The sequence below is a fragment of the Engystomops pustulosus genome, chromosome 8 (genome assembly GCF_040894005.1).
Source record: "Engystomops pustulosus chromosome 8, aEngPut4.maternal, whole genome shotgun sequence".
NCBI lineage: Eukaryota > Metazoa > Chordata > Amphibia > Anura > Leptodactylidae > Engystomops > Engystomops pustulosus.
The window spans coordinates 51511787-51583875 of NC_092418.1; the positions used below are offsets into that span (position 1 = coordinate 51511787).

Below are 72089 nucleotides of genomic sequence, written 5' to 3' on the forward strand. Positions count from 1 at the left end.
GACAACCTTGGGGCACTGTGACTTTATTGGCTACTGGAGACGAGCACTGAGAATAGTATAACTAATGTGGGGGTGATGTGACTATAATGGCTACTGGAGGACTATAATGGCTACTGTGGGAAACTGGTACTATATTGGCTACTGTGAGAAACTGGTATTATATTGGCTTCTGTGGGCACTGATAGTGTATTGGCTACTGTAGGGGCACTGTTACTATTTTGGCCAAAGTGGGGGGACTAGTACTTTATTGGCTACGGTGGGGGCACTGTGACAATATTATTGTGTGAGGTATAATAGTGATCACTATGGGAGCAGCCGAACCGTATTTGTGTTCTGCAGTGATAAATCTCAGTTAAAAGAAAATCGTTTGGCTGCCAGTTAGAAGAAGAAAAGAAGAAGTCCTATTATCAAAGGCATCTGTCACCAGAATTACAGTAAGTGTTGATATTAACCATAAAAAATTTAGCAGCATCTCCTCTGTGCTGTTTTCTTCTCCTATGAGGGAGAGTTAGAAGGTGTCAGTCTTATCCTACATCATTTTTATGATTCAGCATCATTCTACATATCTTTTTTTTTTCTTGTAGACTGTTTTCTACCGATGCTGTTTACATAGTAGGTTTGGTTATACTAACATATGTATTTAGTAACCTTGGGTCTGGGAATGTAGTAATATGTTTTCTGCTCCTGCATCATTGTAGTAAGCATGATTCCACTGGGGTGAGACCCACACATAGTGGGATATGGGCTGGAGCAGATAGACAGATGTAGGAGAGATACAGAGTAGCATAGTGATACTTTACAGTACAGAGAAGCACACACACAATTTGCTACATCTATTAAGCAAACTACCTGGTGCAGAATCCTACACACCCCCCTACACCCACATTACAGTATGAGTGACAGGTCTATTTGCAGATGTGTACCAATTTGTACCAATTTTTGTTCTTGTAACATATCTGTGTAATAATCTTGAATAATCTTGGTTTTGAACCGGTGTCTATGTAGTCATGTTGTTTCTTGTCCTGTATTTTTATAGCAAGCTTGGTTCCGCTGGTGTTTCTGTGTAGTAATCTTTGTTCTTTTAATGTTTCTATGTTGTAGATTTGGTTCTTCTGGTGTATCTGGGAAGTAAAAATGGTTTTTGTATTGCCCCATGTAATATGTTTTGTTATGTGATAGTTTTGATACATTACTATTTTTATTCAATAAACTTCAGATCATTTGAAAAATTTAGACTGATAATTTCTTTACAGATCGCAAATATAAGATGGAAAACTAAGATGCATGGGGAGTAGGGGGAAATTCATAGTGGCGGACCTGAAAACAATGTTTTGGGGGAAACAGCAAAGCAAACAACTCTATTATATATCCAGATGCATTTCTAATACAACCCAGAAAGGGGCATGCAGTCTACAGTACATATTTTCAAGAGAAGGCCACCATACAGTATAGAATAAGAAACTGAAATGTCATACAACTACAACACTAATAATATTATAATATTGTTTTGGGGAAAATAAAGTCGGGGACATTTTCAGTACACGCCACCAGAGGGCATTAAGACATTAAAAATTTACAAAAGAACACTGGTCAGGAAGTAAATGCTCAGGGACCTTGCCAATTAAGGCTTCCACAATGTGGAGACTTTCAATGCACTTCAATTGGGAATTCTGGGAAATATTTAATATGTTTTCCAGGATGGAATAAGGAAAGAACATTGGGAAAACATGGCCTTGTGAGGCAGCCCCCATAACATCAAGCATGACTTTGAACAAGCCTAATGATACAGGATTAAGGCCAAACCAGTAAATCTATTGTAAAAGTGGCAACGTATTTGCAGATTTGCTGATTTTTGCAGATTTCCCAAAGGAATATCACAATACAGTAAAGAGAAGGAAACCATAAAGGAGTATTGTTTTAAATGATATCATTGGAACAGCTTTACATACCATATCAATTTTTCTTCATGACATGTGATACTTTAACTTAATAGAATAGATGTATTAATAACATGTTTTTGAATTATAAACATAAAATGTGAAAAATTTGCCTTTTTGTCATTTTTCTCATTAAAGTTTTTTTTAAAAGCCTTACAGTTTATAAACCTTTACCAAAATATGTTATAAATATGTACAGTGTCAAAAGGTCACCATTTTAAACTTTCATAGACAGATGCAGAGGGTGCATGTCCTTTTCCAGAGTGTCTTCTGCGGTTCTTCTAGTATGCTTTCTGCCTTCAGCTGTCTAGCTGGAGGGAAGGGGGGGGGGGCTCACTTCAAACGGTTATATCTCTTGATATCTCTGATATAATATCAGAATATTCAGCAACTTTAACAGTGGATATATCCGTGTCTGTGTAACCTAGAAACGCAATTACACACAATGATGTTAAAGGGGTATTCCCACGAAGGAAAGTTTCTTAAAGGTACTCAGGATAACAAAATAACACATTCTCAAAAATACAGCACTTCACAGATATGAGTCCAACTTGTCTCTATCACTCCTGCTTTACACAATTTGATTAGCCCCAAGGCACAACCCTGAAACTTCTGACTTAGGGTCGGGGAAGCCATCCATCTTGGGTTTCTGTGTGACGGCAGTTGAGCTGAGTTTCTCTCTCTGCTCCCTGCACTCTATCCCCACCCCCTTGCAGTCCAGGACGGAGCTCACACAGACACATACACTGACTTCCTGCTGGCACCAGAATGAGGAGAACCACAAAGCTACAGACAGATAAGTTCTTTATCTGGGGAGGCACAGCAGATCTAGCAATGTGTTGTAGCAGAGCTGACTGTCATTGTGTGTGCAACATTCCCCACTGGGGCCTAGCCTTTTCTTTGGTGGCCTGGAGGCAGCCAGGGCCCAGAATACTGGAGTGGCTGGCTAGTGCAGCCTAGGGTATGCTGTGGTCATGGCGCTTGGTATGACCAATGGGCTGACCTACAACCTGGCAGGTCTCCAACAGGTGTTGTGTCCAAAAAATAAGGAGGGAGAGGCTGATGTACTGGTCTCTTCCTGGGGCAGCCCCTGAGTGTCTATAGGATGAGTCCCTTGGTAAGGATGGGGAAGCCTGTGGTGGTGAGCAGCTGTATCCAGGGATCATATGGAGGCAATGTTGTGCAAATCAACTTACAGTTCTTTATTGAACAGCAGACAGCAGGCAACGATAACACCACAAATTTGGATTACTGGAGTGGCCATGGAGAGGGGTCCACAGGAATGGTGCAACAGCCTCATAGTAGATGCAGGCTGGGATAGTTGAGGTGGAGCTGTGTCCAAATTGTGGAAGCTGCAGCTCTGGGCTAGAGTCTCCTGACTCAGTTCCTGGAATTAGTATCTGTGGCAGCAATGAAGGTGTGCTGCACACACTGGCTCCTCAATGAGACCATGTACTCTCACCCAGAAGAGGTTTTTATACTCCCCCTGGAAAGTTGTATATCTGCACTGTGTTCCAAATCTACTCTTAAATTTGGCTAACAAAATAATGACCAAGAATGCTGCCATGAGACATTATTTAAAATCATCATTTTATTTCATAGTTCATATGAAAGCATATATCCTTTCATGAAAATCTATGTGTTTTACATTTATTATGATGAAATCATGTCATGCTGTATTGAATTTCCATACTCTGACAGCAAGAATCTAACTCTTGCCAGTCACATTCATTGTCAGTGTAGCAGCCAATCATAGGCTCTCATGTCAAAAGCATAGCCCAAGTTGGAGTATAAAAGTACACCTAAGAAATGCAGGATATAACATAGGAGATTGAGTATTTTATTTTTCAGAAAATTCTTGATTTTCTTAGAACCTTTTTTTAAATTATTATACAAAAAAAGAAAACAGAAATATATTTTAGAAGTATAAAATTACATTTGCTTTAAAGAAAACATGATAAAAATACTTGCTTTTAGTTATATTTTGTTATTTTTTCTGGTAGTACTTACACCAGTGGATCTGAGCAGCAGCAATCAAGCAACAGAAAAGGATTCCCTTTGCAGTTCTTGTAACTGGAGGCAGAATAGCAAATCTTCAAGAATAGAAGCTATAAAAATACAGATTCTAAGCAAACTGCGACTGGAGCAAGCACCTAATATCAGTAAGGATGCAATAAAACATCTTTTGCCTAAAGCTCCACCATTAGAAGAGCTAATTGATCAGTATGATGTCCAAAGTGATGACAGCAGTGAAGGATCTTTGGAAGAAGATGATTATCATGCCACCACTGAAACCATTATCACCATGCCCACAGAACGTAAGTAATGAATGCCAATAACTCTTAACAAGAAAACTTCCAGTTCTTTCATTCATTATACAAAGCAAATGCTGTGTTTTCTTTACTGTATTCAACCACGCTTCTTTCCCAAGTCTTCTTAGTGCTGAGAAAGGAGAACATTTTTTTGTGGATTGTATTACATTTCTGTGACATGCTGTAAATGCCCATGAGAAATCACTAAAATCACATGGAAAAACCTTTAGAAGCTTGAGCATATGATATAGAAGTTTCAGACTATTTCTACGTAGTGTAAGCTGCTGCTTTATTTGGAAACAAAAAGGCTATCATGTACAGTAATTTCCGAGGATTCAAATTTAATTTGGTATTGTTATCTTAAAAATTACTTTTTTGGGGGGAAACTACATTTTGAATGGATGGAATATACTTTGAATGCAAACAGAATACTCATGTGAATGAAAATGATGTTGTGGCTTTTAATTCACATGTTTTTTTATGTTCTCTTACCACTTTATAGAATCCAATGCATCCTTCTAAATGTTCTCCACCTACCATACAGAAGAAAGTTATATGTTATTGAATAGTGTGATTTACAGGGATAAATTCTGAGACACTACTAATTTAAAAAAAATAAGGGTACTGATTTTGTGTAAATTATTTAAAAAAAAACTGGCTTTCCTTTTAGATTAAGTTATTTTACATTTAAATAGGATGTAGACTGTGTAAGATATGTATGTATATGGTTTGTCTCCTATTTAAGAAAGTAAACTGGATCATTCACTAACTATTAGGCTACAGAGACTACTGCAAATGAAACAAGATTATGATTATAGTTATTTATTATACTTCTACATGTCTCATATGCATTTTATCAAAACATTACATTTAAATTCAACATTCAATTGTAAACTAGATAAACCTGGGTAATTTACAATTGCATGATGGATCATTCAAAAATAATTTTGTGGTCATTTGTCTTTATTGTACCAGAGAACTAGATGTGAATGTAAAGGAAAAAAGGTACTACAGAGATTGGGAACCCCTGTGATTGTATTAAAAGTCTTGATAGTTTTTAGAATTACATATTCATGAATGTTTTAAATCAGTCTTCGGTTTCTTGTCCTCACAGATGACATTGAATCTAGTGATATGATTTCTGTAGACAAAATAATCTATTTGCTGGCATAGTACTATTCTCGAGTGCCAAGCTTTTGTTTGCAATATGTAGAATTTTCTAAAAAAGTTAGATTTGATTAAATATGAACCAGTGTCTATAACCTTTTTCAATTCACCTTAAAAAACATATATGAGGAAATGACATAGGTTTTAAGATATTTAACACATTTTTAATAAAAGCTTATTTTAGGATCCATTTTTAAACCCATACGTTACATGTGGAGTCTGAGGATGTTGTCAACTAAGGCTAATAACAATTGCTTCTTTTAAAAATGTGGAAGCTGCATCTTACATTAGGAAATTCTACCACAGCATTCCATTTTAACTCTTTTTATTTCTTTTTTGGTCATTTATTACTTTGATTAATTTGATTGTTTAATTTATCTTATTATGCTGTATGTATGTTCTTATGGAATAGCAAGTCAGCCATACATGGATTCTTTGTGAGAGATTTACATTGAGGAACCTATTCAGAATGATATATTTTTCATCAGTTGGGCACATCACATAGTACTAGATTCATAAGAGTCATTAATGTTGACCAGATAATGTATAGCAATTAGATTGTATGTCCTAAAATACCCATATTGAGCATGTGGAAGCATCAATTTAGCAAGATAATGATGTAGCACTGGTTAACATGACTCATGGCTTTACTCATTAACCAGATGAAATAACGTAGTCTGAAGACTAAGGGTAATACAGATGTACAGTAGTACTGACTAACATTACTTTTTTTAGTTGTCACAGAAACATGGGTGCCCCCTATATTACCTATCAAGCCATTAAATTGATACAAAGATGTGTGCCCCCTATATTACCTATCAAGCCATTAAATTGATACACATAAATTACATCTAAGTACAGTTTGTTAGAACTTTGGTGTGACTTTGACAAATTGCTCTGCTTCCAGAATGAGAATGATGCTGACTCAAGTAGATATTGAGATAAATCTTTAATGCTGTCTTTTTAGAGCTGTATTTGGCTGTTCTGATTTTTCTTAGACAACGCATACCACCAAATTGAATTACAGGCGGTCCCCTACTTAAGGACACCTGACTTACAGACAACCCATAGTTACAGACAGACCCCTCTGACCTCTGGTGAAGCTCTCTGAATGCTTTACTATAGTCCCAAATTGCAATAATCAGCTGTAAGATGTCTGCAATGAAGCTTTATTGATAATCCTTGGTCCCATTACAGCAAAAAATGTTTAAACTCCAATTGTCCCTGGGCCAAAATTTTTTTTGTCTCGATCTACAATTATAAAATATAGAGTTTCGACTCATACAAATTCAACTTAAGAACAAACCTGTAAAACTGCCTGTAATTGCATTGACTGTGTAAAACTAACTAAACAGACTAAAATTACCTTGTAAATTATTCAGTTACACCTTCTTGTTTCCTGTAACTATTGATGTAAGTGCTACTGTATAACATGCTTCTACTATATTCTATATTTTTTTTATTTTATACTGGGCAGAGTGATTGACAGCTTTGTCTGTTAATACATTTAATAAATGATTGTCAATCACTGAGGCAAACTGCTGCCTGACTGCTAAGCCCAGAATGGTCAAATATTTATATGAATAATATTAAAAGAATATTACTATATCATTCTTCTCAGCTCATCCTGCTTTCCAACCTTATAAAGGCTTTTCAATGTAACAATAGACCTAAATATTTCTGTATTCATAAATACTCTTTATTTAACCCCTTAAGGACGCAGGGTTTTTTTGCTCATTTCTCGCTCTCCACCTTCAAAAATCCATAACTTTTTCATTTTTATGTGTACAGACCTGTGTGAGGGCTTATTTTGTGCATAACAAATTTTACTTTCCTCTAATGTTATTTATTTTAACATGTCATGTACTGCGAAGCTGAATGTCACGTTCTTGTGGGCTCAGTTTTTACGACTTTCACTGTGCAGTGAAAATAACACCTCAGCTTTATTCTTTGGTTCGGTGCGATCGCGGTAATACCAAATTTATATAGGTTTTATTGTGTTTTAATACATTTTCAAAAATTAAACGAATGTGTACAAAAAAGAAAAAAAAAATTTTGCCAAAGGTGTGAAAGTCGCATTTCGGACATTTGGGCGCCATTTCCTGTCTCGGAGGTCACCGCCGGCCGTAACCTATTTTATATTTTGATAGATCGGGCATTTTGGGACGCGGCGATACCTAATGTGTCTGTGATTTTTACTGTTTATTATGTTTTATATCAGTTCTAGCGAAAGGGGGGTGATTAGAATTTTTTATATTTTATTAATTTTTTTTATTTTTTAAACTTTTTTTTTCTTTTTTTTCCCACTATTTCTTAGACCATTTAGGGTACATTAACCCCAGATGGTCAGATCGTTCCTACCATATATTGCAATACTTCTGTATTGCCATATATGGCATTTTTGCAGCTCATTCATTACAATGAGCCACTGGCTCATTGTAACGAATCTGCAGATGCCAGATAGCCTCGGGTCAAACGAAGACCCGAGGCTACCATGGCAACTGATCGCTGCCACCCGATGACTGGAATCATCTCAGACTGGTTTCTTGAACATGACAATGAGTTCACTGTACTCAAATGGCCTCCACAGTCACCAGATCTCAATCCAATAGAGCATCTTTGGGATGTGGTGGAACGGGAGATTCGCATCATGGATGTGCAGCCGACAAATCTGTGGCAACTGTGTGATGCCATCATGTCAATATGGACCACAATCTCTGAGGAATGCTTCCAGCACCTTGTTGAATCTATGCCACGAAGAATTGAGGCAGTTCTGAAGGCAAAAGAGGGTCCAACCCGTTACTAGCATGGTGTATCTAATAAAGTGGCCGGTGAGTGTATACTTCCTATTGGTGGGATTTAGTTTTCCTTGCCATTTACTACTTAGCAGGAAAAAATTCTAAATGCGGTGAAGTTGCTGAGAAACCCCTTTGCTCCATTTTCTTGTGGGCACTGTTTTTACAGCTTTTATTGTGCACTCCCACCTTTATTCTCAGGGTCAGTATGATGACAGGGATACCAAAAAGTTTTATTAGGTTTTGTTTAAAAATTAAATATAAAATATTCTCACCATATTCTGATGCTATTAGCTATTTTACACTCTGGTGTAAAGTGTCATTTTTGGCAGGACATGATGATGTTTTCATTTCTACCATTTTCTGGACTTTAAGACCTTTTAATCATATTAGAAAAAAAAAGTATGACTTGCAAAATGGCGAAAAAGTGGTCATTTGTGTAAAATTGTTCTGTTCAACTGTGGAAATGTCTGATTCAATATTTTGATAGATCAGGACTTTATTTTTTTAAATGTTAACCATAACTTTAGACCGTAGGGGGTCTGATTTTTTGTTTCTACCATATAATGCAAAACAACAGTACTGCAGTATACGGTGGATTTGCTGAAGATCTGTTACAGTGTGTCACGTGCACACTGTAATGAATCTTCAGCAATGGTAAGCTCTGAAGTCTCGTACAGATTCCAGACAATCACGGCAATGGATTGACGCTCCCTGATGATGTCATGGGGAGCCGAGATCCCGCTAAGATGGATTTAAATGCCCATGGCGGTGGCGGGTTAGCACCTATCACTGGTATTTCTGGTGGTTGTTTAACACCCATTGGGGCACATTTACTTACCTGTCCTGACACGATCCCTGAAAGTGCATTGTCCGACCGGAATGCACTCTGCTGCGATTCACTAAGATTGTGCGCCCGATATCCTGCACGTTTCGCTTTCCCGCTCAGGTCCTCCAGAGTTCACCTTCTTCTTCCTGGTGCATGTAAGTGCATTGTCTTGTGGCACAATTTGAATGTTAAATCACACACTCAGTCAGAATCTTTCGATTGTCCGACAACATGAAAGCCAGCGCGGCTGAGACACAATCCGATCGTGTGCAACACATTCCCCAGTTAAATACCTGTCCCAGCGGCGCAAATTCCAAAAATGTCAGAAAAACTGACGAAAGTGCGGCCGCGGACCCTTAGTAAATAAACTGGCAAAGCCAGTGACCCCTCTTCTAACATCATGTGACATACTACTACAACACATGTCATTAAGGGGTTAATTTTCAGCTTTTTTTTCCCTATCACATACATTTAATATGTTAACAGTGATAAAAAAAAATTGTATGCATGTACAGGGATATTCTTTTGGTCCTACTCTTTTTCCATTTTATTTCTATGCTAAACGTGTAAAAAGTCATGAAAGTAACGAAAGTCACGAAAAGTCACGAAAGAAATTCTGTAATGTAAATAATTTTTTATAATTCTCCTTTCAGATAAAATAACTTTAAAAACAAATATGAATTTATCCAGTGCTGTTATTTAAATAGTGACAATGTTTAGATCTTTTACTTGTAATTAAACAAAAAATCCTCAAATGGCTTCACAAACAGCATCAAGATCCTTTTTTTTTGGACGGCAGAGAAAGAGGGAGGGTGCCAGAAAGTTCTAATTTCTAATCTAGTTTTAGCCCAGCCATCAGTTAACGGACCCTATTGAATTGCACTGAAGCAGATGGGAAACATATGATACTACACATAGCAATTAGTTTATCTATTTCTGATTCACATTCAACAGAAGACATGAGATCTGTGGTCATTTCTTTTAAATGAAAGGAAATCTACAGCAGGGTTTGAAGTTTATTAAAAGGGGCATAATATAATTAACCCTTGAGTAGCTCCCAGCAGCGTGAATAGTTAATAAACTTAAAATCCTGCAGTAGATTTCCTTAACCGGTTAAGGGCCCTTTCCTGTTTTTTCATGTCAATTTTTCACTCCCCACCTTCAAGAATTTATAACTTTTTTATTTTTACACGTAAATAGCTGTAAGATAGTTTGTTTTCTGCGTAACAAATTGCACTTCATAGTGTTGGTATTAAATATTCCATGGCATGTACTCGGAAGTGGGGAAAAAATTCCAAATGCAGTGAAAATGGTCAAAAAACGCATTTGCGCCATTTTCTTGTGGGCTTGGATATTACGTCTTTCCCTGAGCGCCCCAAATAACATGTCTACATTAGTCTTTGGGTTGGTGTGATTAAGGGGATACCAAATTTGAATAGGTTTTATAATGTTTTCATACATTTACAAAAATGAAAACCTCCTGTACAAAAATAATTTTTTTGATTTTGACATCTTCTGGCGCTAATAACTTTTTTATACTCTGTTGTACAGAGCTGTGGGTGGTTTAATTTTTTGCAAGATTTGATAATATTTTCAATGATATCATTTTTAGCAATGTACGACCTTTTGATCACTTTTTATAGATTTTTTTATATTTTTCAAAATGGCAAAAAAGTGCCATTTTTGACTTTGGGCGCTATTTTCCGTTATAGGGTTAAACGCATTGAAAAACTGTTAATATATTTTGATAGATTGGGCATTTTCGGACACGTTGATACCTAATGTGTTTATGATTTTTACTGTTTATTTATATTTATGTCAGTTCTAGGGAAAGAAATTTAATCCAGCTATCAATTAGTCTAGTTTAGGTCAGCATAAACTGCCTACAACTAGTCTAAAACCCTTAATATATCAAGTGCACTTTATTCAAGAATTCTTTTGTAGACAGATTGATAAATCTACCCCATTACCGGTATAAAAGACTCTTAAAAGACACTCAACCACACTCCAAGCTCTCCAGCATTGGCCGAACCAAAGAGCTGTCTAAGGACAACAGGTACAAAGTTGTAGACCTGCAATAACATCACAATCCAAATTCAATGTAAACAACATTTTTGGTAATAACCTAGGTGTAGTAGTTTATCTTGGTGATAATTTTATCCACCGACTGAGCTACTCTGAGTGTTCTCTGTATACTATGTATCCAGGCTTTGGCAAACTCTGTGTAGTGCTGTGTAATCTGTGTGAACTATATAAATATAGTATTATATATAATTATATCTAGTTATTATTATTATTATTATTGTTTTTATTATTATTGAGAACGGGAATGTCCCACCATTTACTGTTTTCTCCTTTTTTCTAACTACTACTGCAAGTTTATTAAAAAAGATAGCTGTTGACGGATCTAACTAATTTGACCAATTGGAGTATAGAATCCAAACAAGCATTTGTGCAGCCCAATGAATGCTTTGTTACTGTGGCAGTCTTGGTTTAACCTAATTTCAATCATCCGCTTATAGTGGAGTTTGCCCCAGCAATCACTATATGAAGCTCCCCAGCCAGCAATCACTGTATACAGCTCCCCCAGCAATCACTATATACATCTCCCACAGCAATAACCATATACAGCTCCCAGCAATCACTTTATACAGCTCCCCCAGCAATCACAATATACATCCCCCAGCAATCACTATATACAGCCCCCCAGCCATCCCTATGTACAGCCCCCCATCAATCACTATATGCATCTCCCCCAGCAGCCACTACATACAGCTTCCAGTAATCACTATATCCAGCTCCCAGCAACCACTATATACAGCTCCCCCAGCAACCACTATATACTGCTCCCCCTGCAACCACTGTATACAGCTTCCCTAGCAACCACTTTGTACAGTTCCCCCAGCAATTACTGTATATAGCCCCCCAGCAATTACTGTATATAGCACCCCCATCAACCACTATATACAGCCTCCCCTGGCAACCACTATATGCAGCCTCCCCAGCAACCACTATATACAGCCTTCCCAGCAACCACTATATACAGCTCCCCCAGCAATCACTATAAACAGTCCCCCCCAGCAATTACTGTATACAGCCCCCCCAGCAATCACTGAATACAGTCCCCCAGCAACCACTATACACAGCTTCCACAGCAACCACTAGCAATCACTATATACTATGAAATAGCTATGTACAGCCCCCCTCCAATAACTATATACAGCCCACTATAACAACTATATACAGCCCCTATAATAACTATATATACAGCCCCTATAATAACTTTATATAGCCCCCTATAATAACTATATACAGTCCCCCTTTAATACCTATATGTGCAGCCCCCTATAATAACTATATACACCCCCTATAATAACTATATACAGCCCCCCTATGATCACTATATACAGCCCCTATAATAACTATTTATACAGCCCCCTATAATAACTATTTATACAACCCCATATAATAACTATATACACCACTTTTAATAACTATATACACCCCTATAATAACTTACTATATAGAGACTCCTATTTTAACAATATAACCCCCCCTTTCTTAATAACTATATATAGTCCTAAGTAAAATAATAAAGTTGTTCTCATCTTTCCCCAAATCTTCCCTCGTAGTGTGTTCTTCTTTCCTTGGGTGGACATCTGAGGTTCAACAAGATGGCGGCGCCCTGCTGCAGATGGTTCTGTGATGTTGCAGCGCTGTGAAGTCACATGCTACGTTGCCAGCCACCACCATCTTGCTGAAGCTATGATCGTCTATGGCAGAGAAGGGAACGTATTGTTCCCTCGCTCTGCCATAGACTGTATTTGGGTGGTGTATAATGTATGGCCCGGGGAGCCCAGACCTAAATATACTGTGGGCAATTTGGGCGGTCGTGTGCCCGCCTGAATCACCCACATTTGGTGGAGGCCCCTTTAAGGGCAAAGTGGTGGGGGCTCTGGGGCACGTGCCCCGGGTGCCCCCCCTATGATCCGGCCCTGATGACCTCTAATGTTAACTCTTAGGATCTTGTGCCTAGTAATGCTTCTATGGGTAAATTGTTCTGTGCTTACTGGACACCCTGGTATTGCTGGCACTAAATATCTAGTAGAAAGGTCATACTGGTGGCCCTCTTGGTCACATGGTGTTCAGGAGTTTGTAGCAGCATGTGAAGAATAATCACACTGGCCATTGCTCATATACCGCATGTTACCCCATGCAGCCATGTGCTCTAAGTTCGATTAAGCACTTTTGGATCTTTCTGATCAAGATGGCTTATCATGCCCTGTACTTTTCCCCTCATGAGCCCTATGGTGGCAAAACATGTCGGGAACAATCCTGTGAATGGTAATTTTAACTTTGGGACGACTCTATATGTACTTGGGACCAGATAGGGCCATTTATTCAGAGGCAGGTTTCAGTTAGGGTTGCAGTCAATGAGGATTACAGTACTAAAGTTAGGATTATAGGGTTAAATAGTGTTTTACACAGAATATAACAGGAACAGAAGCTGTTGTCCCAGGGTTTGATATCTCTGTTTTTGCACTTTCTATTGCACCTTGCCTATACCTTTCTTCATCTGTACAACTTTTCATCCATCCATTGATTACCAACAGAAAAATGGATAAAGGATCGATAGAGGCATTCGCCTGGTATACCATGCTTGTATTTCTATTGGAAGATTTCTGCGATTTAACATCCATCAATGCAATTTATCCGTGCCGATATATGTTTCCATTACAGATATTTGCTTGCTGTCATTCTATGGAAAACGAGCTGTGCACCTGTGTGACCATTGTCAGATTTCTGTCCACTAACAGTAAAAATAGAAGCTTTCCATAGAATGACATGAAGCAGAGATCTAAAAATCCATGAGGAATTGATAAAGAAAGTATATTGGAAAATCGTAATACTTTTTATCATAAAAACAATAACAATAATTTGCTGAAATCAAAAACCCCTTTAACTTTTAGCATCTTTGTTTAGCAGTCATATTCTGCGTCTCTATGGCATTCCAGAAAATAATGTCTCTGGATAGAGGGTAGAGTTTGTCTCTAAGTTTTGGAGATAATTTTTTGGCCCACTTGGATCCCTCTGTCTTTCTCTTCTGCATTCCATCTAGAGACCAATGGGCAGAATCAAATTTTGATTTTGAAATCAAAATTTCAAAAAATCAATTTTAAGGGAAATCTACTATTTGTTTTCATGCATTGTGAACCAAACATACCTTGAGAATGCTTGAGAATACAGAAATATATCTTGTTTAATCCCTGATCTGATTTGCTCAAAAAACAATTATAAAAACCAGGACCTTGGGAAAGCTGGGTTGCATGCTGCCTGCCGTTCATAAACACATTACATGGAACTTCCTGAACTGCCCAGACAATACTAATCTACCTGAGTTAGATGACTCATAAACAGCAGCTGGGGGATGGTGCAGCAATTGTTTACTTCTGCCTGTTAGGCACAACACAGTGATTACATCGTTTTCTCGAGCAGTGCATAATTAGGGTAAGAGCAGAAGTGCCAAGCAGCCACAGGAGCTACAGAACCTTATTAGCATAATTTTAGAATAGTGTTTTTAGCAAAATCACTAAATTCAGGGATTAAACAAGATATATATTTTATAACAAGGTATGCTTATAAAGGACTTGGAATATACTCACTATAGAGAGTGTGGATATACACTCACCGGCCACTTTATTAGGTACACCATGCTAGTAACGGGTTGGACCCCCTTTTGCCTTCAGAACTGCCTCAATTCTTCGTGGCATAGATTCAACAAGGTGCTGGAAGCATTCCTCAGAGATTTTGGTCCATATTGACATGATGGCATCACACAGTTGCCGCAGATTTGTCGGCTGCACATCCATGATGCGAATCTCCCGTTCCACCACATCCCAAAGATGCTCTATTGGATTGAGATCTGGTGACTGTGGAGGCCATTTGAGTACAGTGAACTCATTGTCATGTTCAAGAAACCAGTCTGAGATGATTCCAGCTTTATGACATGGCGCATTATCCTGATGAAAGTGGCCATCAGATGTTGGGTACATTGTGGTCATAAAGGGATGGACATGGTCAGCAACAATACTCAGGTAGGCTGTGGCATTGCAACGATGCTCAATTGGTACCAAGGGGCCCAAAGAGTGCCAAGATAATATTCCCCACACCATGACACCACAACCACCAGCCTGAACCGTTGATACAAGACAGGGTGGATCCATGCTTTCATGTTGTTGACGCCAAATTCTGACCCTACCATCCGAATGTTGCAGCAGAAATCGAGACTCATCAGACCAGGCAACGTTTTTCCAATCTTCTTCTGTCCAATTTCGATGAGCTTGTGCAAATTGTAGCCTCAGTTTCCTGTTCTTAGCTGAAAGGAGTGGCACCCGGTGTGGTCTTCTGCTGCTGTAGCCCATCTGCCTCAAAGTTCGACGTACTGTGCGTTCAGAGATGCTCTTCTGCCTACCTTGGTTGTAACGGGTGGCGATTTGAGTCACTGTTGCCTTTCTATCAGCTCGAACCAGTCTGCCCATTCTCCTCTGACCTCTGGCATCAACAAGGCATTTCTGCCCACAGAACTGCCGCTCACTGGATGTTTTTTCTTTTTCGGACCATTCTCTGTAAACCCTAGAGATGGTTGTGCGTGAAAATACCAGTAGATCAGCAGTTTCTGAAATACTCAGACCAGCCCTTCTGGCACCAACAACCATGCCCCGTTCAAAGGCACTCAAATCACCTTTCTTCCCCATGCTGATGCTCGGTTTGAACTGCAGGAGATTGTCTTGACCATGTCTACATGCCTAAATGCACTGAGTTGCCGCCATGTGATTGGCTGATTAGAAATTAAGTGATAACTAACAGTTGGACAGCAGTACCTAATAAAGTGGCCGGTGAGTGTACACCTGTATACGGCAGATACTTAACTTTGTTACTGTGTAGACGTAATGCCTTTAAAATACACATGCACGCATCATCCTCCCAATAACCAGAGTGGAGGCATCCTAAAATAAGCGGCATACACAAACTTCTTGTGCAAACAAATTGGACACAAGCTCTAAGTTAGCTACAAATATAGCCATCCTGCAATGTAATCATCGGCTCCAACCCCAAGCGCAATTGTGATTCTACATAACCTTTAGTCTTTGCCACATTTGAAAGTACTGCATTTTACCAGAAGATTTTCCTTGTCACACCCCAATTTTGTATATTTTAATAATAATAACAGTGGAATCATTGCAATAAGAACAGCCAAGTGATTAAAGGGGTTGTATAGCCATTGTACATAAAATGTGAAAATTGGTGCATCTCTATTAGATGCTCCTTCTCTCATTTTCCAAGGTCCGCCAATTCTTTTGGCTGTGAAAATGTTTTTTCAACTGTTTTTTATCTTTTAATCCCTCTGGCATGGAACAAAGACTAAACATGGCCGCCACGCTCTGCAGTAAGACTGCAACTCACAGGATGCTCGATTCCTATGGCACTGTGTGTGCGTGTACACTGCACACATTGTTCCCTGATTGGCTGTTTAAGCAAGTGCTGGTCTATAAGCAGTGGAGCATGCACGTACACTCTCATGTGTGGATGTGAGCGAGCGGCTGCGTAGCAGAGACATTGCAAAACGTATGCGGGGCTGGGATCTGCTGTAAGTCTCTTTGTTGTATCTTTGGAGATTGGGAGTACACAAATGCAGTCTGGGAATAAAATATTTGTTTTATAACTCAGAAATTGTTTACAACATTAAATTAGTAATTTAATTATCGTTAAGGGTAAATTTTAAGGCCAATGTGCTTGACTGTCAGTGGCAGATCAAGTGTCCCATGGCCCCTGGGATTTTCACACAACTATATTACTGTTCATAAAAGTAATATAATGATGCACTTCAAACGTGCTCTTATACCCCATCTATTTAGAAAGCCAATCACATTCCATTATTGCATGAATTATTCACCCTGACAACAATCCAGACCAGATCTCCCAGACAGTGTAGGAAATGTGGATGCTGCCCCTGGCCCAGCCTCTGTGTAGCCTGCAACTAAACTCCCCCTCATACTGTAAATACTTGTGTATAAGCCGAAGCTCCTAATTTTACCTGGGCAAAGTTTTTCACTGGAGTATAAGTCCTAGGGTAGGAAATGTGTCCGCTACTCTAATAAAATGTCCTGCAGCATCCGCACCTCATTACTGAAATGTTCACAGCAGAGCCCCCATTTAATGAAATGTCCACAGCAAATGCTCCCTTTTATTAAATGTCCACAGCTGATGCCACTTTTAATGAAATGTCCACTCCAGATGCCTCCTTTAATGAAACATCCACAGCAGATGCCCCTCTTAATGAAATGTCCCTCCAGATGCCCCCCTTAAATGTAATGTCTACTGCAGATGCCCCCTTTAATGAAATGTCTACCCTAGATGCCCCCTTTTGATGAAATGTCCAGATCCCCCTTCAATGAAATTTTCACCCAGATGCCCCTTTTTAATGAAAAGTTTACCACAGATGCCCCTTTTTAATGAAATGTCCACCCAGATGCCCCCTTTTCATGAAATGTTCACTCCAGATGCCCCCTTTTAATGAAATATCCACAGCAGATGCCGCCCATTAATTTAATTTCCACCCAAGATGTCCCCTTTTAATGAAATGTCTACCGAAGATTCCCCCCTTTAATTAAATGCCCACCACAAATGTCCTCTTATAATGAAATGTCTACTCTAGATGCCCCCTTTTAATGAAATGTCCACCCCGGATGCCCCTTTTTTAATGAAATGCCCATTCCAGATGCCTCTTTAATGAAATATCCTCTCCAGGTGTCCTCTTTTAATGAAATGCCCACTCCAGATACCCCGTTTTAATGAAATGTCCACTCCAAATGCCCCCCTTTTATGAAATGTCTACCGCAGATGCTTCCTTTTAATGAAATGTCTACCCCAGATGCTTCCTTTTAATGAAATGTCCACCCCAGATGCCCTCCTTTTAATGAAATGTCCACCTCAGATGCCCCCTTTTAATAAATTGCCAACTCCAGATGCCTTTTTAATGAAATATTCATTCCAGATGCCCCCCTTTAATGAAATGTTCACAGCAGGGCTCTCTGGAAAAAAGTATACTCACCTTTGGCTTCCTGTCCTCGGCCCCACAGCTCCGTCTTCTCCACTTCCAGCCCCGGTGCATACACCAGGATGCTGCAGTGTTGCGGCCGCGTGACATTATTGTGTAAGGGTCCACAAGGTGTAAACTCCCAGGCCAGAAGAGAAGACTAAGGCGCACGGATGGGGAGACTGATTGCGGATCTTCATATAGGGGTATACACTGCCTATATGAAATTTACGCCATTGTTGACTGTACAACCCCTTTATTGCTGTTTTGATCAACCTCTTATGCACCAGAAGTAGGGTCCTACTTTCTGATGATTTAATCCCCTTGGATATTCATTCACTAAATTGTTTAATTTTTTATTTTTTGAACAACAGAGAACATTATTTTTCTAAATAACGCTTTGGGAGAAATTAATTAAATTGAATTTGCATTGTATTTAGCAAAATATATTCATAGAAAAATCAATTCACAGAATATATTTTATATGTGGCATACCATATATACTGGAGTATAAGCGACCCGAGTATAAGTTACCCGTTTTTGCCACAAAAAAATGGGAAAACTTATTGACTCGAGTATTAGCCTAGGATGAAAAATACAGCAACTACTCTTTAATAAAATGTCCAGCAGTTTCCACCTTCAAAAAGAAATGTCAAGCAGAGCCCCCCTTTAAAAAGAAATGTCCAGCAGACACCCTCTTTACAAAAAAATGTCCAACAGAGCTCCCAATAAAAAAAAAGTAATAAGTAGTAGTGGTGCTTCTGAAAAAACGTGGCTGAAACGTATATATGGTAAATTTAAATTTTTTTATTATAATAAACACTACTCACCATTCTTTTTGGTGACCAAATTTCCAGACTCAATAAAAGACATTCTCCCGGTCCTGCATAGCTATAGGGGAATGAGTGTGGTTATCTACCAAAAATCATCTACTTCTCAAAGTTCTACCTGGGAAATGTGCTCTTTGGGTCCTATGTTAATAGTTAAATCCTTAGTCCTGTATCTTTCAGACTGTAATTAGCTAATTCTTTTTGTATTCATGATGCTTTTCACAATTCCCTTTTGAAAAAGTATATCCCTGTTAACAGTGACTAACCTATAAGCTTCTGTTGTGATCCAGAGGGATCTAGAATTTGAGGTAGAAAATTTTTTGGATTGTCTCATGGTCCAAAATTCTGTCTGTCAGGGTCCAGGGGTAGTGCACCCACTGGACCACCGTGGACGATGAATTAAGCCGACACCTGGGACCAGAATCTAATTGGTACCCGGTTTTCACCAGTGCCCGCCCCAAAGCGGGTTGGACTTGCTGTGAGGTACAAAGACACTGAGCAGAATCATAGTCGGGGATAGGCAGGAGGTCAGGAAGGGCAGCACAGGATAGGTCAAGGCAGGCAAAACAGGATCAAAGTAAATAACTGAACCAGGGTCCCAACAGGAAATCACTATAACAGCACAGGGCATAAGAACAAGCTTTCTCTAGGGCACAAGGCACAAAGATTTGGTTGGTCGTGCAGGGAGAGGCAGGGTTATAAAGGGTTCTGGGAAGGACCAGCATCAATCAACGGTGTGCTGGCCCTTTAAATCTTAGAGAGCCAGGTCACAGAGAGGGGCCCAAAACAAGGGTCGCGGGAACACTCTTGACACTGTCTAATACTTGGTTCATTGGAAGGGTTGTGGTCCTGAGGATGAGACTAATGAGATTCTGATGTAATCTAAGGGGGATAGCAAAGAAACTACTGAAAATAGGTAACAAAGATAATAGGCAAAGTTGTTTTATATCCCAAGAGCTATTGATTTGTGTTTTATCTTTTATTATACTTATATCATGCAATAACATGCAAATATATTTTTAAAAATCATACAATGTGATTTTGAGTATTAATGTTTTAGAGTTTGTCTCCCACAGTTGAAAGAAACCCACAATAAAATGAGAAAACAAGTTGTGGGAAAATGAGTAAAATATACTGTAGGTGGAAAAACAAGTTCAATATTGTCAGGACTGGGGATGAGTGGATCCTCTGGACCACCACGGGAGGTGGTACTAGCCGACATCTGGGACCGGAATCTAAGTATTACCTGGTCTTCACCAGAGCCCGCCGCTAAGCGGGATGGTCTTGCTGCAGCAGGGTACCACCAGGTCGTTCCACAGTTGTGACAAGCCCACGGTGGCAGCCGAGGCAGCAGGAGACAGTCTCGTGGAGGCAGCCTCCAGAGGCCCTCTATTACCTGTGGCATCAGTCTTTTTTACTTGACAAAGGGGTCCCTGTGCCCGAAATGCATTGTGACTTGAAGACCTTGTAAATCGATCATCAATAAAACCTTTTTACCAATACCCTAGAGTGCACCATTCGATTAGACCACCTTCTATAAATACCCTCCACATCTCCTGTACCTTTAGCAACGGCAGACTGGAGATGTCTATCTGAAGGCAGCACCTGCAAAAATTGTCCTCGTAACCTGAACGTAGCGTTGTGCCTACCCTTAGCACAACCAGACACGGTGAGCACATTTCCTCCTACACACTGAGACTTTTCTTAAAAAGGTGTCACCATATTAGCGCTCTCTCCCTGTCCTTCCTTGCCACTCTCTACCCCCTAAATCTCCAGAGCAGGAAGACACAGGAACACAGAGGAATGCAGGAACACAGAACACGGGAACTCAGGAGCAGGAACACACAGAAAAGCAGAGGAACGCTGGACCATGGGACATGGTAAATCAGGAGCAGGAACACACAGGAACGCAGGAAAATTGTAAGAAAGCTTTCACAATGGCGTAGGCTCAAAGGTACGGCAGGGAAAGAAGGGAGGTGCTGGTTAATAAGGTGGAGGTGTTCAGCCAGCGCACTGCTGGCCCTTTAAATTTCCGACAGCTGGTGCGCAAGCGCCCTAGGAGATGGGTATGCGTGCAAGGCAGTCTGCTGGGGAGCAGGAGCCGGGAAAGCTGAGGCCGGAGCTGCGGCAGCCACGGGGGCACATGGAGGAACACGGGTGTGCCCAAGATCCGAGACAGGGATCCCAAGAGCACCCGTGACAGTACCCCCCCTTTCAGCCTTCCCCTCTTCCTAGGCCTGAGAATTCGCTGAAGCAGACTCTTGTCCAGAATGTTATCCTCTGGCTCCCACGATCACTCCTCAGGACCAAATCCATTCCAGTCTGCAAGAAAGAGCCGTCTACCTCTCACCATCTTCATATTCAGGATCTCTTTCACCTCAAAGACATTGGTGGAATCAGCCTGTGGTGCCGGGGTGAAGAGGTTGAAGATGACTGGTTTGAGGAGAGAAACGTGGAAGGAGTTGGGTATGCGCATTCTAGGAAGCAGCCACAATTTGTAGGCCACTGGGTTGATTCGACTGAGGACTTCAAATGGACCCAACAACCGGGGTCCCAATTTGTAGCCAGGGATCTTCAGCCGGACATATCTGGAAGATACCAGACCTTGTCACTGGGAGCTAAGATGGGAAATGGTCTGCGTTTTTTTGTCAGCTTGATGCTTGGTCTGAGCCAAAGCAATGAGGTACAGACTTGTTCCCAGATAGCTTTTCGATCCTGTACCAAGTCCTCCACAGCAGGAACATCAGCGGACAAGGGTAACAGAAGAGGAGGCAGTGGATGCAGTCCATAATTAATAAAGAAGGGAGCAGAATCGGCAGAAGTGGAGTCCAGGAAATTGTTGGAGAATTCCGCCCATGGTAGAAGCCCAGTCATCCTAATGGAGATGGCGGAGATAGAAACCCAAAGTCTGATCCACCCTCTCCACTTGGCTGTTAGACTGAGAGTGATAAGCGGAAGAAAAGTCCAATTTCACAGAGACCTCCAGAACTTGGACACAAACTGAACACCTCGATCTAAAACAATGTGCCGGGGAAGGCCATCAAGCCGAAAGATGTGCTGGAAGAAGAGACTGGCAAGCCATGGAGCAGAATGCAAACTTGGGACATCTTGGAAACGTGGTCAGTCACCACCCAGATGACTGTATTGCCAGATGATGGTGGCAGATCAGTGATAAAGTCCATAGCCACACGAGACCATAGGCAGGTAGGCACCGGTAACAGCAACAGAAGACCAGCAGGTTTTTGTCATGAGGGCTTATTGCAAGCACAAGAGGCACAGGAACCCACAAAATCCCAAACGTCCTTGACCAAGTCAGGCCACCAATAGAATCGGGAAATGAGGGCCACAGAGCGCTGCACCCCAGGGTGCCCAGCCACATGAGAAGAATGTCCTCAGGTCAGGATCCTCTTTCCAAGACTAGGTCGCAAGTCTTGCCGGGAGGTAGTTGCCGGAGGTCCATGGGCGCTGCAAGCACCAGCCTCTCTGGAGGAATGATATCCTCCCCCGGAGCAGAGTCCTCCCCCATAACATTGGAAGCACAGGACAAGTCATCAGCCTTGATGTTTTTCTGAGCAGAACGAAAATGGATCTGGAAGTCAAAGCGGGAAAAGAAGAGAAATCCCAAGGCTTGACGTGGGTTCAATCCCTGAGCCGTCTGAGGGTTCTTGTGGTCTGTGTACATGCTGACTGGAAATCGGGCTCCCTCCAGCAGATGGCACCATTCTTCCCAGAAAAGCTGGATAGCCAGAAGCTCACTGTCAGGACTGGGAGTCTGTGGACCCGCGGGAGGTGGTACTAGCCGACCTGGGACCAGAGTCTAAGTGGTACCCGGTGTTCACCAGAGTCCGCCGCAAAGCGGGATGGACTTGCTGCGGCGGGTAACCACCAGGTCGTTCCACAGGTGCAACTAGCCCGCGGTGGCTGCCAAGGTAGTAATACAAGAGACAGTCTGTACACGGAGTGACGGGAGTAGAATAGCACTGAAAGGTACACCAGGACTCACGTCAGGAATCGCAGGAGCTGGCACACAGGAACGCAGGACCACAGGGACGGACTGGCACACAGGAATGCAGGAATCACAGGAACGCAGGAATCACAGGAGCTTTCTCTTCAGGGAAATATGAAGATCCGGCAAGAGCAATAGGAAGAGGCTGGAATTTAAATCAGGCCAGCGCCAATTATTGGCGTGCTGGTCCTTTAAATCTCAGCGAGCCGGCGCGCGCGCGCGCCCAAGAAGACTGGGACACGCGTGCCGTGCAGCGGGAGCTGCGGAGGACACCGCTGGAGCTGGGGGAGGTGAGTGCAGCCGGCCACCGGAACATTGAGAGGCACGGGTGCACCCACGATCCGAGACAGGGATCGCGGGAGCACCCGTGACACTCACGATCTCCAATAGAATAGTTTCTCTCTGCGGAGGAGAACATTTTGGAGAAGAAGCCGTAGGTGAGAGTTCGCAGAAGAAAAGGCAGTCTTTAGTTTTGTAAAAGCCTCTTCTGCTGCTGGAGAGCAGACACAGGAATTGTTTTCCTTGTTTGCGCCACCATCGGAGTTACCAGAGACGAGAAATGCTGGATAAATTGTCTATAATAATTTGCAAAGCCCAGAAATCTTTGAATAGCATGTAGTCCCACTGGACGTGGCCACTGAAGAACCACAGATAACTTGACAGGATCCATATGCAAGCCTTTATCGGAAATTATGTAGCCGAGGAATGGAAGGCCCTTCTGATGAAACTGGCATTTCTCCAGTTTGAAGTAGAGATGGTTAACCCTGGTTAACGTACGGCACTTGCCGTACGTGGGACTGGTGGGGATCAAGATCAGCAGGGTACACAAGGATATCATCCAGGTAAACCACAACACAGAAGTGGAGAAGCTTTGCTCACACCTAGGGAGGCTTCTCCCAACAACCCTAGGTGCTGGCTTTTCCCGGACATGTAGTGCTCTAGGCTGGCACAATACTGGCAGAGGTTCTCTTGACATCGTCTGGAACGATGTAGGGAGAGGCGGATTCTGTCCACCTGCATAGGTTCCTCAGCAGATGATACAGGTGGAGGCTGGACATGTGTGAACGTCAGTCCGCTAGGGAGCAGGAGTCCGGACAGGTGAGTCCACAGATGCGGGGGCACACGGAGGGACACGGGTGTGCCCGCGATCTGAGACAGGGATCACGGGAGCACCCGTGATAATATACATTTGATATTTTATGTATTTTATTGCCCTCTACAGAAAAACAAGTAGTTAAGTGTAAGAACATAAATGTGCCTTTTAGCCAGTACTCTGTGGCCAGCTTTTACAGCACTAATCTACTAGCACTCCCAAGTAGGGTAGGGCCATTTTGGCATTCCATCTCTTATGTTAAAATTCCCTGTTTACTCATGAAAAATCGCCCCCAAAGCCATATGCAAATAAGCTGAAAAAGGTCACTTTTAGAGGATAGAAGAGGAGCGTCATGTCAGACACCTCTATCCTGCATTCTATAGTACCTAGAACCATGTTATGCCATATTATCATATTAAATATAAGAAAAAGAATTAGTTAAATAAATATGTTGGAATTGGATATGGGCAGATTTATTAAGCTGTTTGTGATAAAATTCTGTCACAATTTGAGACATAAATCTGCCACACCATGCAACACATTTATCAAAAGGTTTCAGACACTTTTACGACTGTTGGGCCAAAAGGGGTGTGGTTTTGTGAGTAAGCTGGGTGACTAAGTTGCAAACAAAAAAAAAAATGCAATTTTCATGAACCAGCTAAAAGGAGATGCATAATTGACTTGACAGTCTTAACCTCTTCACATTTGCCATACAGCTATTTACATCCTAACTGCACAAAGTTTCTGCTATCTGCACATGCATAGACATTATGGTAGGGGCACACTTCAAATGGCTATAAAAGCTTATAGTTTTAAGCTGAGCACACTTACTGGCTGGCATTTCCATTTTGATACTGGTTGTTATGCACTTTTTCCAATTGCTGCTATTGCTGAGAAAAGGGATTTATAAATATATACATTTTAGGTTGCGGCCCTCCTGGGTGCCTGGGAGTATCAGCTTCGCGCTACGTCCGCACATAATTATACCAATATTTTATAAATCGTTTTTCTTAGCAATAGCAGCGTTCCTTTAACCCCTCAAGGATGCAGGGTTTTTTCGCTCATTTCTCGCCCTCCACCATAACTTTTTAATTTTTCTGTGTACAGAGCTGTGTGAGGGCTTATTTTGTGCGTAACAAATTTTACTTTCCTGTAATGTTATTTATTATTCTATACTGTGTACTGGGAAGCCGGAAAAAAATTCCAAATGTGGAAAAATTGTGCGTCACGTTCTTGTGGGCTCAGTTTTTGCGACTTTCACTCTGCAATCCAAATAACACCTTTATTCTTTGGTTCAGTACGATCGAGATGGTAGCAAATTTATACAGGTTTTATTGCGTTTTAATACATTTTAAAAAAATTTAACAAATGTGTACGAAAAAGGAATAAAAAATTTTGCCATGTTCTAACGCTAATAACTTTTCCATACTTTGGTGTAAGGAGCCATTCAGCATCGGGTCAGACGAAGACCCGAGGCTGTCATGGCAACTGATCATGCGCCAGTTACATGGGTCATGAAAAAAGAACTGGTATGATATGTAAAGCTGTTCCAAGATATCCACATTAAAGACAACCATAACTAAACTTCAAAAACTAACCTGAACACTCGGGTACCAATCATAGTATCATAGTATATAAGGCTGGAAAAAGACACAAGTCCATCAAGTCCAACCTTTAAGAATTAAATAAATGTTTTATCCCCATAACCCGTGATATTTTTGCTCTCCAGAAAGGCATCCAGGCCTCTCCTGAACATGTACATAGAGTCCGCCATAACAACCTCCTGCGGCAGAGAGTTCCATAGTCTCACTGCTCTTACAGTAAAGAACCTTTGTCTATGTTCATGGTAGAATCGCCTCTCCTCTAGGCGCAGAGGATGCCCCCTTGTCCTGGTCACAGGCCTAGGTATAAAAAGATCTTTGGAGAGATCCTTGTACTGTCCGTTCAGGTATTTGTACATTGTAATGAGGTCTCCCCTCAGTCGTCTTTTTTTCTAAACGGAATAATCCCAAATTTTGTAATCTGTCATTGTATTCTAATCCCACCATTCCCCTAATAATCCTGGTTGCTCTCCTCTGCACCCGTTCCAGCTCTACTATATCCTTTTTATACACTGGTGCCCAAAACTGTACACAATATTCCATGTGTGGTCTGACCAGCGATTTGTATAAGGGCAAAACTATGTCTTTATCATGAGAATCTATTCCTCTCTTGATACATCCCATTATTTTATTTGCTTTAGCAGCAGCCGCCTGGCTCTGGTCATTAAAATTAAGTTTACCATCCACCAATACCCCCAAGTCCTTTTCAGCTCCAGTTTTACTAAGTATTTGACCGTTTAGAACATAATTATACTTTTTGTTTCCATGGCCCAAGTGCATAACTTTACATTTATCTACATTAAATCTCATCAACCATTTCTCTGCCCACTCCTCAAGCTTCCACAAATCCCTCTGTAATGCTAAACTATCGACCTCAGTATTTATTACTTTACACAGCTTAGTATCATCTGCAAATATTGAAACTTGACTGTGTAAACCCACTACAAGGTCATTAAGTGGAGTTACTGTGGCACTCCACTAGTAACCTCAACCCAATCTGAGAATGTGCCATTAATGACGACCCTCTGTTTTCTATCACTAAGCCGATTACTTACACAAATACACAGATTTTCTCCTATTCCCAGCAGTCTCATTTTATATACCAACCTTTTATGTGGCACAGTGTCAAATGCCTTTGAAAAGTCCAGATATACAACATCCACAGCGCCCCCCAGATATAGGGGCACATTTACTTACCCGGTCCAGTCGCGATCCAGCGGCGGGTTCTCCGACGCTGATTCGGGTTCTGCTGGGATTCACTAAGGTCCGTGCGCCGATATTCACCAGGTGTCGCTGCTGCGCCGAGGTCCGCTGGAGTTCACCTGCTTTTTTCTGGTGTATGTGAGTGCTTGATCTTGCGACACAAATGGCTTTTTAAATTCTGTGGTTTCTCCGAATCCTTCGGGTTGTCCGGTGGCCACGCCCCCCGATTTCTGTCGCGCGAGAGTCGGCGCGATTGCGCCAAAAATCGATCGCGTGCGCCACAATTCCGTGAAATATAGCGCAAAGAGGAAATATTCGGGAAAAACCTGACGGATTCGCGGCTGCGGACCCTTAGTAAATGTGCCCCATAGTCTTGAACTTACCTCCTCGTAGAAACCAATCAGATTAGTCTGACAGGACCGATCTCTCATAAACCCATGCTGACGCTGGGTTATAAGGTTGTGCACAGTGAGATACTCTAGGATAGCATCTCTAACAAACCCCTCAAATATTTTCCCCACCACAACAGTTAGACTCACGGGTCTGTAGTTTCCAGGATCGCTATTTGATCCTTCTTTGTATATTGGTACCACATTTGCTATGCGCCAGTCCTGTGGAACATAACTAGTCCTCAGTGAATCTTCAAATATTAAAAATAACGGTCTGTCTATCACGGTACATAGTTCATGCAGAACCCGGGGGTGTATGCCATCTTAGTGCTTGCGAGGCGGCGCCGTACCTCTTCCTGGGTTAAACATTGTTGACATTCCAAAAAGAATTTACATTATTCCTCATTGTGTCTTCCACCAGGGGATTTTCCTGGGTAAAGACAGTTGAGAAGGCGACATTCAGTAGACTGGCCCTTTCCTCATCATCTTCCACCGTGACCCCCATGTTATTTCTAAGGGGACCCACACTCTCTGTTTTTAGTTTCTTATCATTTATATACTTGAAAAATAATTTGGGATTATTTTTGCTCTCTCTGGCAATTTTTCTCTCAGTCTATTTTTGCAGCCTTTATCTGCTTTTTACAGGATTTATTTTTCTCTCTATGCTCCTGGAATGCCTCATCGCTACCTTCACGTTTTAGCACCTTAAACGCCTTATCTTTCTCGCTTATTGCTTTCCTTACAAGACTAGTTAGCCACATTGGCTTTTTCTTGTTCCTCTTATGCTTTTTCCCATAAGGTATGTGTTTCTCACAGGACTTTTTCAGAATATATGAGAAAAATTCCCATTTTGGTGGGGGGGGGGGGGGCTTTTGTCTTTGAGAACATTATCCCAGTCTATGCCTTTAAGGTCTTCCCTTAGTTGCAGAAAATTTGCCCTCCTGAAGTTTAGAGTGTTGGTTGCCCCTTCTCTAACGTTCTTAGTAAACCGTAGTACAAAATCAATGATATTATGATCACTATTCCCCAGGTTCCCCCCAACCTGTAGTTTTGATACCCTATCAGGTCTGTTGGTTAGGATAAGGTCCAGCAGTGCCCCCCCTCTTGTTGGCTCCAGGACTATTTGCGACAGGTAATTGTCTTTTGTTGTTGACAAGAACCTGCTGCCTTTGAAGGACCTGCAGGTTTCTGCCCCCCAGTCGATATCTGGGTAATTGAAGTCCCCCATGATAAGTACTTCACCATGCTTTGAAGCCGCATCCATTTCACTTATCAGCATTTCCTCTGTTGCCTCCATTATATTTGGAGCCTTATAACAAACCCCTAGTAATATTTTATTATTCTTTTTCCCTCCCCTTATCTCCACCCATAGGGACTCCACATTTGCATTACTGATGGCATCTCGCAAGACAGGCTTGAGGCAAGAATTCACGTATAAACAAACCCCTACCTCTTTTTTATTTATACGATCCTTTCTAAAAAGACTATAACCATCTAAAGCAACAGCTCAGTCATAGCTAATGTCCAGCCATGTCTCGCTGATACCCACTATATCATATTTCCGCTCCAACATCAAGAGTTCCAGTTCCTCCATTTTGTTTGTGAGGCTTCTGGCATTTGTGTACATACACTTTATATGGTTTTCCCTGTCCGTATTCCTTTTGTTCTTATTCTCCAATCTCATTCCAGCCCCCCTTCCTCCCCCATGGACTATGACTCTTCCCAGCTCTCTATCTACACTGTCTATTTGCCCTGCACAAGTGTAGTTGCCCTCCCCCCAGGTCTCTAGTTTAAACACTCCTCCAACCTTCTAGCCATTTTTTCCCCCAAAACAGCTGCACCCTCCCCATTAAGGTGCAGCCCATCCCTACTGTAGAGCCTGTAGCCGACAGAAAAGTCAGCCCAGTTCTCCATGAACCCAAAACCCTCCTTCCTACACCAACTTTTGAGCCACTTATTTACCTCCCTGATCTCCCGCTGCCTTTCTGGTGTGGCACGTGGTACAGGCAGTGTTTCGGAGAAAACTACCTTTGAGGTCCTTGCCCTGAGCTTATGGCCTAAATCCCGGAAATAATTTTTAAGGACCTTCCACCTACCTCTTACTTTGTCATTAGTGCCAATGTGGACCATGACCAGCTTGGTAAACCTTGGTCATGAAAAGGGTAAGCTACATCAGAGTATAAGGCCCCTTCTACACTCGCGAGTGTGATGCGATGAACCCGCATTACACTCGCAACGTGTGCTGCCCGGATCTCCCAACCCGAACGCTGCAAACCGGAAGTGAACTCAGCATGCCAGTTAAGTTCTGGTTTGCAGCATTCAGACCAGGAGATCCGGACAGCACGCGTTGCAAGTTTGATGCGAGTTCATTGCATCACACTCGCGAGTGTAGAAGGGGCGTAAGACTGACAATCTAACTTTGCAATGTCTAACTCTGAGACACTGTTAATTAATTTGGCCCAAAGGTTTTAATTGTAAGTCGCTCACAGAAACACATGCCTGATGGGATTTGAAAGATGAGATTCTTATATTTAATATAATACCGAAATCATTCTTAAAGAGAACAAGTGATGTGAAGTGATATTCCCCTTTAAGCCTGTAAAAGTGACTCGTCCCAGGTAAAAGTGTCTCTTCTCTGCACATTTGCCTTTAACTATAGAGTGACTTTTAACATATAATCTGTATGATTCCTTCTTTTATTTCAAACCCAATTGAGGGTAATGTTTGTCTATTGTGCAAAAATGACGACCATAAAAAATATATGTAAGAATGCTTACAGTAACTGTTTTGTCTTGTCAGATACTTCCAATGTTACTTACAATAGCTTAAGATCAACCGTAGATAATATGTAAACTTCTATAAACTGTCTATACCTAAAAAAAAATTTCAGAATTTTTAAAGCAGCTTATATACTTGGTTGAAGTGCACCTCTATAAACCCTGGTCTATATGAGGATTACTTTATATCAATGTAAAAACTGAGTCATGAGGATGAAACAACTGCCTGTAAAGCTCAAAGAGGAGAAGAGTACAAAAAATTTCAGTTGAAGTAATAATTTCCATGAGCAAAGAAGATTTCATAAATCTTATTGTACATTCAGGTGAATGCATCTACATGTCAGCTTGCAGGAGAGGAGGAGGGTTGCTATGGGGCCAACAGTGTCAAGGGGCCCGTCATCAGACCTAACACACTAAAGACATACCATTATATACACGTTATACCGCACATTGTACAGCATAGTATGTATAACAGTGCACATCTGTCACAATCTCAGGGAATAGTCCATTAGAACTAAAGTCTTGTGGACTCCCTGGACCCGGGAGCGGAGTCTTTGTCAGAGCCCGCCGCAAAGCGTGATGGTCTTGCTGCGGCGGGGAGCCACCAGGTTGCTCCACCGACCGCGACACCTAACTTACCTTTACATGGGCGCCGCCATCTTGGATGCCCGATCGCCGCCTGGAACGTCATCGGAGGGCGGCGATCGGTTGCTATGGCAGCCTAGAGTCTCATTGAGACTCGTAGGCTTGCCAGGTGCAATGATTTCTAATAGCCGCCAGAGGGCAGGCTATTAAAAATCATTGTAAAATAGGTATATACTGCAATACAGTAGTATTGCAGTATATAGTATTAGCAATCAGACCCTGCAGGGATAAATTACCCTGGAGGATCTAAAATAATGGTAAAATTTTTTTTAAAAAAATAAGAAAAAATATGAAAAAATAGTGAAAAAAAAAGTCAAAGTTTAAATCACCCCCCTTTCCCTAGAACTTATATAAACATAAATAAACAGTAGAAATCATAAACACATTAGGTATCATCGCGTCCCAGAATGTCCGATCTATCAAAATATATTAGCGATTTTTCCCAGCGTTTAATCCTGTAACGTAAATTGGCGCCCAAAGTTGAAAATGGCACTTTTTTGCCATTTTGAAAAATTTAAAAGATTCTATAAAAAGTGATCAAAAGCCTGTACAGTCCTAGAAATGCATTAAAAATGTCATCAAAAGTCGCCAAAAAATTACACCACCCACAGCCCCATACACTGAAGTAAGAAAAAGTTAGTAGTGCCAGAACATGGCAAAATGAAGAATTTTTTTTTTCGTACAGAAGGTTTTAATTTTTTTAAATGTATGAAAACATTATAAAACCTGTACAAATTTGGTATCCTCGTGATCGTACCGAACCAAAGAATAAAATAGACATGTGATTTGGGGCGCTCAGTGAAAGCTGTAAAATCCAAGCCCACAAGAAAACGGCGCAAATACGTTTTTTCATCATTTTCACGGCATTCTGAATTTTTTTCCTGCTTCCCAGTATTCGGCATGGAATAATAAATACCATCACTATGAAGCTCAATTTGTTACGCAGAAAACAAGCCAAAACAGAGCTCTTTACATGGAAAAATAAAAAAGTTACAGATTTTTGAAGGTGGGGAGTGAAAAATGAAAATGCAAAAACGAAAAAGGGCCACGTCCCTAAGGGGTTACGATACTTTCTCACAATATTCCTCATTATTAAAATGTCCAGCAGCAGCCTCCTCTCCATAAAATGTCCAGCAGCAGCCTCCTTCCAAAAATAAAATGTCTTGCAGCTTCCTCCCTGCAATAATGAAATGTCCAGCAGCCTCTCTTCGATAAGATAGCATCAGTTAGCCTTTACTGCTACTGCTACTGCATTGTCCATTAGCAGAAGTCACAGAGCCTCTCATGGTATTAAAAAAAAAAAATAATTAACTCAATACTTCCCATGCTCCTGCTTCCTCTTCTACCTTAATCATTCCATGCAATAATGTGGTCAGAAATATGTCTGTGTCCTCTGCCATTTTGTATGTATGCCTCTGCCCTTGCGCTCTGATAATAGATTGTATGCATGTCATTACACACAGTCTTTGTGACAAAATTGCAAATGAAAAAAAGCATGTAGTCTTCAAAATCTCTTTGGACCTTTGATTTCATCCAATCTGCATGGCATTAAGATATTTTGAAGATATTTTTGTTCTAGATAAACCTATAGTTGAAACTACATGATAAACTACATATGGAACCTGCAATAAGTGAATTAGAGGGCAATAGCATGTGTTTTAGAATTTATATCTTTTGTATCTCTCATGTTTTACAGCGGATATTTTGACACATGAAAAGCAAAAGTGCTGCTTCTTCAAGTTCAGCTCCATAATGCAATACAATAAAATAGCAAAAGCTCAGCTATGGATATATTTAAAACCGGTCCAAAAGCGTACCACAGTTTTTGTACAGACCTTAAAGTTACCCAGATTTTTGAATGATAATTCACGATCTACTGGAATCAGACCACTAAAACTCGAAATGAATCCTGGGCCTGGGATGTGGAAAAGTATCGATGTGAAAACTGCTCTCCAAAATTGGCTTAAACAACTGGAATCCAACATTGGCATTGAAATCAAAGCTACCGATGAAAATGGAAGAGATATTGCAGTTAGCCACCGTGGTTTGAATGAAGATGGATTGGTATGTTATAGCAAAAGAATTTTCAATATTAAAATGATAAAAGAGTTCAATAAGGCATATATTTTATAGTGCATGTAGTCTTGTTCAGGGTCCTGTTGATAAGCACTTTTCCTACCTATTAGAGACATCTATGCCATTGCCCTATGTAGCATTTATACATGGCAAATATATTTATGCAAATATCCCACTCAATTTAATATGAATTCTAGAAATCCTGACAACTGCAGCATACAAAAACCCATTTGCTTGTATTTAATGGATTTTTGCTGACCTTATTGCTGTGGAGAAATATACAGTTCAATACTATCCAGTGGGATAGTTCACATGGAGGAAAATGATTAACATTTTAAGGTGGTTGTCTGAACAGCAACTGGCTATTTTTTCACAAAGACCATCTTTGCCTCTATGGAAGTTAGATTCACCGAGTGAATCCACCCAAATCCACCATGGGAGTTTGCCTACTCAACCTTTAACTAAGCAAAGAGGAATGAATAATAGCAAAAGCTCATGGTTTTGATGTTTTTAAAATATCTTTATAAGATTACAAGGGCTGCCAACGGCTTCCAGGATGGGGGGTCTAGTGGGGCTGTGTTCAAGGGGCCCTAACTTGAAAGTGGCTCGGGCTCCCCCGAGTCACATAAGAGTAGTAGGGCTCTGCCACAGATGCTCTTGCACAGCCTATGCTCCCTCTCATCTCTTTTCACTGCAGCGGTAGAAGAGAGGAAGGGCGGGGCACAGCAGTAGTTCATGCCAGGCATAGAATACAGGAAGAGGAAGCAGAGGGATGTGTTTAACCCTTTGTCTGCCCCAGCATAGCATCCTGCTAGCTGGATTGCCCTCCTGCATGGTTGACACATTTCACTGTGGGTAAGTATGCATCAGATATGTCTGTGTGATGCATATATGTTTCTATATGTATGTTTCTGCATGTGTGTACATGTGTGAAATAAAAGGACATGCAGTATTTAACCTGTGTGTATGTGCATATTTTTGCATGTAATTGTGTGTGTGTATATAATATGTGTGTGTGTATGATTGTGTAATTGCATAGAGCAGGTGATTTTTTTGTGTATAGGACATTTTTTTCTATCAGTGATGTATAAAATTTGTATTTATATATGTAAGTTTTGGTGTGAACTTAATTTCTTTCACGTCCTTCCATTATTTAAAGTAGAAAAATGTAAGTAGCAAAAGAATGACAGAAGGAAGCCCCATACATGTAATACAATGGGGAATGGTGATGGAGACCTTTTATAAATGTAACACTATGAGGCATGGAGTATTGAGACCTTCTATTCAGTTTCTGTTATTCTCTTCTATAACAAAAGAGGATATTGCAAATTATTATGGGAATCCTTGTGGGAACTGACACTTTATAACTGGTCTGGACCTGAAATCCATGAGGTCTATGCACGCTGGACTAAAATCAGCAGGATTTTACAAAAATGTTTTATAATTTATAATGGTGAAATGTGTGATAAATCCACAGCTAATGTGTATATTGTGATGTTTTGTGGCAGCTGACGTCTGTATAGTGATGTTCTACAGAATCTGAGGTGTGTATAATGAGGGTCTGTGGCAGCCGCAGTGTATATTATGGGGTTCCAGGGTTGGCACAAGTTTTGACATTGAGCATGGAAAACAAATGTGTCTGAGGAAGGGGGGCCCACAAAATTTTCCAGTCAGGGGTTCAGAAATTCCTAATGACGACCTGGCTATAATGAAAGACAGTGTTAAGGGTTGTTTTTATAAATGGCCTGAAAAGCCCTAACTATAGTAGTCCTGTGCTACTTTAATAACAACAGAGACTAGGAGACTCCCCAAGAGGTACAGCACTGAATACCCTAGGAAAATTGAAGGTAATGCTGCATTCACATGACCGTATGGGGGGATGTATCTACAGCCACATGCGTACGTATGTATGTACGTATGGTATGTACGGCTCCGTTCATGTGGAAAAGATTGGACATGCCCTATCTTTCCCAGCATGCACGGCCGTGCATCTTGCATCACTATGGAGAGGGGAGGGGTCACCCCTCCTCCTCTCCAGCGTGTCGGACGTATGCATATGTTTGTGTAAATTTGTCCATAGAATAATTTTTTGTTATTGTTTTAGGGCATAGGAAGTAAATATTACAAAAAGCAGCCCATATGATACATCTTAGTGTGTCAGATAGATGTGTATGATATACACATATATTTCATGTTGTAAACAATTTGTGTATTTTAATGCATGTAATTAATATTTCCTTTGAAGTTTTAATGAATTTTATTGTTTTTACCATCAGAATCCATTCATAGAGGTCAAGGTTATGGATACTCCAAAAAGATCACGTAGAGATTTTGGCCTAGACTGTGATGAGCACTCAGCAGAGTCTCGATGCTGTCGATATCCACTGACGGTAGATTTTGAAGCCTTTGGATGGGACTGGATTATTGCACCAAAAAGATACAAAGCCAATTACTGCTCTGGAGAATGTGGAGTTGTATTTTTGCAAAAATACCCTCATACTCATCTGGTTCAGCAAGCAAACCCCAGAGGTACTGCAGGGCCCTGCTGTACGCCAACAAAAATGTCCCCAATCAACATGTTGTATTTCAATGAAAATGAACAAATTATCTATGGGAAGATTCCTGCAATGGTGGTTGATAGATGTGGTTGTTCATGAGTATTTTCTTGTCTACATAAGTGAATGTTTTATTTGCTTCAAAACTTATGGAACTATGACAGTTCATCAATTAAGTCTGGAATTATGGCGGATCCTAGATTTTAATTTTGGAACAAATTTCAAGTCCTTACCCCTGCTAACATCCTCTCTTTTTGAATCCATGGGGCAAAATCATCTCTTTAAAATATTCATATAAATAAATAATACATTACAACATAATTACACCAACATCCTACTATGCTCAATCAAACAGTACTGCAATATAGTGGCTATATCCTAGTTAAAGCCAAATTATTTCATTGACAATAGTAACAATCTGTAACAATAGTAACAATCTATAACACTAAAGATGCCCTAACAATACTGGTGATCATAATGTTAATGTAACAATTTCAAAGATGTTATCCACAACATTGTAATAACATTGCACTGCCCATATCTAAATTTCTGCTCACAATTTTGGCATCAACTGTTGTATTCTATGATTTCTACCTGGACAGTTGTATCCCAAGATACTGACACTTGCAACCTGCTTGGCATGCTAACATTATTTTGAATTGTAAAAGCTTTAGATCTAGCAGAAAAAGTGCATTATGCAGATATTTTTGCCATATTGTCTAAGTCCTACATTAGGTCAGGTCCAGACACAAAAAAAGTTGTATACAAGAAAGAAAAAGTTAATTTGAATCAATGTGGTTAAGTGTCTTATCATTGCATGTCCTCCAGTCACTTCTGCTGCAGCTTGGGTGTTATCATTGCTGGACCAATCACAGGCCTCAGCATTATTAGTCAGCATGAGTGTCACCTTACTGACTAACCTTAGCAGTTGATTTATGTTATGCTTCTAATTTATCTCACTAGCCTGGTCCTTTACAATAACTGGCTTCAGCAATCTTTTACCTCATAATACTCAGACTAGTAATTGGCTCTAGCAGTAACAAATCAATGAAGCTAGATGCACAACCAATTAAAAAAATCTGCTCCAAAGCCATGTGCATCTATCCAGAATAGTGTCATATTTTGCTGGATATGAGTCAAGTTTAGAAGCTTCACAGGAAGTACCACTTCAGATGTCCCTTTAACTTGCTTTTTATGTCAAACTAAACAGAGAATCTTGTCTATGAGAACCAGAGATATGCAAGTAAAGAAATAGGCGGGAACTAAATCTTTAATTTCAGCTTGCATCTAAGTATGTCTTTAACTGCCTGTTTCTCCTGCAGTAGCGCCAATTTACTTTATATTCACTGTGGGTTGGCCTGGAAATGCAGGTGATTACGTGACCACTGCAGCTTATTAATGGTCTCTGGAGTGGGATGAGTGATGACAGTTTAATATCACCATTCTTGCTCCTATGATGGCCTATGTCACTTGTCTGCAGCAGTGGTCACATGAGCACCTGCACTTTGTGCCCAGATGAGAGTATACACTAAGCAAGCAGGAAGCAAGAGCAAGGTAAATATGTATATATATTTTTTTTAACAAACCTGCCTATTTTTTTGTGTGAAGAAGAAGCCATGTTTTATGGAAGCATCATATACAACTATTTGTATGTTTAAGTATAATAGTGGAGAAAAAGGTCTGGGGTCAGTGCTTCAAATTGATCCATTACAGTAAGAAGCCAATCCAATGAAGTAAAGGATGGTTATAAGTAGAGATGGGCTAATCGATTCTAACGATTCTAAATTGGTTTAGAATTTCAGGGAAATTTCGATTTGTCACGAATCCAAAGTTTACAATGATTTGTGGGAACGAATTTTGAAATATTTGAACATTTTTTTAAAATGTTTCCCCCTTTATTAGCAAAATGGCCATGAGCACAACGTGTTATATGGGGCAGAGAACTCTGGGAAGAAGAAAGGAACATGGCGGAACTGTTCCTCACTGTAGGGTGATAGTGTTCCTCACTATATGGCGGTACTGTTCCTCACTGTATGGCGGTAGTGTTCCTCGCTGTTTGGCGGTATTCTTCACTGTATGGAGATAGTGTTCCTCACTGTATGGGGGTATTATTCCTTACTTTATGTGGGTAGTGTCCCTCACTGTATGGGGGTAGCTTCCCTCAGTGTAAGGCGGTAGTGTTCCTTACAGTATGGAAGCAGTGTTCCTCACAGTATGGTGATAATGTTCCTCACTGTATGGCGATAGTGTCCCTCGCTGTATGGAGGAAGTGTTCCTCACTGTATGGTGGAAGTGTTCCTCACTGTATGGTGGAAGTGTTCCTCACTGTATGGTGGAAGTGTTCCTCACTATATGGTGGAAGTGTTCCTCACTGTATAGAGGAAGTGTTCCTCAATGTATGGCGGTAGTGTTCCTCACTGTATGGCAGTACTGTTCCTCAATGTATGGGGTAGTGTTCCTCAATGTATGGGGTAGTGTTCCTCAATGTATGGCGTTAGTGTTCCTCACGGTATGGCTGTAGTGTTCCTCACTGTATGGCGGTAGTGTTCTTCACTGTATGACGGTTGTGTTCCTCACTGTATGGTGGAAGTGTTCCTCACGGTATGGCTGTATTCTTCACTGTAAGGCGGTAATGTTACTCTCCTCTCTGTATGGCGGTAGTGTTCCTCACTCTATGGCTGTATTCTTCACTGTATGGCGGTAGTGTTCCTCAGTGTATGGCGGTAGTATTCCTCACTGTATGGTGGTAGTGTTCCTCACTGTATGGCTGTATTCCTCACTGTGTGGTGGTAGTGTTCCTCACTGTATGGCGGTAGTGTTCCTCACTGTATGGCGTTAGTGTTCCTCAATGTATGGCTGTAGTGTTGCTCACTGTATGGCTGTAGTGTTCCTCACTGTGTGGCGGTAGTGTTCCTCACTGTATGGTGGTAGTGTTCCTTACTGTATGGCGGTAGTGTTCCTCACTGCATGGGGGTAGTGTTCCTCACTGTATAGCAGTAATGTTCCTCACTTTATGGCGGTAGTGTTCCTCACTGTATGGCAGTAGTGTCCTTCACTGTATGGCGGTAGTGTTCCTCACTGTTTGTCGGTAATGTTCCTCACTGTATGGCGGTAGTGTTTCTCACTGTATGGCGTTAGTGTTCCTCAATGTATGGCTGTGGTGTTCCTCACTGTATGGCGGTAGTGTAGCTCACTGTATGGCGGTAGTGTTCCTTACTGTATGGCGGTAGTATTCCTCACTGCATGGGGTAGTGTTCCTCACTGTATGGCAGTAATGTTCCTCCCTTTATGGCGGTAGTGTTCCTCACTGTTTGTCGGTAGTGTTTCTCACTGTATGGCGGTAGTGTTCCTCACTGTATGGCGGTAGTGTTCCTCACTGTATGGCGGTAGTGTTCCTAACTGTTTGGAGGTAATTTTCCTCACTATATGGCGGTAGTGTTCCTCCCGGCATGGTGGTAGTGTTCCTCACTGTATGGCAGTAGTGTTCCTCACTGTTTGGAGGTAATTTTCCTCACTATATGGCGGTAGTGTTCCTCCCGGTATGGCGGTAGTGTTCCTCACTGTATGGCGGTAGTGTTCCTCACTGTTTGGAGGTAATTTTCCTCACTATATGGCGGTAGTGTTCCTCCCGGTATGGCGGTAGTGTTCCTCACTGCATGGCGGTAGTGTTCCTCACTGTATGGCAGTAATGTCCCTCCCTGTATGGCCGTAATGTTCCTCACTGTATGGCGGTATGTTCCTCACTGTATGGCGGTAGTATTCCTCACTGTATGGTTGTAGTGTTTCTCACTCTATGGTGGCAGGGTCCCTCACTGTATGGCCTTAGTGTTCCTGACTGTATGGCGGTAGTGTTCCTCACTATATGGCGGTAGTGTTCCTCACTGTATGGTGGTAGTGTTCCTCACTGTATGGCTCTATTGTTCCTCACTGAATGGCTCTTGTGTTCCTCACTGTATGGTTCTAGTGTTCCTCACTATATGGCGGTACTGTTCCTTACTGTATGGCGGTAGTGTTCCTCACTGTATAGCTCTAGTGTTCCTCAATGTTTGGAGGTAATTTTCCTTACTTTATGGCGGTAGTTTTCCTCACTATATGGTGGTAGTGTTCCTCCTGGTATGGGGGTAGTGTTCCTCACTGTATGGAGGTAGTGTTCCTCACTGTATGGCGGTATGTTCCTCACTGTATGGCAGTAGGGATAACAAATTTATTGGTGTTATAATGTTTTCATACACTTACCTCCTGTACAAAAAAAAATATTTTGCCATCTTCTGGCGCTACTAACTTTTTTATACTTTGGTGTACAGATCTCTGGTCGATGTCATTTTTTGTGACTTTTGAGGATGTTGTCATTGCTATAATTTTAAAGACTGTAAAACCTTTTGATCACCTTTTATTGAATTGTTTTATATTTTTCAAAATGGCAAAAAAGTGCCATTTTCGACTTTGGGCGCTATTTTCTGTTACGGGGCTAAACCCAGTGAAAAAACGTTATTATATTTTCATAGATCAGGTATTTTTGGATGGGGCAATAGCTAATGTGTTTATGATTTTTACTGTTTATTTATTTTCATATCATCTCTAGGGAAGGGGGGTGATTAGAATTTTTAGGTTTTTTATTATAATTTTTTTTAAACTTTTTTTATTTTTACTATTTTTCAGACTCCCTAGGGTACTTTAACCCTAGGTTGTCTAATCGATCATATCATATGCTGCCATACTACAGTTTGGCAGTATATGGGGATTTCCCTCATGCATTAAAATGTGCTGATCACACATTGTAATGAAGGGGTTAAACCGAGGCAGCCTCGGGTCTTTGGAAGATGGCTGTCATGGCGATGGATCACCGCTCTCCGATAATGTCACGATCCTTGGAAAGATGGCGGCGTGCATGGGCCATCGGAGGGGAAAACACCAGTGATCGCAATTAGCCCATGAGCCCTCTCCAAGCACCCGTACCCGGCATGTGACGTACCGTTATGCCACATGTCTTGATTCGATTCGTTTCAAATCGAATTTTCTCTGAAAATCAAATTTTGATAAATTCGCCCATCTCTAGTTCTAAGCAAAAAACTAATACTAATGTTTGCTAATAACCATTCCGTTTACATCATTGGATTGGCTCCGCACTTTGATCAATTTGAACCACAGTAGCCACAGACCATGTAGCGTGCCACTATGCCTCTTTTTTCTCTACTTTTATTCTTTCATCTTCTGGACAGCTTCACATTGCTCAACCAAGGAAGATCTCAGCAAACACAAAGTTCTTCACTTCTGCTTATATTTTGCTATTTTAACAAACCAAAATAGGTGAGCAATTTTTCATCAGTACAGCCTGAATAATCACCAATTTCTGTATATACGATTTGCACCATGAGGAACTGCTTTTTGTTTTCTGTTTTATAGCATTAGAATTTTACATTTATAGGCTGGATAACTCAAAAATTATAGTTTGAAATGCACTCCTGTTTTTGCACTTATGTTTGAAATATGTGTACTGTGTTTCTAGCCCTGCTTTCATTCTTTGAAAAATTAAAAAATTCCCCTTCAGAAATTGAAAATTGTGTTTCTAAAAATATTTAAAAGTAATATGATGGCTAACAAATTGAAGCCTTTCGAGGATGAGTAACATATTATCATGATTAGCTATAATATTAGTCGTTTCACACCGTAAAACTTTTTTGTTGTTTGCTTACTTTTTTATTGTTTGCTTACTTTTGTAAATAAAATAAGTAATGCTAAAACATTAATATTGAATTTTAATTTTAATAAAGTGGAACTAAAGCTTAATACAGAATATGGACTTGGAACATGCTTTTATCAGCATGATATTTATTGCAACCAAAATTAGCAGTAATAATCAATGACCATGCATCCAAAATATATGGTAGGCTTGCTTCAGCAATTCAGCAGTTGTAAAACTATAACTCCAAGTATACAAACCTGTTCTTGATCTTCTGAATATGCAATGTTGGAATTAGAGAATCGCAACAGCAGAAACAAGTTATGAAAGTTGATAACTCCTGTTCCATAGTAAAAGTAAATACAATTCAACAATACTCATTCCCCTTTAGGCTAAATACACAACTTTGCTAACAACTGTTTCATTAAACTCAACATTTCATTGTATCATAGTATATAAGGCTGGAAAAATATGCAAGTCCATCAAGACCTTTAAGAATTAAATAAATGTTTTTCCCCATAGTTATTGATAGTTATTCTCTCCAAATAGGCATCCAGGCCTCTCTTGAACATGTACATAGAGTCCGCCATAACCTCCTGCAGCAGAGTCTCACTGCTCTTACAGTAAAGAACCTTTGTCTATGTTGATGGGAGAATCACCTCTCCTCTAGGCGCAGAGGATGCCCCCTTGTCCTGGTCACAGGCCTAGCTATAAAAAGATCTTTGGAGAGATCCTTGTACTGTCCGTTCAGGTATTTGTACATTGTAATGAGGTCTCCCCTCAGTCGTCTTTTTTCTAAACTCAATAATCCCATATTTTGAAAATTTGTCATTGTATTCCAGAGCCCCCATTCCCCAAATAATCTTAATCTTGCTCTCCTCTGCACCCGTTCGAGCTCTACTATCTCCTTTTTAACACTGGTGCCAAAAACTGAGAATTGATTCCTCTCTTGATATATCCCATAATTTTATTTGCTTTAGCAGCAGCCGCCTGGCTCTGGTCACTAAAATTAAGTTTACCATCCACCAATACCCTCAAGTCTTTTTCAGCTCCAGTTTTACCAAATAATTAATTCTTTAGAACATAATTATACTTTTTGTTTCCATGGCACAAGTGCATGAAACCTCATCAACCATTTCTCTGCCCACTCCTCAAGCTTCCACAAATCCCTCTGTAATGCTAAACTATCAACCTCAGTATTAATTATTATTTTCAGTATCATCTGAAAATATTGAAACGTGACTGTTTAAACCCACTACAAGGTCATTAATAAAAATATTAAAAAGAAGTGGCCCCAATACTGACCTCTATGGCACTCCACTGGTAACCTCAGCCCAATCTGAGAATGTGCCATTAATGATGACCCTCTGTTTTCTATCACTAAGCCAATTATCCTGAGATTGCATCTCTAAAAAACCCTCAAATATTTTCCCCACAACAGAAGTTAGACTCACAGGTCTGTAGTTTCCAGGATTGATTTTTGATCGTTTTTTGTATATTGGTACCACATTTGCTATGCGCCAGTCCTGTGGTACATAACCAGTCCTCAGGGAATCTTCAAATATTAAAAATAACGGTCTGTCTATCACGGTTCAAAGTTCATGCAGAACCCGGGGTTGTATGCCATCTGGGCTTTGTGATTTGTCTATCTTAGTGGTTGTGAGGCAGTGCCATATCTCTTCCTGAGTTAAACTGTTGACATTTCAAAGAGAATTTACATCTTTCCTCATCGTGTCATCCACCAGGGAATTTTCCTGGGTAAAGACAATCAAGAAAGCGACATTCAGTAAATTGGCCCTTTCCCCATTTCCTTCAACCATGACCCCATGTTATTCCTCAGTTCCTCTCTGTTTTTAGTTTCTTATAATTTATATACATGAAAAATAATTTGGGAATTTTTATTGCTCTCCCTGGTAATATTTCTCTCAGTCTCTATGTTTGCGTCCTTTATCTGCCTTTTACAGGATTTATTTTTCTCTCTATAATCCTGTAATGCCTCATCTTTACCTTTTGGGTTTTAGCACCTTAAACGCGTTATCTTACTCGCTAATTGCTCTCCTTACAAGACTAGTTGACCACATTGGGTTTTTCTTGTTCCTCTTATGCTCTTTCTCCCAGCAAACAACACACTGTTGTGACTGGAGTCACATTCTGTGATCACAGTTTGTGATCTCGGACATGAGAAGTGCCGTTCCATGGATTGATCACTCTACTGTGGCCTGAATTGATATATAAGGTACAGAGTTCTTGTTTCCCTAATCTGTAGCAGAGCCCCCAGTACAGTTTAGGCTTTGCGTCATATCAGGGAAACCAGATTCTATGCACAGAGTTCAGTCCCCAGCAAAGTTATCAGACCGCATCTTTCATTCCCCATAGGGGTACATGTACAGAATCCTCCTTCAAACATGTTTTCATGAACACACATGGACTGGTGGTTTAGTATCCCAAATCGCCCTTTACCAAGTGTCCACTATGAAAATAGAAAAAACTTTTATGCTTATAGAGATGGGTCCGATGAGACGCACTGGACCCTTCCAACATTTTTGTGTTAAAGAGGACCTGTCAGGTCAATTTGGAACACTAAACCACCCATTCAAACTTGTGATTTTGTGTCCCAAATCACCTTGTACCTATGTGCCCGCTATCAAAAGAAATAAAACCTTTATACTTCATACTTTGCATGGTGAAGCTGGAGCTGTACATGAGCAGTGAAGCCAGGGTATAGTACATAAGCCTCACTATGTGACCGCGGAGGGGTGGAAAGCAGAGGTAAGTATAAACGTTTTCTATTTTAATAGCGGCGCATACGGACTAAAGGGCATTTTGGGTCACTAAACCACCGGTTCATTATAAATGATGTCTGACGCAGCTCTGTTTTCACTGTTATAAACAACAGAACAGGAGGATGGATAGGTTTCACGGAGAGGAGACCTGGGCCTTACATATACAAATATTACAATATGTATGCCAGGCACATGCTCACAGGTTATATACTACATGTCCATTTATTTTTTTCACACACACATATATACATGCCGACACAGAAACATATATACAGACACATGCATTCATCACAAACACACATCTAGCACATACTTAACTACAGTGAAGGCTATCAAGTATGTAGGAAGGCAAATTCAGCTTGCAGGAAGCTATGCAGATAAAGGGTTAAACACCTCTCTCTGCTTCCTGTATTCTGAGCCAAAGTAATCTTCTGACGTGCCCTGCAGAGATGAGATGAAGCACAGGTTGTGCAGCAGAGGCTTTGCCAGCACCCCAGTACTTCCAAAGGGCCCCTGTCAAGTATAGGACCCTCAACCCATCCCCACCACCCCCCAACCCCCGATGGCAGCCATGTGCAATTATCCAATTAAATTTAATCCTTAAAACCTTTGTCTTTAGGGCAAAGGAAACATTTAGGTTACCAATTTTTGTCAAAAAAACCATATCAATAAATCGGATGCAAAACAGGAAGCTTTAGGGTTCATATTTTACAGAAAGCAGTACAGTGCTTACGAGATCAAAGAGATTTTGAAGAGGGAAATATGCACGATTGGGAGAGTAAATTAACACAACCAAAAACAAGAAAATAGAGACCAAGAACTGTAAATTAGTCATCTAAAGCTTCTGATTCGGAGAAAACCAAAAATAGAGGAACATCCCTCCTGGGATATATGCCTGTTGGTAAACAATTTTCATTGACTTATTCTCACAGGACATTGAAAAAATGGAAGAAATACATGTGCAAAATAATCTGACTCCTGAGTAAAATCTAGCTCTCCAGGAATTGAAGGCTCTAAAAGGAATTATTTTTAGAAAATCATACAAAGGAGGGAATGTTGTCCTTTATGTACAGAAGACATGTACATAAAGGAGGCTAGGAGACAGTTGCACAATAAATGCTGCTATAAGTCTAAGCAGACTGATCCCACTGAGCACTTTCTTAAGGAATATACTGTAGCTAGTATGATAACTACAGTAGCCAGTGCATCTTATTTTAATATTTTACTATCTTATAACTAACTATCCTATTGAATTTAATCCTTTAATAAATGGGTTGCAAAACAGAAAACTTTAGGGGCCATATTTTACAGAAATTTACTTTGGAGGAGTACAGTGCTCATGAGATCAAAGAGATCAAAGCTTTACAATTGGGAGAATAAATTAAGACAACCCAAAACAAGAAAAAGGAGAACAAGACCCATAAATCAATCATCTAAAGCTTCTGATTCGGAGGTCATCTATAATGGAAGCTGGCAGAATTATAAAATACATAGAATTTGATGAGAGTCTGCAGATCTAGTATCCGCTCAGAACACAATAATATTACTCCTACATCTGCTGAGTTCATCCCCCCTAAGCAGCCCACTCTTTTTTAAAGGGACCACCACAAAAGGGGTTAAAAGGATACACCATAGAGAAGGGGAAACACATTGGGAGACAGGGATGAAACTATAACTAACCAGAAAGAAAATGGCACAATGCAAATAATAAGTTTATCACATCATCCCCTCACAGTAATGCTATTATAGCTTTAATAAGTTTGAGGTTATTAAAGATCTTAATTAGATAAAGTGATAGACTATTAGAAGAACTCGAAGAAGATGTCTCAGCAACTATTGAAGACAACTTAGAAATAAGTAGTGCAACCAATAAGTATTTGGCAAACCCAAAATTAAAACCAAAATTAGAGGAACATCCCTCCTGGCATATATGCCGTTGGTAAAAAAATTTATTGGCTTAGTCTCACAAGAAGTTGAAAAAATGCATGTGCAAAATAATCTGTCTCCTGAGTAGGGATTGTTTTCCCCGGGTCTGCTGAGTCAATCACCATCTTCTCCATGCTACGGATGAAATGTATTTCTTGAAGCCACTCGACTATCATCAGAGGCTGAGGGCTCTTCCAATGTCTCAGGATCACAGTACGTGTTACAGTCACTTTAGAGCTTTCAGACCAAGCTTGATTTTTAAAATATGCCCACTGTCACTTTAAATGGTAATAACTGTCATAGGTGCTCCTGCGACCAACACCCCAGGCACAGATGCACCCGTGCCCCTATCCGAGGCGCCCGCTCCTCGTGGCATTACTCACCTCTCCATGCTCCTGCTCCTGTCTTTGCTTTCCTACCTAGGAGACACAAGTGTCGGCGCTTGTAAGTTTAAAGGGCCAGTGCACCGCTGATTGACACTGGCCACTTCCCGGAATTTGATAAAAGCTGGCTCTTCCCAGCATTCCCTGTCGGATGTTTGTGCTTTATGCCGTTGAGAAAGCTTTGTCTTGTGCCTAGTGCCTGTGATTGGATTCCCCATTGTGACCCCGGACCTGTTCCCGTTTATGCTCCTCCGCTGCCTGCCCTGACCTTCTGCTCTGACTCTGACCCTGAACCTTTGCCGCCTGTCTTGACCTCCTGCCTATCCCTGACCATGAACTTGCCTGCAGACTCTGTACCACGCCTTGGCTGCCATGGCTGCATATATACACTCACCGGCCACTTTATTAGGTACACCATGCTAGTAACGGGTTGGACCCCCTTTTGCCTTCAGAACTGCCTCAATTCTTTGTGGCATAGATTCAACAAGGTGCTGGAAGCATTCCTCAGAGATTTTGGTCCATATTGACATGATGGCATCACACAGTTGCCGCAGATTTGTCGGCTGCACATCCATGATGCGAATCTCCCGTTCCAGCACATCCCAAAGATGCTCTATTTGATTGAGATCTGGTAACTGTGGAGGCTATTTGAGTACAGTGAACTCATTGTCATGTTCAAGAAACCAGTCTGAGATGATTCCAGCTTTATGACATGGCGCATTATCCTGATGAAAGTAGCCATCAGATGTTGGGTACATTGTGGTCATAAAGGGATGGACATGGTCAGCAACAATACTCAGGTAGGCTGTGGCATTGCAACGATGCTCAATTGGTACCAAGGGGCCCAAAGAGTGCCAAGAAAATATTCCCCACACCATGACACCACCACCACCAGCCTGAACCGTTGATACAAGCCAGGATGGATCCATGCTTTCATGTTGTTGACACCAAATTCTGACCCTACCCTCCGAATGTCGCAGCAGAAATCGAGACTCATCAGACCAGGCAACGTTTTTCCAATCTTCTACTGTCCAATTTCGCTGAGCTTGTGCAAATTGTAGCCTCAGTTTCCTGTTCTTAGCTGAAAGGAGTGGCACCCGGTGTGATCTTCTGCTTCTGTAGCCCATCTGCCTCAAAGTTCGACGTACTGTGCGTTCAGAGATGCTCTTCTGCCTACCTTGGTTGTAACGGGTGGCGATTTGAGTCACTGTTGCCTTTCTATCAGCTCGAACCAGTCTGCCCATTCTCCTCTGACCTCTGGCATCAGCAAGGCATTTCCGCCCACAGAACTGCCGCTCACTGGATGTTTCTTCTTTTTCGGACCATTCTCAGTAAACCCTAGAGATGGTTGTGCGTGAAAATCCCAGTAGATCAGCAGTTTCTGAAATACTCAGACCAGCCCTTCTGGCACCAACAACAATGCCACGTTCACAGGCACTCAAATCACCTTTCTTCCACATACTGATGCTCGGTTTGAACTGCAGGAGATTATCTTGACCATGTCTACATGCCTTAATGCACTGAGTTGCTGCCATGTGATTGGCTGATTAGAAATTAAGTGTTAACGAGCAGTTGGACAGGTGTACCTAATAAAGTGGCCGGTGAGTGTATAAGACAGGAAAAAAATCTCATATCCAATGAAAACACATACACACTCATATACATATGACCCCAATTGGGTTTCAATAATGAAACCCCGATTGGGGTCATATGAATATTATACTATTTTACAGAGTGTATATGTGTTTTCATTGGATATGAGGTTTTTTTCTGTCTTATATATATGCACTATCTATAATCAAACAATATCGGTGACACCGAAATGTTATTTCTATAGACATTATACCATATGAGATGATGCATGTGAACCTATCTTGCTTTTACTAATTAACATATATGTTTTTTAAGAAAATATATGTTTTAAGAAAATTCCTATTTATGTAAAAAGATTCTGTTAGTTTACCATGTACTAAACCATGTTTATTTACTAAATCAGTAATTATCTTCATTTCCATCCCTACCTACCACAGAACAAAACAACTCGGACCTGAAGAAGGGGAAATTCACTCCAAAACACGTTGTCCAGCGTGGTACCACGCTGCAGCAAGTCCAACTTATGTCATCTCAGTTTGTCACTGAACGCTCCAAGGTGGCATTCATCATCATCCTCCCCCCTGGGAAAGCCATGGCCTGGGCTACTCCTCTCTGGGATAGTGACGATCCAGTCATGGCTACCATCACAGCATTCCTGGCGGAATTCTGGTCTGTTTTTGAGGAACCTGCACGGGCGTCTTCAGCTGAGATTGCGCTGCTGAACCTGTGTCAAGGGGACTCGTCCCTGACTGCGACCTTTAAAAAGGGACTTTCGGGATAAGTTAAAGACACACTGGGGCACATTTACATGTGATCGATTTTTGGCGCAATCGCGCCGAATTTCGCGCGACAGAAATCGGGGGGCGTGGCCACCGGACAAACCGAAGGATTCGGAAAAACCACAGAATTTAAAAAGCCATTTGTGTCGCAAGATCAAGCACTCACATACACCAGAAAAAAGCAGGTGAACTCCAGCGGACCTCGGCGCAGCAGCGACACCTGGTGAATATCGGCGCACGGGCCTTAGTGAATCCCGGCAGAACCCGAATCAGCGTCGGAGAACCCGCCGCTGGATCGCGACTGGACCGGGTAAGTAAATGTGCCCCACTGTCTGCACAAGTCCTGCCGTCTACTCTGAGATCTCATCACTCTGAACACACAAATCTCCCCCTGGAAGACAGGGGAGATTCTTAGTTGGGGACCTGATAGCCAGTCTCGTAGCATGGTGGTGCCTCTTCTGTAGTTCCCAAGTCTCTAGAGGGCCTACCAACTTGTTTTCAGGACTTTTCTGACGTTTTCTCCAAGAAACAAGCTGAGACTTTGTCTCAGCACTGGCCCTACGACTGCCTTGTTGATCTGCTGCCAGGTGCTTCTCCTCCCTGGGGTTAAGTCTATCCTCTCTCAGTACCTGAGACTGCAGCAATGTCAGAGTATATCCAGGAGAATCTGCATAAATCCTCTTCCCCGGCTGGTGCAGGCTTCTTTCTCATGACCAGAAAGGATGGGTAGCTCCGTCTATGCATTGATTATTGCAGTCTTAATACGGTTCTTAAGAACTGCTATCTGTTGCCTTTGATTATGTAACTCTTTGACCACCTGCGTGAATCCAAGTTTTTTTCCAAACTGGACCTTTTTGGGGCCTATAACCAAATCTGGTTTCTCAAGGGTGATGAGTGTAAGACTGCCTTTAACACTCGCGATGGACAACATTCTGGTGTTCTCCCCGGATCTGGAATCCCACCAGTCTCACGTACGACAAGTTCTTAGTCGCTTAAGGAGCAATCGCAATACGCCAAACTCAATAAATGTCAATTTCACAAGCAGAGTCTTCCTTTCCTCGGCTATATTATCTCTGACAGAGGCCTCCAGATTGATCCTGCCAAGCTTTCAGTAGTTGTTTTAATGGCCGCGTACGGCAGTTTATGCCGCACTTATCCACTCTTGTATCTCCCATTGTGGTGCTCACCAAGAAGGGCACCAGTCGCCGTCTCTGGTTTTCGGTGGCTGAAGAAGCTTTCTCAAGGTTAAAATCTGCCTTTGCCTCAGCTCCAATTCTCACTAGGCCTGATACAGAGAGTCCGTTCATCTGGAAGTTGATGCATAATCTGAAGGAGCAGGGGCGGTACTCACCCAGAAAGGGCCTAAAGGCCAAACTCTCACTTGCGGCTTTTTCTCTAAGACTTTTTCCTGCCCAGAAAGGAATTACTCCATAGGAAGGTATTTGTAGTGAAGGAAAATATAGTTTTTTTTTTGTTGCCGTGCTGTCCCTAAGAGATGTGAGACCAAATATATCTTAAAATATATCTTAAAGAGAGGATTACACCTAGAGGTTTGAGTCTACCATTCAAATCCCCTTTTCCAAATGATTTGTTTTTCTCCCAAGATTGGGAATTATATCTTGAGACCTGCTCAGCTGGGCTCCTAGAAAAACTCATCCACAAACGTTCCACATTAGCTGAATGCAGCACTCAGCCGATCGCTGGAAATACTCATTTCCAAAAAATCCAAAAACTGATACGGGACAGACTAGAATACACAAAACAAATACATAGGGCCTGGGAACCAGACAAGGATCTGACAGACTCCATCGCCCAAATCATCGGCATCCTATGAGAAACCTCTCCCCAGGGCCCTTCCCCTCCATCCACACATCCCTCCACTCATTCCCATCAAAAACTATTCGCAATATAAAAAAACCCATCCCGTACCAACCAAAATCTGAAACTTACTTGAATCAGACATACAAAAAAACTACAATAAAAGTTAATCTATTCCAGAAAAAGCCTCCCATACGGGAGGACCCTGCCTATCCCCACAGGAACAATTTTAGACTGTCCAAAGTCTCTACCCATAACGATACATTGAGTAACCATCCTGAAGAACCACTTTCCACCTCAACACAAACTCCAGTCCCTACAGGGTGCCCGACTCCATTTGGAGACACCCCCAACAATTAGACATCACCCCAAAACCCTGTGAACAAAAATACAGAAGACCCAAGAAATTGTACACCACCATAAAAGAACACAATAGCTCCATTTCTTTTTCAGAACTTTAGAAAGAACTACCCCAATGGACAACATTATGACTAAAGAGAAAAGGGAACTCAAACAACTAGCAGATAACTTCTCCATAGTTATCAAACCAGTTATCAAAGGGGGGGGGGCACAGTTATCCTAAATAGGGTGAGAGCCACTGTATCCTTACAGATCCACAGTACTATCTTCCCCTTAATCGTGACCCAAAACTAGAACATCTCAATTAACTTTCCACTCTGGTCACACAAGCTTTCTCCATTGGAATACTCAGCAAACAAGAAAAAGATTTCATTATCCCTAAAACCCCCCAAATCCCCCTTTTTTATTATCTACCAAAAATTCATAAGGACCCTCTAAAACCCCCTGGTCGACCCATCATCTCGTGGGTTGACTCTGTCACATCTAATATTTCTAAATACGTTGATACCCATCTACAAAGATATGTACTAGCCCTACCCATCTATCTCAGGGACTCAGCACAGCTAATACTTGAACTAGAACAGATTAAATGGCGAACCAGAGCATATTGAATGGCGATTCTACTTTTTTCTCATCACTATGGATGTTTGTAAACGAACATTTCCCACGAACTGGCCATCTCGAACACCCTAGTCACAGATACCACATACACATACACATACACATACACATACATACAGATACCACTGAACAAGCCATATTCATTAAGGACAGCATCTTATTCATCCTAGAACACAACACCTTTTCTTTCAAGTCCGGAATGTACCAACAAGTGAAGGGCACAGCCATGGGAACCAGATTCGTCCCCAGTTACCCCAACCTGTTCATGGGGGCTCTCACGAAAATCCACTTTCTAGGTAATCCTGGCTTCTCCCATAAACTAAGATACTTTAAACGCTACATAGATGGGAGGGAACGGAAGCACAGGCCCTGGAATTCACCAAGGAAATCAATACAAACAGTTGGGGCATAAAACTCACTACCAATATCTCCTCCACACAGATAGTTTCTGGATATCCTGGTTATGGTAAACTCACAACATACTGGCCTGATTACACAGACTTTCTTCAAGAATGTTATATTAATAGTTTCTTGGACTACACCAGTCCCCACTACAAAAAGTGGCTCTTGATTATCCCTTATAGCCAATACTGGAGATTCCGAAGGAACTGCTTTGAAGCAGTGACTTTCCAAACACAAGCTAAGCTACTAGAGGAACGGTTTAAACAGAAAGGCTATCCGCCCAGACTCCTGAAAGATGCCTACAAAAAAACCAATGTTCTGACACAAAGAGACTACCTAGCCCCATCCTGCCGCACAGAATCAAATAAGACAACCAGAAACTCCAATTTTATTACCACTTACACATCAGTCCACAATACCATTAGAAACATCTTAACCAGACACTGGTATATTCTACAAAAGGATACTCATATCGCAAAGATCCTTCCAAACAAACCCCATATAACCTAAAAAATTTACTAGCACCATCCAAGCTCTGGAAAAAAGTTCCCAACAGACCTAAGATTAGTCTTTTTCCTGAATTAAAAGGGGCCTTCAAATGTGGGGTTTCCACATGTAAGACCTGCAAAATTCTTGTCCACAGATCCACCACATTCTCTAACACCTTTGTAAACTGTAGTTCCGACTATGTCATCTACCTCTTAGAATGCCCCTGCTCATTGCAGTACATTGGACGTACATCACAGACACTTAGAGAAAGGATTAACACACATAGGAGCAAGATCTGGATTCCTCCTTCACAGTACGGGAGATATATCATAAGTCTCTAAGAGCAGAACTGATCTAGTTGCGCATGGCCACCAATCGCAGCTCAGCTTTCATATTCCCACTACTGTTTATAGAATAAAAGCTCTGATTGGTTTCCATAGGCAACAAGAACAGTTTTACCTCAGAAACTTGATGATATATCTCCCCAAATGTCACTGTTTGTCACATCAGGATAGGGATATTTGTAGCCTCACACTTATCCCTATCAAACAAATCCCGAAGACGCACCAGGACCGTCTAAACCAGTTGGTCAAGAGAGAGAACTACTGGATCTTTAAATTGAACATCCCAATGGTCTTAATGAATCCCTGGAGAGAACCTGAAGAATATCCACGTACCAGATACACTTTGCTACAATCCCTGAAAAAGAACCACAAAACCTATCACGAACCAGGAGGACCACCACAGATATCGATTAGAGAAAGCACCACAAGCATGGGAACACTAGCCCCTTCCTAACATTCATACCCACTGAATTGGTCGTAATAAGGTTCCCTCGGTTATCTATTTTTCACTTCGGCGTCCAGAAGTGCATATCTGTATGTATATTGATAGGTATCTATATGCCCATTCTGAGTGAATATACAATCTTATTCATTTAGACGTGCAGACATTTATTTAGTCTTTTAGCAAATAACTCTTTGTGGTCTATTTCTATTTCTATTTATTCTCATTTATAAATAAAATTTATAATTATAGACATTTTTTATACTTTACTGTGTTTATATTTATCCATGAATGCATTCAATTGTTTTTTTTATTTTCTTCCATTTCAACACTCGTGCATTTCATTTGTTCATATATTCACTTCTTATTTATGAGTCTCTTTTCATCTATCTATTCATTTATTTATCATCTGTTACACCCAAAGATAGATAGTAGCCATTAGTCCCTTCAACTCACCATCGCCATAGTTACCTTCAACACTTTATCACCACAGGTCATACTAATCTCTAGAGACATTACTTACTATCTATTTGACCTATGCAATCACTATATCCTCCCCAGGCATCCCACCATCCATTCCACCCTGTTACTCCCCTCCTCCTCCCACCCCCTCTTATAGTATTCCATATTTCTCCATATGCTCCCACACACTAATCCAATTCTCAGCCCACTCTACTGCCCCCAGTAAGCCAAACTAAAATACCCTCTCTCTCCTCTGTACCCCACCCTCCCCTTCTTCATTGGCTCACATTCGCTAATGCAATATTCTTCCTTTATGATTAAAAATTAATTATACTTAAGGAACATGCCTTTTTATCTTGTATATATGTGTATGTATATGAACTGCTTTGTATGTATCTATTTATTTATTCATTTTATTCTGCTATACCGACCATCGCCTGTTCATTTATTTTATTTTGTCCACCATTGTCCATAGTGTGCTTTTTTTCATTCTAATTTCGTTTTAGTGCACTTTTTATACATAATTGACCTGATGAAGAGGATGATCCGTCCTCGAAACGCGTTGTCCACACAAAGATTAAAATAAAAACTATTATCCACTCATTTGGTCCCACATTTCAGTCTTGGGGACAGCGTACCAACAAACAATAAAAACTGTATTTTCCTTCACTACAAATACTCATTTATCCTTCTGCCAGTGACACACTGACGGACACAGGTAACGCTTCAGTCCCCCTATGATTGTCTAGACCATTCAGTCACGTAACACTTACTCCATAGGAGACAGAGAACTTCTGGCCATCATACTTTCCCTGGAAGAGTGGCGTTATATTCTGGAGGGAGTTCACCATCTGGTCTGCGTATATACAGATCATTAAAATCTCCTTTATCTCCAGATAGCCCAACGTCTCAACCCTAGGCAAGACTGTTGGTCACTCTTGTTTTCACGTTTCAACCTCCTCATCCACTTCTGTTCTGCTGAGAAGAATATCAAGGCTGAAGCCCTTTCCCTTGCCTCTGATGTTATTGGAGAGGAACTGGCCCCTCGGCATATTATTTATCCTGAACAACTGGTTGTTGCTGCTGCTGTGGATCTTCGGCAGCTCCCAACCAGCAAGACTCATGTCCGAACTGCACTTCGAAAGAGACATTGTTTGCGTGTGGCTAGGCACCCTGGGGGTGAAACGCTCTGTAGCCCTCATTTCCCATTTCTATTGGTGGCCCGTTCTGGTCAAAGATGTTAGGGATTTTGTGGGTTCCTGTACTTCCTGTGCCTGTAATAAGCCATCTCGCCTTAAACCGGCTGGTCTGCTACTGCCATTACTGATACCCAGTTGTCCGTGGTCGCACATGGCAATGGACTTCATCACTGACCTTCCACCTTCCTCAATTCTGTCATCTGGGTGGTGACTGACCGGTTTGACAAGATGTCCCATTTTGTTCCTCTTTCAGGTCTTCCGTCTGCTCTTTGCCTTGCCAGTTTGTTCTTCTACCACATCTTCCGGCTTCATAGACTTCCTCAGCAGATCGTTCAGTTTGTTTTTAAGTTCTGGCGATCCTTGTGTAACCAGCTGCAAGTGAATCTGGACTTTTCTTCCGCTTATCACCCATAGTCGAATGGTCAAGTGGAAAGGGTGAACCAGACTTTGGGCTCTTATCTACGCCATGACTGGACAATCTGTTGCCATGGGCGGAGTTCTCCTATGATCCCCCGGACCCTGAGTCTGCTGGGGCAGCTCCTTTCTTTGTTGCCTATGGACGAATTCCACTCCCAAATCTTCCTCTGTCCGTTCCCTTGGAAGTTCCTGCAGTAGAAGAGTGAAGAGTTGGTGCAAGACCTCAAGTCAATATGGGAACAGACACTTCAGTCTCTACTTCGGGTCTCTGCCCGCACCAAGACACAGACCGATAAGAAACGTAGGTCTCCTCCAGTCTTTTCTCTCAGTTACAAGGTGTGACTATCATCCACATATGTCCGGCTGAAAATCCCAAGCTACAAGTTTGCACCAAGTTTGGCCAATTCCCGGAATTTGATGAAAGCCGGCTCTTCCCAACATTCCCCACTGGATCTTCATGCTCTATGCTGTCAGAAAGCTTTGTCTTCTGACTAGTGCCTGTAATTGGCTTCCCCGTTGTGGCCCTGGACCTGTTCCCATTTACACTCCTCCGCTGCCTGCCCTGACCTGCTCTGCCCCTGACCCTGATCCCTTGCCTCCTGTCTTGACCTTCTCGAACCAGCCTGTCGACTCTGTACCTCGTCATGGCTGCCACCGCAGACAAAGTCGCACCTGTAGAACGACCTGGTGGTACCACGCCACAGCAAGTCCAACCCGCTTTGTGGCGGGCTCTGGTGAAAACCGGATGCCACTTAGATTCTGGTCCCAAGTGCCGGCTTGTGTCATCGTTTGCAGTGGTCCTGGTGGTCATTGCTCCAGAAGCCTGACAATAACCTTCAAGTGCTTTAACATATTCAGGTAAATTTGAGATTGTTTTCTTGTCACATATTGAACTTCAAATTAATTGAAAAATTTGGATGATATCTTGAACATTTAATTCTGAAAAAATGGAAATTTGGCAAAAATGTTGAGAAATTTTCAATTTTCAGAGTTCAAAATGTTTTGCTATTTAGGCAGATAGTCATAGCCCCTAAAACATCTTAATTAACATTTCTGAAATGTCTGTTTTATGTTGGCATGTTTTTTTTATACATCTTCTGCTACATATTGCAGCAAATATTTACCGGTAACACAAGCGATCGATGCTAGTTATCCCCACGATCGTCGCCGGTAAAACCATCTTGGTGACGATCGTTGCTCCCTGCAACATCATCGGGGAGTGGCGATTGGTCGTCATACCACCCACAGCTCCATACACTGAAGTATGAAAAAGTTATTAGTGGCAAAATAAAAAAAAAACATTTAATGTACAGGATGTTTTAATTTTTGTAAATGTATGAAAACATTTTAAAACCTATCCAAATTTGGTAATCCCATTATCGCAACAACCCAAAGAATAAAGTGTCATAAACATGTCATGGGGTGCACAGTGAAAGCCGTAAAATCCAAGCCCACAAGAAAACGATGCAAATGCATTTTTTCACCATATTCACTGCATTTGGAATTTTTTCCCGCTTCCCAGTATACGGCATGGAATATTCAAAACCATCACCATGCAGTGCAATTTATTATGCAGAAAACAAGCCACCCCAGAGCCCTTTATGTGTAAAAATAAAAAAGTTATAGATTTTTGATGGTGGGGAGTGAAAAATGGAAATGAAAAAACAAAAAAGGGCAAGGTTGTTAAGGGGTCCAGTGTGTACGCCATTAGTAGAATATGAAGGAAAATGTTGTGTCAAGAGCACTGCTGGCTGCCGGACATTTTTAATTTGAGGTGAGCAAAAAAAAAAAAAAAAAAAATACACATTAGGGATTGAGAAACTCATAAATGTTGGAAAAACAGATAGTGAGAAACAGGTCTCAAATCAATTTAAACTATTTGGAGCACTTTTGTACCATATGTACCATATGTCATAATCTAAAATCAATCAGAAAACTAATTAAACTGGTATTCCCATTTAGGCCTTCACATTTAATTTAATTAATCTACTAAAACACATTTCCATCAAGTTCAACCAAGGAAGGGAAAGGATTGGATGAGGAAGGGATTTAGGGGAAACAATTCTGTATAACATAATCATCAATGTTATTTAGATGTATGTTGAAGCTCTCTGCTGCCCCTGCTATAACCAGCGCCAGAGGCAGGCTATCCCCCAGATTGACAGTTCTCATAGTAAAAAAGCCCTGTTGACACTGGTGATTAAACCTTGTTTTCTCCAGACGGAGACAGTGCCCTCTCATCCTTTGATTTGATTTAATCTGGAACAACTTTGCATCATATTTTTTGTATGGACCATTCATTTATTTATATAAATTAATCACATCCCCTCATAGTCGTCTTTTTTCCAGACTAAATAAATCTAGTTGTTTTAATCTTTCCTCATAACTGAGAGCCTCCATAACCCTTATCACTTTTGTGGCTCTTTGCTGAACCCTTTCCAGCTCCAGGACATCCTTTTATTGGACCGGTGCCCAGAACTGAATTGCATAATCTAGGTGAGGCCAAACCAATGCCTTGTACAGTGGTAATATTACATCCGAATCCAGAGATTCCATACCACTTTTGATACATGACAAGATCTTGCTGGTTTTAGAGGCAGCTGAGGTCCTTTTTTAACAAAAAAACTCTCCAAGATTTACTTCCCCAAGCACATATGGATTAGTCCCCAGGTGCAAAACCTTACATTTATCCACATTGAACCTCCTTTACCAAGTGGATGAACAAACACTCAAGTCACCCTGCAGTTTGCCCAAGTCACCCTGCAGCCTATGAACCTCCTACATAGACTATATTTTACTACACTGCTTGATGTCAGCTGCAAAACTAGTGCTATTAATTCCTATCTCTATATAATTAATAATTTATTAAATAATAGTGGGCCAAGCACAGAACCCTGGGTTACACCACTTATAACTGGTGACCATTCTGAGTAGGAATCATTGACCACAACTCTCTGGATACAATCCTTCAGCCAGTTTTCAATCCAATTGCAAATTATTCCTGACAAAACAATAGACCTTATTTTACCCAACAGGTGTCTATGAGGGACAGTGTCAAATGCCTTTGCAAAATCCAAGAACACAATATCCACAACAGCTCCTCCATCCAGGGACCTGCTCACCTCTTCATAGAAGCAAATCAGGTAAGTCTGACAACTTCTATCCTTAGTTAAGTGTCTATTCTTGTTACCTATTGGAATAAATTTAGAGTAGAATGACCCAGGATAGATTTGAATCTCTCCCATTTAACATTAGTATCATCATGTGACAGTATTTGATAACAGTCTATATCCTGTAGTGCAGCCCTAAATTTTTGGGAACTTAGCCTTCTTAAAATTCAATGTTTTCGATTTTCCCATATGTGTTTACTTTTTACAGTTTAACCCCTTAGCGTTCCGCATCCAAATCGGACGCGAAGCGCAATGACTTAACGCTCAGCGTCTGATATATCGGATACTTCTGCTGGAATGCCCGGGACTTCTGACTCCACATGGGTGACCCCAGTAATTATGCCCCTCAGGTCCCTGATTTTATGGCTAGTCCTGGGATACGCACAGACAAGGCAGGGCTTGACCAGTGGATTATTTTAAGTTTTTATTTAGTGAGGACCTAGTTGGTCTGATGGTGTCCCAGACCAATGTCTACAATGCACAATATATTCCCCAAAACCCCACTTCTTTTTATTCGCAACCCCACATGTGGACCCCTGTTGGTGCAGCAGAGATGGAGAAGTATTGGGGCATAGTACTTCTTATGTCCTGCCCATATAAAACTATCTGTGTGCCCGATTTATGGAGGTGTATACTCAAAAGAGGCACATATCAGTGGACAAGTCACTTGTATATTTCAAAGGGAGACTTCAGTTCCGCCAGTACCTGCATAACAAGAAAGCAAGGTATGGCGTGAAGATATATATATATATATATATAAGCTGTGTGAGAGCGCATCACGGTACACTTTTAGGTTCAGGGTATATGAAGGAAAGGACTCTAGAATAGTGCCCCCTGAATCCCCCCCCCTTACTGGGAATTGCTGAAAAGGTAGTTTGGAATTTGGTGCACCCACTATCGGACCAGGGCTACCACCTCTACCTGGATCATTTTTATACTAGTACTACCATGTTCAAGTGCCTCGCTTCAAGACAAACTGTGGCATGCGGCACTGTTAGAAGGAATCAGAGGGGTCTCCCTAAGTCACTGTTAGGGGATAAGCTCAGAAGGCATGAGAGCCGAGCACTAAGCAGTGACTCAGTATTGTGTGTTATGGTACAAGGACAAGAGGGATGTCCTTGTACTAATAACAATACATGGGCACAGTACCACTCCTGCCCAAGTGCAGAAGCCCCCAAGCCAGACTGTATTTTGGATTATAATAGGTACATGGGAGGGGTGTATTTGTTGGACCAGGTACTTCAGCCATATAATGCCATGTGGAAGTTGAGGGTGTGGTACAAGAAACTGGCCGTGCACATCATGCAGATGGCACTGTATAATGCTTACATGTTACACCGATGTGCCGGCCAGGGGGGAACTTTCCTGGAATTTCAAGAGGTTATAGTCAAGCAGTTGATTTTTAGAGACCAGGAAGGGGGAGAGCTAGTATGTCTGGAAGCAAGGCCACATGGATTGTACCAGGACAGCACTTTCCAGGAGAAGTTCCCCAAAGTGTCAGCAAGGGAAGGACACAGAAGAGGTGCACCAGTGTGACACATGCCCTGAGAAACCAGGGTTATGCATGAAGGAGTGTTTCACATCCCTGGATATATAATTGTACCCTGATGCACACAGCTTACACAGTTTATACATCATGCCACATGCCACAACTTCCCTGCTGAGCTCTGCCGTGTGCCCAGCCTGTAGATTATTGCCACATATGGGGTATTGCCGTACCCGACATCATGATTTTAGGGGTGCTTGTCTCCCGTGGCAGGAGCTGGGCACAAATTACATAATGGATAAATTGTACTATACACTATCCATTATGCATCATCCTTGGGGTCCACCTGTGGGGTTAAAATATTGTGTAGTTTTCAAATAGGATTAGTTCTCATGGGTTTTTACTGATCTGATCCCTAAGGACATCTAGTGAAAGACAAATACATTAATCAAATACAGGTCTGTTTAAGAAGAATAGAGACAAGAGGAAGGAAAATTATAAACTCACCAATTTAACTTGCTGCAAGCAAGATAATGGAACTGATTGGCACCTCTTTATAGCCATTTTTTGTATAGCCATAATTGAAAAAATAGTACAAACTAGAGTTTTTTTCTCCCTCCTCTCCCTTCATCTTCAAAATTGAGAGAGAAAAAAAAACAAACAAACATAAAACAAGCACAAATTAGAGTACAAGGCTAGATTCAACGTTTTAGGAGTAGACAGGGAAAAAATGACAATGGAGAATAGGTTATGTGATAATGAAAATAAACATATATTTTCCAGAGTTTCTATAAGGCTGTCAGGAACCAGGGGAAGTGGACCCACTGGACAGAAGATGATGTAAGGCTTAGACTTCTGGGAGCAGCGTCCGGGTGGCTCCGGGTTTCCAACAGAGCCCGCTGCAAAGTGGGTTGGACTTGGGGTTGCGTGGTACCATGCATGTCAGAAAAATGTCTGTAATTACAGTGCCACCCTGGAAGCTAATTTTAGGTAATATGGTAACTTGTTACCCCTTATCAGCAAGTATTGTTAGTCAGGGTGGTCAAAATCTGGTGACAGGTCCTCTTTAAGTAGGATCTGAGGTTCTGGACATAGGGTTAAAGTAGCAAATCTAAATAGTGGGAAAGATAACAAGTTAAAGAGTTGGTTGCTGCAATAATTGGTCAGCCAGGAGGGTCAACCGATTTTATGAATCTTAGGCAAGTGGTAGAATGAAGCTGTTTGTGTATCTGTAGCTGTATCTGATCTCATGTTTAGAAAAAATGTAAAGAAATGCATGTTTTATGAGGTCATTGAATTCCTTTTTGTAGCAGAAAACTTGTAGGAACAGTAGGAAAACTTGCTCATAGTAGGCCGAATAAGAAAGAATTTGGTAGGCTTCTTTGATGTAGTCCTTATGGTCCTGGATTACAATACCACCGCCTTTGTCAGCTGCTCTGATCACAATGTTGGTATTATTTTTCAGGGATTTTTGTGCTGTGAGTTTACAAGCCTTTAAATAGGAATTTATTTTAGTGAAATGCTAGGTTAATTTTTGGAAGTCTTTGGTGACTAAATCTAGAAAGGTATCAATAAAGTTTCCTCTACTCGATGTGGGATAGAAATTAGACTTAGGTTATAAATTGGTAGATCTATAAAGAGAGGTATAAGTGGGACTGGCAGGTTTATTAGGAATATATTATTATATTGTTTTTTCTTGAAGTCTCTTTTCAGGGTTAGCTTTCTAGTAAAAGAGTGGAGATCAATGAATAAATTTAAATTATTTGGTTTGGCAGTAGGGCAGAAGGACAAGCCTGTTTTAAGAAGGGTGAGTTCAGATTGGCTTACAGTATATTGAAAGAGATTAAAAATGGAGCCTAGTTCGTTCTTATCGTTCTGATTGAGGGGAATCCCTGTCTGAACTTTGGAAGGGTTATCTAGATCCCTTTTTTCTACAGCCTCTTTTCCCTAATTTTCTCCTTTTCTTTTTGTCAAGTGGACAGGGCGTGTAGTGGGGTGGAAGTATGCCATAATGGTGTATGGTGTGGGAGCAGGTAATACCGGGCTTAATCCTTCTGATGCCTCCCTGTTTCAAGACATTGAATCAGACCCTAGAGTGTCTTTTTTAGATCTTTTCCAGGTCGGAGAAACCCTGTGCTTAACCCTGGTCTGGGTCGCAGGCGCACCTGTGTGCCTCCCTGTGCCCCCTGGCCCGTGTTTGGCGAAACCCTGGGAGGGCATGTAACAAGGGGCTGCAGTGTGGATCTTTGTCCAGTAGGTGGCACCAGAGTACAGAAGAGGAGATTCTGGAAGGAGCAGGAAAAGGAAGTGATTCAGGGTGAGAGGTCAAAGGAGCTGATAAGAGGCAGAAGTGGTGGTGTGCCTGTGTGCTCCTGGCTAAGATATAAGCCCCTACTTAGTACTAAGGAAAGAAAGTACTGTGCCCAGAACTCTGGTGGTGAGCACGCAAAAAGGAACAAGGTGAACAAAAAAGAAACAACAGAGGACGGTGCCTCGGGTGATATCGTTTGGTGGTCCAATAAAGATGTAGAAGAGAGATCAGGGGTGCTCACATGCTTGGTTCTTGAGGTACAGCGCATAGAATGCAAGTGGTCAATCAGGTCTCAGTCTGGACCCCTTTTGTAGCCAGTCCGATGACAAAGGGAAAATAGGGTGGGTCTACTAGGCCAAGTGTATTTGGGGGGAGTATTAGAGTTGGAGAAGCTCCCACAGCCCTCGTACCCCGGAACACCACTAGGGGTCCGGTATGCAGAATTTTACCGGAAAAAAACAACAGGGCTATCGTGGGGCGCTAAACATATACTACCCCAAAAATTTCAAATACAACAGTATTAAGCCAAAATTGTAGACAATCTTTAATAATCTAATAAAAATGCACAATAATGAGAACTATAATTTAATAAAATGTTAAAAAACCTTAGATGTCCAAACGTGACACGTTTCGGGGGTCCCCCCATTTTCAAACATAGGACAATAAAGAGCCAATACATATACTCACTTTTATATGGTAATCTTAATAGGTACACAGGCAGCCGATGTGTCACTTACACGTGTATGCTGCGAGATGCCGACTTCCGGTTTGCGCGCCGGGGGAGCCCACGAAAGGCAGAGTGGTAATGCGCATGCGCGAGCAGCCAACTCCGGCAGATCGTCAATGAGCATGCGTGGTCGGCCAACCCAGACTCTATGTCAGTGCGCCTGCGTGATCAGTCGAACAGCGCTATGTCCGGATATTTAGCCGGCAACCCCATAGCAACACCTGCAAGTGTGGTACGATAGATAGTACAATTTAATGCAGTGCCAATATTGGGTAATGCGCCCAACATATGGCACTAACACTCAGCGATTTTGTAAATTCTATAGTGAACTTCTATAACATACATAGTATAGCAGTTATAAGATCACAATTTTTACCGACAATCATACATATAGGGATTGATGGTAGTTACTCACAAATAATAACTATAGTAATTAATTGAGAAATACAAAATTATAAAATATAAGATGTATATATATACACACATAGAAAAATATATATAAAAAAAATAAATATAATTAAAATACAATATAATTAAAAATATAGGCTCATTACATAGTTATTAGTCAGCTGGTATATATGTTCACTAGTAGATATTTTCTAAGCTTTCGTTGAGTCCTGTGGGTGCTAAGCTTTGAAGCTTGAAAATCCAATACATCGCCCTTCCTTTGAGATGATTGAATCTCTGGGGGACAGAGGAGTCCACATGTTCTATCGGGAGTATGTTGAAGTCAGCGATGTCGCAATTGTGATGGGTGGCTGCATGTCGGGATACGCTATGGAGAATGAACCCATTCTGGATGTTGTGTCTGTGTGTGTTTAATCTTTCCCTCAGTGGCTGAATGGTACGCCCAACGTACTGGAGTCTACATTTACATTCTATTAAATAGATGATATAATTAGAGCCGCAGTTACAAAACTCTTTATAGGGAAAGTTTCCATGGTTATATTTGACACAAATGTTTTTTGCCTATGTTTAATTGTTTTGTAGCATTTGCATCTCGCATGTCCACATCTAAAGCTTCCCACCACCTTAGGAAAAAAGGATATAGAGGGATTCTTAATTGTCTCTGGTCGTAATCGACTGGGGGCTAAAATATAAGTGTTCGTGCCCTCCTAAAGGTAAGGCGAGGGTTCCTTGAAATAATTTCCGTCACCAGAATAGAACAGTCTGCAGGTGAGGTCTTAGGACAGCGTGGACGGAGAGGGAGTCTCCTGTCCCGCAGGCGTGCGGCTGAAGAAAGACCCACATTCCTGCAGTGAGGCTAAAGCAAATCCATCTGCATTATTATCTACATTATATGGACATTTTCTGTATTCATTACTAGTTCAGTAAGGTTTATTGTTATATTCAGTACGTTGCCTGTCGTCTCCCCTGCAACATTACATCTGGCGCAGTCGGCAGGATGGAGACAAACATGGTGAATGACCGAGTTACTTCCGCCCCACACACAGTCCCAGTGGAAGCACTATTGAGCCACCTGCCCAAGTTCAGTGGGGAAAACATTTCTCTGGAAGACTGGAAGGAAAGACTTGAAGGGGCGGCTCGACTGTGCAATATAGCCCCGCATCTAAAAGCAGAATTGGCACTCAGTACACTGGAGGGAGAGGCCCGAAAAACAGTGATGTTGCGTCCAGCGCGCCAAAGAGAAAGGTTTGAGCAGATTCTGTCTCTTATTGAGGATGTGTATGGGGATGTGACTTCGGAAGCAGTATTGAGGAAAAGATTCTTCTCATGTTACCAGAAAGAGAATGAGACATTATCTCAGTATGCAAATAGTCTGCGGGAGCTTATGGCTGCTTTGGAAAAGAAAGAAGTAGCGGGTGCAGCGTCCTTCACAAACATAGAGCTAGTGATGCAAGATCAATTCCTACTGGGCATGAGGAGCCAGTCACTGCGGAGAACTATGAGAGAGCGTGTAAAGCTAGATCCTCACCTCAGCCTCCAACAATATTTCAAAGAAGCCATCACGCTAGAGAGAGAGAGAAAGAGTGTGAAGCAACTCCTGGTGTAACGCAAATCCAGGTAGCACCCGTTCCAGAGAGAACATTGGAGTTCAGGCTGAATTCTCTGGAGGAAGCACTTCAAGACCTTAAAGAGACACTGTGTACCCAAAATGGCGGGCTGATGCAGCATAACCAGGAAAGTAGTAGAAATAGAGCTACAAGAGAACGAGGTACCCTAAACAGGAACGAGAGCAGACGTAAGTGTTGGGAGTGTGGTGAAGTAGGCCATATGGCCAGTAACTGTCCGCGGCGGGGTGCTGTTCCCAACTCCGGGGATTTAAACTAGATCCGCCTGCGGTTGTGGGGCAGCATGAAGTTATGCCCCCTGTTAGAAGTCCAGGACTTAGTTGGTGAGAGTCCGGTGGTCAGAGCCAAGTTAAATGGAGTAGAGTTGCCATGTTTAGTGGACACAGGCTCCCAAGTTACAACCCTGGCCTGGGAAGCATTTGAAAGACATTTCTCAACTAATATGTAAAAGACAGCGCATCGTGGGTGAACTTAAAAGCAGCCAATAACCTTCCGATCCAAACCCTGGGAGTCATGCAAGCTGACATCGAGATCTGGGGTCGTATGGTGAAAGGAAAAGGTGTAGTGGTAGTGCAGAACACCATGGACTCTCAAGTACCAGTTACCCTTGGCATGAATGTGTTGCAAGCCCTTGATGGACTCATGGCTTGTGAGTTGGGGCCAAAGTATTGGAAACATGTTCCTGATAATCATCCACCCCACAGAGCTTTACAGAGAGCTTTTTGACAGTGCCTGATCAAGGCAGAGCTGGAAGGAGTCACTGGCCGACTGGGAAGCATAAGAGTACCCCATTTCGGAGCATTACGTGTGCCGACAAGACATGAGTTGCTGGTTCCACTGCCTATAGGCACGGGACTAAAGTTACAAGGTACTATAGTGATGGTGGAATCCAGTCTTCAAATGGAAGGAGTAGCTGTGGGCCGCACCTTGTGCAATGTGCAAGATGGCCGTATCCTGGTTCGGGTAATGAACATGAATGACCATGTAGTGATGTTGCCACCCCGAGAGCACATGGCAAAAGTGTATCCAGTACAGGAAGTACAGATCTCAGGTCAGTCTGCATGGGAACTGGAGGTCAGTGTGACAGAAGCGGGAGTAGTCACCCTGTGCCAAGTGAGGGCAGAGAACCACCCCCTCTCGGCTGAGAAAATCCTGAATGAAGTGTGCTCAGATGGGACTGGGTTGACCACAGCAAAGAAGTCCAAACTATCCTCAGTCCTAGCCACCCACCTGGGTGCTTTCTCCCTACATGAGGCAGACTTTGGCCTTACACAGACACTACAGCATGAGATCCCAACTGGGGATGCTCACCCAATCAGGCAGCGTTACCGACAGATTCCTCCAGCCCTGTATCAAGAGGTCAAGGCCATGTTAAAACAAATGCAAGAGAAGGAGGTCATCCGTCCCAGCAAGAGCCCATGGGCTTCTCCAATTGTGTTAGTGAAGAAAGGATGGGACCCTCCGGTTCTGTGTGGATTACAGACGTCTTAATGCTTGCACAGTAAGAGATGCCTACCCACTTCCCCGCATTGAGGATTCGTTGGCAACACTGGGGCGTGCTCAATACTTTTCTACACTGGACTTGGCTAGTGGGTACTGGCAGGTGCCAATCGCTGAGAAGGATCAGGAGAAAACAGCCTTTGTTACCCCTATGGGGCTGTTTGAGTTTGCATGCCATTTGGACTAAACAATGCACCTGCCACGTTCCAGAGACTGATGGAGCTATGCCTGGGAGACTTAAACTATGAGTGCCTGCTCATCTACCTTGATGACATTATCATATTTTCCTCCTCATTCACGGAGCACCTGAAGCAGCTTGACCAGGTGTTGGCAAGACTGGAGGTCCACGGTTTGAAGTTGAAGCCCCACAAATGTAATTTGTTCCGGGAGAGCATAAAATATTTGGGCCATATCGTTTCCAAAGATGGGGTCCAGCCCATGTACTCTAAGGTACGTGCAGTGCAGCAATGCCCCCCCCCCCCCGTACAGTTAATGAACTGCGGTCCTTCTTGGGGTTAGTGGGCTATTATAGGGGTTTCCTTAAAGACTTTGCTAAGATTGCAGGCCCTTTGTATGCCCTCCTTCAGGGAGCCACCCCAGAGGAGGCCAAGCGAAGAATGATGATGAAGAACAGGCTTTTTTGGAACTAAAGAGACTCTTAACCAGTGCTCCGATTCTGGCTTATGCGGATTATAATTTGCCCTTTGTGCTACAGACTGATGGGAGCTTGAAAGGTTTGTGGGCTGTGCTGACCCAGCTGCAACATTTTATCTGATGTTCACTATGAAATTTGACTATGATGATGTAATATGTTAATTAGGGGTGGGGACAAATGTATCACATGATCACCCAAATGGGGTATATATGTATGATGTTCACTCTTGTTATTTGGCTTGAAAAAGGCTCCAAGCGAGCCGAAACGTTGCTGTACTTTGCTGTACTTTGAAACATGGAATAAAACGGAACCCACTTTTTACACCTGATACTGGACTGTTTGGTGTGCTGCCTTTCTCTGCTACTCTATTTGTCAAGGACCCAAGGCCTGGTTCTATTGTGCCTGCACCCACCATCAACTACTGCATAGTGTGCTGCTTACATTTTCTTCAAGTATTTTTTGGCTGAAGCTTGCACACCACCTTATACCTACCCCCATTATGGATACGACTCCATTGTTAAACCTAACCCATGTTTTCGCCTACACTATGGAAGACAGTGAGAGGATCCTGCAGGACTTGGATATAGACGCTGCATTTCTGACCACCCCAGCCACACCTGAAATACAACGCAAGTTTGAAAACGATTCAAAAAGGTTGGTGTCCCAACAATTACATCTTGCGACCCTCAGCGGATATTACAGGGCCCAGATGATACCAAGGGGCATGCGTTCCAGAATTGTACCCTCGTTTTTTCCGCATGATACTGAATTTTGTACAAAATTCGCATCAATTTCCAACAAGTATTCGATGGATTTGATGCTTCTCAACATCTAATTCCTCAAAAAAGAGGAATTCCTCTTAAAAAATAATATACAGACCACAGAATCCACTCTTAAGAATTTGTTAACCGAAGATGAATTCACAAAATGCATCTCCTCCACAAACACCAAAATCTCATCCCTCAAAAGTGAACAGGCATAAAGAGAAAGAAATGGAATCATGACACCGAGGACTACAGAACAGGACTCATTTATAGTTGGCAAGGCTCTCAAACCTCATCCAATCAGAAGGGCACCCAGAAACGGAAAGGACGACTTCAAAGCACAAGAAAGAACAACTCAAGATCTGAGTCGGAAAGGAATACCACCATTCCACACGCATCAGCATCTTTTTTAGGCACAACAACACCTTCAACCAACGACCTAAGATCCGGAGAGGTGGACACAAGCACCACAGATCCAGGAAGCATCCCGCATTCCAAACAGAAACAGACGTTACCTGCCATGGCTCTGAGAAAAAGGACCCCGAACCAGTAGTGGTAAATATCTCATCCAAATCTTTATCTGTTGATCAAACGTCTGTGTTATCAAAAGGATTGTCTTTTTACATCTCTTCTAAACTGGACTGGTTCCAAATTGAAGTGGACTTACAACATTTTTTTAGGTCCATAAAGCTTAAGCATTATTTCTGTAACCAACCTGCGAAAACCAACACTGAGATGTCTAATAACACTGAACTTTCCCTTAAACAGTTTCAGCTACGCAACGTGAGTCATTTCACCCCCGACGTGAACGCACCTCACATTGATGCGTTTATGTCTGCGGTGAAAAACAAGATACACACATTGCGCCTAACTAGCGCAGACGATAGCTTTTTTCATCCAAACCTTACACGCACCGAAATAGATGCACTAGAGGGGTTGGTCCATGACGGCGACATCACCATCAAGCCCGCCGACAAAGGCGGGGCTGTCGTCGTCATGGACACTAGTGCATATCTAGCTGAAATACAGAAACAATTGTCTGACACTACAGTGTATCAAATTATTTCAGGTGATCCCAAATTCACCCTTAGTAAGAAAATTAAACAAATATTAGACAAAGCCAAGGCCGACAATATTATCGATCATGACATGTATAGATTTTTGGTAATACCACATCCTACCACCCCGGTTTTATATACGTTACCAAAGATTCATAAAAACCTTATGTCCCCCCCAGGGAGACCTATAGTGTCCGGAAGGGGTTCTATCTTCTCAAACATTGCCACTTTCTTGGACAAAATATTACATGAATTCTCTATCGCTGGGCCATCCTATATTCAAGATACAACTGATTTCATCAACAAAATCACCGAAGCAGGCACATTGATTACTGACAACACTATCTTGGCCTCTTTCGATGTTGTCTCTCTGTACACATCAATCAACCATGAGAGGGGCATCAATGCAGTCAGAAGCATATTGACTAACAGCAAATACACATTACCCACACAGACATTCATTGTTGAATTGCTTGAAATTATTTTGAGAAACAATTACTTTCTATTCGGTGACGATTTCTTTTTACAGTTAATGGGGGTCACCATGGGTGCAAATATGGCACCCACATATGCTAATATCGTCATGGAGGTCCTTGAGGAAGACGCCATCTATGCCTCCACTCACTTCAGGCATTGCCTGCGGTGGTGGAGGTACATAGATGACGTCTTCCTCTTATGGACTGGTACCGAACAGGAGCTCAGCGAGTTCCACGCATATCTGAACACGATTGATGATACCATAAAGTTTACTTTGACACACTCTAGAAGTGAGATACATTTCCTAGATGTTCTAGTGTCACTCAGGGATGCCAATATAGAAACTGATTTATATGTGAAACCAACGGACAGGAATACTTTAATCAGATTTGAGAGCCATCATCCATGTGCTATGGTTAAGAGTTTACCTTACAGTCAACTCCTTAGAGTCAAACAGATTACCAGTAACCCTCAGAAAGTCACCAAGAATCTAGACAACATGCTCAATAAATTTGTACAACGCGGCTACCCCCGCAGAATTATAAAAAAAAATCTAGATAAGGTACAGCACACCGATAGAGTCAACACATTATCGCCTACTACTAAAAAGCCAGATCTGGGTAGAATTCCATTCGTATCCACTTACAGTGAATATAGCAATTCCATTACTAACATTATCCGTAGGCATTGGTCTAAATTATCAGGTAACCCTACCTCTGCCCCTGAGTTCAATAACCCTCCTATTTTTTCATACCGGAGATCCCAGTCCATTAGAGACCGGTTAGTGAAAACTGACGTGGGTTCCCTGCGACTAAGTAGACAGAAAGGCATCTTTGGGCAACTCAACAAGGGCTCCTTCCCATGCCGCAGTTGCATAAACTGCAAACAAATGATCAGAGGTGGTTCCTTTTTCCATAATAATGTGGAGTACAAAATCAAACACTACTTGAATTGTGACAGCTGTTTTGTCATCTATAAGTTGAGCTGCCCATGTGGCCTTTTATACATAGGTGAAACAACCTTAGAATTCAAAACGAGGTTCAACCAACACCGATATACCATTCGCAACAATAGACACGACTTGCCTGTATCCAAACATTTCACTGAGGCTGGCCACACTGAAAGAGATCTCAAATTCCAGATTATAGACCATGGGCCCCCCCTACGCAGGGGAAGAGACAGAGAAAAAATCCTTAATAGGAAGGAATTAAATTGGATCTTTACTTTGAATACTTTACGTTCGCATGGACTCAATGTGGACTTTAAACTGAGTAATATTTGATGCACATTTTGTCCAGTTGTTGCGGTCCTTTCATACACTGCCTGACATATGTTGTAGGTTTTTTAGTAACAAGAAACATCCCACACATATGATATGTTATCATATTACTAACTACAATCTCTTCTTCTCTTCTTAGATGATGTGGATACAAGAAAGCCATTCCGGTTTCTCTCACCAATCCCTTCCACCACATTCCGTGTTGCATCTGATCCATTTTTTTCCTTCTCCTGTCATGTTGCTCGCAATGGTGGCTATATTGCCCATTGCAATTTGGTGGCTACACTTCGTGCCAACGGAAGTTTCTGCAATAATCGCAGGAACCACACGGGGACTAGCAACTTCACCATTATCTATCCCCATAGGGTCCCCACCGGACCATCGGGGAGTACACATCATTGATCCGCACTTTCCCCGGACATCAGGTGTTAATATCTATGCAGCTTCCCCACACCTGTGGTTTGTTATTATAACACAGTTTTATTCGTTACCTGTACACTCCGTGTTGTGCCAGTGGTGCTATATGCCATATGCCTGCTTAAACCAGTGAGCGCTCTGCTTGTTTACTGATGACGCAAGTCGTCTCCTTGACTACAGGATTCCTCCACACATGCGCAATGGAGTACTACCAGGCTTGCGTTCCAACGATGCGTGTCAAGTTTACAAGACACCGGCGCGCCAAGCCAGCCACTCGGCAGCTTACAAACTGATCCTTTTTTTGCACACTGATGGTGGACGAGGTGGTGAGATGCCCGGGCTGTTTTTAAATTTACTTGATTTACTTTATTCTGATTGTGTTCACGCACTGACCCAGAAATTTACTTACACAAATACACCAGGTGTCATGCACTTGTCAATTTATGCAATATGTATGCACTTGCACTTTAAAATGTTGTATATAACACATGTCATTCCAAAGCAGAATGTTTTTATCTGATGTTCACTATGAAATTTGACTATGATGATGCAATATGTTAATTAGGGGTGGGGACAAATGTATCACATGATCACCCAAATGGGGTATATATGTATGATGTTCACTCTTGTTATTTGGCTTGAAAAAGGCTCCAAGCGAGCCGTAACGTTGCTGTACTTTGCTGTACTTTGAAACATGGAATAAAACGGAACCTACTTTTTACACCTGATACTGGACTGTTTGGGGTGCTGCCTTTCTCTGCTACTCTATTTGTCAAGGACCCGAGGCCCAGTTCTATTGTGCCTGCACCCACCATCAACTACTGCATAGTGTGCTGCTTACATTTTCTTCAAGTACAGTTCATTCAAGCTAGAATTGCTGGCTGTTGTTTGGGCCATTACAGAGAAGTTTTTTGATATCTTGATACAGTTCACATTGATGACCTACAATAACCATTTAGTTCACCTGGAGAATGCCAAGTTGGGGGAATTGGAGCAGTGGTGGATAGCCCAGCTCAGTAAGTTTAACTTTAAAACACAGTACCGTCCGGGACGGGAAAATGCTAATGCATATCCTGTAACCCTGTGGACAGACCCACTGGTACCACAGATGAAGACCGTGAAGGAGATAAGACTCCTGACTTCAGTCAACCCATGCTGCCTCATAGGTCTGTTGCAGTTCAGGATATCGAAGCTGAGGTTTG

General features: G+C 41.7%; 1 protein-coding gene across 1 annotated transcript; it reads left to right on the forward strand.

Annotated features, from left to right (window-relative positions):
- The first annotated feature begins 3782 nt into the window (after positions 1 to 3782).
- Positions 3783 to 36890, forward strand: LOC140075274 (growth/differentiation factor 8-like). Its single transcript, XM_072120915.1, has 3 exons — positions 3783 to 4255; positions 32378 to 32745; positions 35034 to 36890. Exons 1-3 carry the CDS (start codon positions 3892 to 3894, stop codon positions 35412 to 35414), a joined length of 1113 nt encoding a protein of 370 aa, XP_071977016.1. The 5' UTR covers positions 3783 to 3891; the 3' UTR covers positions 35415 to 36890.
- Positions 36891 to 72089: the final 35199 nt, after the last annotated feature.

Coding starts and splice junctions, on each gene's coding strand:
- LOC140075274 (XM_072120915.1), top strand. CDS start 3,892: ATGATAAAAATACTTGCTTTTAGTTATATTTTGTTATTTTTTCTGGTA. Junction 4,256..32,377: donor TATCACCATGCCCACAGAAC/GTAAGTAATGAA, acceptor CATGTTTTACAG/CGGATATTTTGACACATGAA. Junction 32,746..35,033: donor GTTTGAATGAAGATGGATTG/GTATGTTATAGC, acceptor TTTTACCATCAG/AATCCATTCATAGAGGTCAA.